At 37.4% G+C, this 72,089-nt stretch overlaps 3 protein-coding genes and 1 long non-coding RNA gene across 9 annotated transcripts; 3 read left to right on the top strand and 1 right to left on the bottom strand.

Annotated features, from left to right (window-relative positions):
* Positions 1-6,087: 6,087 nt before the first annotated feature.
* On the bottom strand, positions 6,088-6,453 carry LOC132628778 (rapid alkalinization factor-like). The gene has a single exon (XM_060344545.1). The coding sequence runs from the start codon at positions 6,451-6,453 to the stop codon at positions 6,088-6,090; it is 366 nt and encodes a 121-aa protein (XP_060200528.1).
* A 3,682-nt stretch (positions 6,454-10,135) lies between these two features.
* On the top strand, positions 10,136-13,798 carry LOC132626875 (uncharacterized). The gene is made up of 3 exons (XR_009577691.1): positions 10,136-10,787; positions 12,120-12,248; positions 13,521-13,798. It is a non-coding gene; the product is annotated as an uncharacterized LOC132626875 (long non-coding RNA).
* Positions 13,799-24,849: 11,051 nt separating this feature from the next.
* Positions 24,850-59,640, top strand: LOC132626874 (nucleolar GTP-binding protein 1-like). 3 transcript variants are annotated; one of them, XM_060341895.1, is made up of 17 exons: positions 24,859-25,255; positions 26,125-26,261; positions 26,528-26,648; positions 26,775-26,839; positions 26,954-27,067; positions 27,899-27,973; positions 30,552-30,590; positions 30,675-30,746; positions 31,303-31,374; positions 31,470-31,506; positions 32,101-32,213; positions 32,978-33,184; positions 33,830-34,741; positions 49,745-49,809; positions 51,226-51,741; positions 58,591-58,631; positions 59,106-59,640. In XM_060341895.1, exons 1-13 carry the CDS (start codon positions 25,174-25,176, stop codon positions 33,830-33,832), a joined length of 1,137 nt encoding a protein of 378 aa, XP_060197878.1. In that variant the 5' UTR covers positions 24,859-25,173; the 3' UTR covers positions 33,833-34,741; positions 49,745-49,809; positions 51,226-51,741; positions 58,591-58,631; positions 59,106-59,640. The 3 variants fall into 3 exon arrangements, with proteins under 3 accessions (XP_060197879.1, XP_060197880.1, XP_060197878.1); XM_060341896.1 differs by lacking the exon at positions 32,978-33,184 and having other exon boundaries at positions 24,850-25,255; positions 32,101-32,233; XM_060341897.1 differs by lacking the exons at positions 33,830-34,741; positions 49,745-49,809; positions 51,226-51,741; positions 58,591-58,631; positions 59,106-59,640 and having other exon boundaries at positions 24,852-25,255; positions 32,101-32,233; positions 32,978-33,187.
* A 4,307-nt stretch (positions 59,641-63,947) lies between these two features.
* On the top strand, positions 63,948-67,315 carry LOC132626872 (uncharacterized). Of its 4 annotated transcripts, none has more exons than XM_060341893.1 (2): positions 63,948-64,081; positions 66,951-67,315. In XM_060341893.1, the coding sequence occupies exon 2, from the start codon at positions 66,959-66,961 to the stop codon at positions 67,139-67,141; it is 183 nt and encodes a 60-aa protein (XP_060197876.1). In that variant the 5' UTR covers positions 63,948-64,081; positions 66,951-66,958; the 3' UTR covers positions 67,142-67,315. The 4 variants fall into 4 exon arrangements, with proteins under 4 accessions (XP_060197876.1, XP_060197877.1, XP_060197875.1 ...); XM_060341894.1 differs by having other exon boundaries at positions 63,989-64,081; positions 66,955-67,315; XM_060341892.1 differs by lacking the exon at positions 63,948-64,081 and adding an exon at positions 65,089-65,911.
* The last annotated feature ends 4,774 nt before the right edge of the window (positions 67,316-72,089 follow it).

The raw sequence follows: 72,089 nt of genomic DNA, 5'->3' as shown, positions 1-72,089 counted from the left end.
AAAACTGGTGAAGCCTTTCCATGAGTCGCAATGCTCAACTCCATGTCATGTGCTCACGTTGCCAATTCTTCAAAAGTTTGTGGCTTAAGTCCGTGGAGAATGTATGCAACGCCCCAATGCATTCCTTGGATGCACATCTCAACAGCAGATATTTCTGAGAGACAATCTTTGCATTCCAAACATAATGCTCGCCAACGGTTGATGTAGTCAATCACTGATTCATCATTTCGTTTCTTAGTAGCCGTCAAATCTATCATGCTTACCGTTCGACGCGTGTTGTAGAAGCGATTGAGGAACTCCTTTTCAAGTTGCTCCCAACTATCAATTGATTCTTGCTCGAGATCGGTGTACCAATCAAAGGCGTTTCCCTTCAGCGAGTGAACAAATTGTTTCACAAGCAGATCACCATGAGTACCAGCATTGCTACAAGTCTCCACAAAATGTGCAACATGCTGTCTTGGCTTTCCTTTACTGTCGGATTGTTGCAACTTTGACGGTTGATATCCAACTGGCATAGGCAGACAATCAATTCGCTTGGTATAAGGTTTAGAATAGTACAATGAGCTTTGTGATGGGCCACCATATTGAGGCCTAATGGTGTTTGTTATTATGTCTTGCAGTTGTTGGATAGACAACGTCGCAACTGAAGCAACTTGATTTTCATTTTGAGCATTGGGCAAATTGGCGGCAGATTCAACCTTTTTTTCTTGTGGTATTGGGATGTGACTTGACTCGCCAAGGCAACAGAGTTCTAACTTGTTCATCAATTGGGCTATTTGAAGATCTTTGTCCTCCACAGATTTCTTTAACGCCTCAATAGTTTGCATCATTGCAGTTGTTCTTCTATGTTGGTCGCATTGGTTATCATGTCATTCACCACATTAGAAGTTAAAGAATCCACCAAATCCTCGGACTCGTAAAAGTTAAAGCATGCTTGAGAAACTTCTCCAGACGGCGAAAATAAGGTTTTGCCCCCAGATCTTGCAGTCGCCAACGTCGGTTTGGCTTTGTCTAACGTCTCCAAGCATATGAAACACTTCGATTCCTCCAAACCACCCGTTTTGAACATGCTACGAGTCATTGGGCAAGCAACAACAATAACACTTGTAGATGGAACATTAAAGCTTTTCTCCGAGGCCATCATAATAGTAGATCTGAGAATTTGCAAATTTGATTTTGGAGATAAGGAGATGAAGGTCAGAGTTGATCCCACCGGGCGTGTCAAAAATCTGTTCGCAATAAATTTGCTAGCCGAAAATAAATAACTGCAATTATAAAGCAAATGTGAGAAAAAATCATTTTATTGATATTTTTGCGAGTATAACTCTGGATGTATCTCTTGATTCTAATCTCCATGGTGTTCACCTTGATTCGAGGGCCAATGTAGCGTCTTTCTCAAAATGAAGGATGAACTTCTGTTGATGTGTTGAATCTTGGAAGAACTTTGAGCAATACTTAGGATTCTTCTTGAGGGAAGACGTCTCTCGAACTCTCCTTCTTGTTGAAGACCTTTCAAGAAGACTAATGTGGATGTCGTTGCTTTCCTTTGCATCTAGTCAAGATGCTATGACACTTTCAAGATGTCTTCCAAATGGAATATGTGAATGACCCTTTTATATAGGTGTGAGCTAGAACTTGGGGGTATTTTGGTCTCCAAGTAATTCCAGCGGACCTTGGGTTAGAAAGACGTAGGTTGGGCTCGTCTTTGTAGAGACCAAATTTAATGGACTAATCCCAATGTAATTTGGATTTCATTCAAGTCATGTAATTCTGACTTAAATAATTAATCCGACTTTATTAACTAAAATTTGACTCGGTCAACATGTCAATAACTAAATTTAATCCAAATTTTGTATGGATTAATTCAATTTAAATTTAGATGTCTACAGATTTATAATCACACAATTATCTGAGGCTTGTTTTGAATCATAAATTTAAAGTCTTCCTTTCATTTTTAAACTCCGTGTCTAATCAAATAATGTCACATAAATTAGCCGGAGAGAGTACTTAACTAGAGTGAATAAAGGGGTGGATTGTGCTCTTCTCTCCTATCCTAGTTAGATGCCGGATTCTAATTCTATTTGAAAATATTCTTCTTACCATTTTCTATTTTATTTGGGTAGTTACAAATATCTGTCCTCATTCAAAAAAATAAAGTACAAGAACAACAAACATATTCAGTTTAATTTTACAAAAAAAATTTGGAGAGGATAGAATATACGCAGACTTTACATTTACCTTATGAAGTAGGGAAGTTGTTTCACCCTCGGCTCAAGGGCAACAAATCACAAACGAAAGAAAATATTTGCATTTGTATAAATATATTAGGGGTAAAAAAATAGTGTCAAAATGGAGGAGATGGCAAGTGTAGAGAAAAGGAAGTGGCAAACACGAAGATGCCAAATGGGTTGGATCCCAGTTGTCAATGTGAAGTAACTTATAAAAGATGACAATGACAGGGTACACTTGTGTATTGTCTTCTCTGTGAAGGAAAAAAGAGAGAGAGAAAGAGAGTTACCCGTGAGTCGTTCAAGTTTGAATTTTGATTATAACACTTGTCCCAACAATAAAAAAAAAGTCTGTTTTCTCTTTTTCCTTCTCTTTTTAATAAGGTGCACACAATTAGATATTCAATGTCTGTCTATTGTTTTTTTTTTTTTTCACACGGTATTCGATATTGCATTGGAGTTCAGACTATGAACCCGTTTGAATTGGCTATAAGCTGTTTTTAGTATTTGGTTGATCAGCTTAAAGTCATTTTATGTTTAAAATAAGCTCAAAAAAATAATTAAGCCCATTTGACTTAATTTATCTAAAGCAGCTTATAAGTTGTTCTGAAAGCAGCTTATAAGTTTATCAAAAAAATAATTATTTTTTTTAGCTTATAAATTGCTTGCAGCTTATAAGCATAAATCCATCCAAACAGGCTCTATATTCGGATTTGTACCAGTTAGGATCCATTTTTGAATAAATGCTCCCTATTAAGAATATTTTCATACCCTGAATTTGAATCAGATATCTGATTAATAATCTGTTTGACTAAACTTTTAAAATCAACTTATTTTAAAAAATACTTATAAAACAATATTTTTGATGAAAAACAATTCGTGTTTGACCAATTTTTAAAAAACTTATAGTAATTTGTATTTGACTAAACTTTTAAAAAATATTTCTAAATATATTTTTCTCAAAAGTACTTTTGGGCTAAAGCTACTATTTTTATCTTCTGGAAAATTATTTCTCTACTTTGCAGAAGCACTTACTAAAAAAAAAATACTTTCAGAAAAAAAAAATTAGCTTTATCGACTATAGTTGAGCAGTCCGTCCGGGGCCCACATCTTTGGTGTTTCATCATGTATGTTCCTTGAATTTTTATGAACCGTTTTTTTCTCTCTCTCTATCCGTTGATAACGGAAAATTGACATTTGCGCTGTCGGTGGCTAAAAAATGTTGGGAGTAATTTCTATAGTTTAGTTACGAAATACTTATACAATTTTGAATTCACTTATAAGATAATGACACATAACATCATTTATACAAATATAGATTAATAACGTAGAAGTATAATAAATTAAACGGAAAAGGTCCAAAAATATCCTTAAACTATTGAAAAAGGCTCATAAATACCCTCCTTCCATCCACCTTTTAGGTCTAAAAATACCCTTAAGGTTTGTTTTTGGCTCAAATATACCCTTTAAACTAACAGAATATGTTTTTTTGTTTTTTTTTTTCGGAAAAGGTCCAAAAATACCCTTAATCTATTGAAAAAGGCTCATAAATACCCTCCTTCCACCTTTTGATCTAAAAAAATATGAACGAAATATGTTTTTTTTTTTGGGTTTTTTTTGCATTTCATGAATAAAAAAATGAAATAGGAAATTATAATTTTTTTTTTACATTTCGTGTATTAAAAAACAAAATAGGAAATTATAATTTTTTTTTTCATTTCGTGTATTAAAAAACGAATAGGATAAAAAAAATTAATTTCGTTCATATAAAAACGAACTTGGAAAATATATATACCAACGAAATAAAAAATATATATATATATATATATATATATTTTCCAATTTCGTTTTTATATGAACGAATTTTTTTTTATCCTATTTTTTTTAATACACGAAATGCAAAAAAAAAAATATAATTTCTTATTTTGTTTTTTAATACACGAAATGCAAAAAAAAAATTATAATTTCCTATTTCGTTTTTTTATTCAAGAAATGCAAAAAAAACCCAAAAAAAAAAACTTATTTCGTTCATATTTTTTTAGACCAAAAGGTGAAAGGAGAGTATTTATGAGCCTTTTTCAATAGATTAAGGGTATTTTTGGACCTTTTCCGATAAAAAAAAACAAAAAAACATATTATGTTAGTTTAAAGGGTATATTTGAGCCAAAAACAAACCTTAAGAGTATATTTAGACCTAAAAGGTGAATGAAAGGGTATTTTTAGACCAAAAGATGGAAGGAGAGTATTTATGAACCTTTTTCAATAATTTAAGGGTATTTTTGGACATTTTCCGTAAATTAAATTATTTAAGATAAATGTAAAATTTTAAAATGAAACATAAAGAATAGCATCAAAACTCAAATTAAGGGCCAGATAGGCAACCTATTGTATTGGTTTGGCCACACATAAAGGTGACCAAGCTCAAAATTCCGCTTCAGCCTACATGTCAAGAGCCTGTTTGGATGGACTTATAAGCTGTTTTAGATAAACTAAGTTAAATGAGCCCAATTATTTTTTTGAACTTATTTTAAGCACAAAATAACTTTAAACTGACTAGCCAAACACTCAAAAAAGCTGAAAACATCTTATAAGTCAATCCAAACGGGCTCTAACTCGAACAACATTGTACTGAACTACGCAGTGTAGCCTTGCTGATTTTTAGAGAACTAAATTGAAACGTAATTTGTACTCTTTTCCGGCCCCTTTTACAATAGTATTTTAAAAATAAATAATTATTTCTCAAATGACCCTCATATTAAATAATTATTTCTCAAATTTATTAGAGCACTAATAAGCAAATTTAGATACGCAAAGTTTAATAATAAGCAATTTGGTAAAACAAACACCTAATTAATGATGCATAAACCAGTAAAAGGAATCGGAGGAGTATCTCACATTTCGGTTTTCCCGTAATCTCGAAGTCCATAACTCCAAATTCCATAGTAAGCAACATTTACATAGAAAATTTCAACATTCACGCATAAACATACATATTACAAATAAAGAAATATTATTTCCAAATCATAATATTAGTTTTAATATTTGATTTGTTAGTTCAACTCAACTCGAAACAAAGAATGTTCAGAAACTGATTTATTTGAAAAAATCACTTGCCAAGACAAATGAACCTCAACTTGACCCGTTTGGCCATGAGAACAATTTTTCCACTTTATTTGAAAATGACATGAAAATTTCAAATACAACATTAAGTTATATTTGGAAAACACCTAAAACCCCTTTTTTTTTCACTTTCACATTCAAACTACCAAATACTTTTTTGCAAAAATTATAGTAATCAAACAAAACTCTCAACTCCAACTTCAAAAATTCCAAATAAAGTGACACTATATTTGATTTCTATGGCTAAACGCCTACTTAATCATCCAACAAAAGAAATTCACATGATGGAACCAAAAAGAGCACCAAGAGCTAATAATACATTATTTTATTTCAAATGAATACTAAGTGGAATAATAAATCAATATTACAAGCTGATACAACAACTACAAGAATGTTCTCTACCACAACTCCCAAATAATAATAATAATACATTAATAACACCTTATTTTATACCATCAACCATCCTCGATAATAGATCACACAAATATAAAAGCATTACTCCAAACCTCAACAAAGAATTTTAACATTTTTACCAGTCCGCGTAAAAAAAATGTAAAAATAAATACAGTAAATATAGCAATTTACTGTTTTCAACTACAGCAGCGCGTGATGATGGCAGTGCATCATGTAAAATAAATACAGTAAAGATAAACAGATTTACTGTTTTACTCGAGCGTGATGGCAGTGCAACGTGTAAAAATAAATACAGTAAATATAGACAGATTTACTGTTTAACTTTTCAACGACGGCAGCGAGTGATGGCACTGCATCCACGTCGGTAAGGGTTAGCCTGAGCTCCAGGTCGGCAATTGTAGTAAGAAGCACCTCTCCTTGAACATGGAACTCTGTTCCTACTGAGCGCACCATAGCTAATGTATCTCCTACGGTATGCTAACATGCGCCTGTTGCTCTCGGAATCCATCGAAAACTCTTCCGAATCATCAGCCAAACACTCCCCTATCGAACCATCACAGATCGGTGTTGAAGACATTGTCATTGGGAAAAACCCCATCTCGTGGGCCACACTAGCTGCACTTACGACCGTCGTCACGACAAGGAAAATCAAAGAGATCAATAAAACGGAGAAAGATTTCACTTTCGCCATTTTTTGTGAATTTTCTTGAGAAAAATTAGGAATTTTCTGGGAAAGTTTGGGGGAAAATAAAGAAGCACAGACTTGAAAGAGAGGAGTAAAGGAGTGGGGGAGATTTATAAGAGGGGGTATAAGGATTTAAGAAAAGGACCTTTTAGATGTGGAATAATAACGGGAGTGCCATGTGATTTTTGTCATTTTGCTTGTTTAAAAATGCAAAAACAAATTTAGGTTAGGAGGAATATAATGATGATGATAATGGAAGTTATGATAGTATGAAGGACAGCTATAAACCTGAGGAGTTTATTTTTTTCCTTTGTTTTTTCGTTAATCTAGATTCTTCCTATGTAGTCAACATTTCAAATAACATAGTCACATAGATGCAACACAGATATTCTCGTAATTCTTCTAATAAAAAATTCCAATAAACCACTAACTGTATGAGTTGTGAAAAAACAATGATATAATTTAACTAGATACAAAATTTAAGAAATAAATAAAAAAATTTGAAATTTGTGATCTAAAATAAATCATAGATATATATATGATTGTAAATTATTTTATTAAGGATAAAATGAAAAGTTTTATGTTAAATTATTTCTAAATATAAAAATATATCATTTTTATAAAGATAGTCTAACAGAAAAATGTATTACGGAAACTGAACCGTGAAAAATGTACTTTTTATATTAGCCTGTTTTCTTTACGAAAGACCACCATTACGGTGGAGGGGTTTAGGACTTGACCCTTTACCTAGGTACAATTGAAATCCTCAATATATGGTCATGAAGCAAGGGACATAAAATCTGTTTGTATTAGCTGATTAAAAGCATGATAAGAATATAGTGTCGACAGACACTTTCAGCTCCTGAAACTGACTTTTTAAGTTAGCATTTAGCAATTGTGTGTTTGGATAAATATGTTAAAATTGATACTAATAAATAGATGTTTTTGGTAAAAGTGATGATTTTAACACTTTTCCTATTTAAATGGCTAAAATGTCTTTGAACTGATTTACACAAATTATAAATTTAAATGTATTTTTATGTGAAAAATGACAGATAGCAAAAGCGAAATGAAGATAGAGTTAGAAGTTTTGTTATAGAAAGAATTATTTGGGTGACAAAAGATATTAGGGTAAAATAGTAAAAGAATCGATCAAACCACATAGTAGAGCGCATAGCTAGGACTACTAGTTAAAATGGAGAATGTACAGCGATAATTTTATACTATTTGATGTCTACTCATCCGTACTTTCATTCTTTCTTGTAAAAGACAGACTGTTTATTGGTTGCGAGTTGTATATAAAAAGTATTTAATTATAAGCTGAAAATTCATAAATTGGAACAATTAACTTATAATTTTTGTTTGATTTTGACTTATAAACATCTTTTATGTTTGTCAAACGCGTAAATAAACAAAAAATATACTTATAAATTGATTTGACGAGCTTATAAACTGAATTTACCATCTCTCTAGTGCCTTATCTCTCCGGATACAACTTGTAAGTTAGGCATTTCCATCTCTCTACACCCAATTAACTGCCCAAACAAGTATTTGAATCAAATAACAGCTTTAAAAATTATGCCATACACACAGAAGGCACAAGTTAATAAAAGAAGATGGAAAATGTAGGCTGATTAGTCGAATCAATAAATTTTGAATAACAGACGCTTATATTAGAAACATAAGGAGGAAGATGGAAAATGAGCGTTTTAATATTTGCATTTTTCATTTATTTCTCAAAACATCTTATTAACTTGACTGTAAGAGTTTGAACCCACTGAAATCCGTAGCTAAGAGGCAACTTGAAACAAACTGATAATTAACAATGTTAATAATAAGATTTTCTCTATTATTTTCTCTTCAGATATTATTACCTTTTAAACACTAAAATTCTTGCCATTTTAAAAGACAGTTGTATTGCTAACTTGTGCTCCTATTTGCTAATCTCTAGAGTAGACGCGTTTGCTGTTAAAAAAGAATCTAGACGTGTTGATTTTGATTTTAAGAGTGGGGCATCAATTCATTTAGTTTTTGTTTTTCATTTAATTTAAATGGAAGAAGATGAGTACAAATGATGAGCTGTGCTTACTGATTGATGAAGCATTTGTTCGTACACGTGTCTTGTATTTAATCGACATATTTATTCTTTTCCATTTTTATTTTATTTTAAATATACAAACGTATACGCCGTTTTGGTCTTCTATCATGGAGTTAATTTCGGCTTTATTTGCGGCGCTTTTTTTTTTTTAAAAAAAAAGTAATAATATATCTATCTTTTGTACTTCCATTTAGCATCAGATATATGTAAGGGAAACGGTCAAAATTATGTGAAATTAAACAAATTTGCCTTGTGTTAATACTTGGAGTTAAGTATGCCCTCGTTTTACTAATTGGGGTCAAATTTACGCCTGAACAAGACAAAATGAAATAATTTGCCCTTATTTCTACATGATGGAAGCTTAGCACCTGGTGATACCACGTATAACATAGTTAAGGATTAATTTTTTTTAAAGAGAGGTAAATTTTAATTTTTCGCATAGTTCAGGGGCAAATCAACCCTTTCGTGTAGTTCAACGGCAAAATTGATCCTTCCCCTAATTTTGAGTTAATCTTTTTTTGTTGCTTCTTTCTCTATTCCCGCCACTACTTCTACCACCAGACACTCTTTCTCCCTCCTTCGTCCTTGTCTCTCCCCGCTACCATTGTCATCATCACTCCACCACCATCTTCTCTTCACTTTTCCTTTCTCTTTCTATCTTCTCGTCACCTCACCACCACTTACACCACTAAGAGGGACTGCACTAAACGACTTGAACATAAAATTTATAATACTATTTTGATGCAGGTGTATAGCTGCATATGGGTCAAAGGAGGAAGAAAGTCACTAATGGTAGGGTAATGAAGCAAAGAGACAAAAGAGGAATAAAAAAAATGTATAGCCGCATAACGGTCAAATTTTATTTATTTATTTCAATATGAGTTACAACACTCATCGTTTGATACATTGATTTTATGTATACCGATTTCCATTGAATTTCTAGATCAGGCATATGCATATAATTTTAACTTAAAGGTTTTCTAATCGTGCTTATCTATTCACTCACTAATTTCTTGACAAAATACTTATATTTTCTCGAGGTGATTTCAAGGCTATAACATTCAACTTTCTTCCTATGATTTTATTTGAAAACTCAATAGAAATCGTATGTACCTTCTTCATTCGTTTTCTTTTCTCAACTCTATTGCGGCTCATTTACACTTTTGTCCCTATTTAGTGATGGTCATGGATTTTTGTCCTTCAAGTGGGCTGGTCTTTCAATTTTGCCCTTCAAAATCAAATTTATACCTAAAGGGGCATAAGTTACGCATCATAATATTCATAAGACATATAAGTTTGATTTTAGAGGACAAAAATTAAAGACCAACCTATTTGAAGGGAAACCATTTTTGTCGAAAAAATTGGAAACCCATTATATATAATTGGGCCTTTTACATAGGTACCTTTATGGGCCTAATATTGGTCTCAGCAGCCCACTTTAATATCTTAAGAAGAAGCCCACGGGCAAGAAGGGTTTCCTTTTTCATTTTTTTGTGCGGATTGTCCTTCAAAAGCCCTGGTCTTTAAATTTTGTCCCTCAAAGTGGTGATCGTTAATTCTTGTCCTTCACCTAATACCCAAGTTCTGGTTCGAACCCATCTCAGTTAATAAAAAAAAATACAAGGTAGAGATTTGAATTCGCAGACAGAAATTTGCATGCAAAACTCTGTTCGCAAGCAGAATTTTGATGCAATTTGCCTTTCTCGTGCAGGCAGAGTTTCTTCTTTCTCCTGCATTACTAATGGTGAAAAGGACATTCCCGTTCCTAATTAACCAAAAACTAATATGGTTCAAATCTGACCCATCTTTTAGAAAAAAGTTTTTGCTTGTCTCCGTCAATCAATGTGTTCATGGGTTTGTGCATTTTCTTTGGATTTGATCCGCACACTGAGTTGCAGGCGCCCGTGTTCGTGGGATTTGAGTGTTGAGTAACTTTGTTCCTCACGTTTTCTCTTACTTGTCACCATGTTTCAGTTTCATATTCTATAGTCTCAAAGAACATACCGACCATGAAGCCAATTTTGTAAGGTTCAAATACTTGTGACTAAATCTGGAGTCTCTACTTCGAGTGACCAACTAAGTTATGCAGTGTAGGATTCATTTGATGTGTCAATTTCAGAATTTTGATGCAAAAGGCAGAGTTTTGAAGGTTCGAATCCGAAATCAGAGATTTTTAGCTAAAGGCAAAAGTTAAAGATTTCAAATTTAAAGGACAAAAATTAAAGACCACCCCAAAATAAAGGTATTCGTGCGAATTGCCCTCCCTTTTTCTGTATTCACTTTGGCACCTTCAAGCCCTCTCCCATCACTCTGGTATCACTTTTTCTCTATTTTTGTCTTCTTTTATTTCTCCTTTTAGAAAGAATGTGATTTTTGGGTTTGTTCTTAATTTAACTACTGAAATTTTTTACATAAGGAATGAAAAGTAGGTGTATCGTATTTTGTTTTTGGGTCTAGAATATCTTGCCTTTTTTTGGTTGCTGAATTCATTTGTTGTGAAAAGGTGTTGTTGAAATCTTATGCACATTGTGTATTTGTCCGACTAATGTGAGAGATTTTAATGTTCATAGATTGTAAACTTATCTGTCAAAAAAAACACTTAATATATGTATTTAGTTTAATAGAATTTCATGATTTCAATAGTAAATTTATAGTGCGAATCAATTGTAGCAATTGTTGATACTAAACACATAATTGTAACAATAGTTGATACTAACAACGACTTTAGATGCGATAAATGAGCACCATTAAGACACTAATGGTACTTCTAATCTTCATCATATTTGGTTTACAGTGTGATCATACACCAATATAGGTTGAGGTTATGTCTATATTATCAACAAAGCAACAAACGTATGACACCACTTTTCAAAAATGAAAAATGCATGTTACAAGTTATAAACTTCTTAAATCGAACTATTAGTTTAAATAGTTTTACAATGCATATATTCTCAAATACATAAAAAAAAATTAATAAACCATGAACACGATATGATATCCTTTAGAATTTTTTTCATTAAATACCAAGTTACATGTTGAAAAATTCATCAAGCTTCGGTCATTGCGCATCTTCAATTTTTATATTTTAATTTAACCATTCAATTCTGAAATTTATAATTTAATATCGTATTTGACTAATCACAAAATTTAACAACTTAAAGCAAAAAATTAAAATAATAATAATGAATGATCAATTTTAAAACAAGAAGTAACCTAACCTCTTCTTGTTTATTTTTTAAGCAGAAACAACTTATTAGGCTAACGAAACACAATAAATAAATAAATAAAAGATTTCTGAAATTATTAGAATCACAAATAAAATACTAATGGAGAACAAGTATATGAAAAGTAATGTCGTTATGAGCATCAAACAAACTCTGTCGAAAATAATATGTAAAGCAAAACTTCATCTAGGATTCGAACACGCAACCAACCTCACTCAAGAGGAGCTTGAACCCACTTGCACCTATTGCGCCGCAACTTCCGCTTACTTCAAGTGGGTTCATTTCTTTTAGATATCCTAAATTTTCGTTTTGTCAGCCAAATTAACATATAAAAATGATATTTTTTCCAGACGAAGTGGGTCCAACTGAAACCGCAACAAGGTGGGTCCGCCCCTGATTGTCAACCGGAGTAAACATGGATTCATGGTGGTTCTCCTTAAAGCATGAAAAAAAAAACAATTCTTTTGTTGGTAAAACCTGTGAGAAACTCATTTCTCTTCCTTTCACCCTTTTCTTTTAATTGTGCTTTTATATCTCACACTGCATAACGTGAGAGAAGTTAATGTTAGTTATGTAAGATCTCTAATTTTGATTAGAGTTCAATATTTCTTAAACTCAAAATAACTTAATAGACCAAAATAGCGAAAGTACATATATATGTTGATTAGGACCCCTATTGTGGTGGATTTTTCACCAGAGAAATCTCCATGAGCAAGACTAAAACTTGTAGTGGGTGATTGTGGAGGAAGCATTCTGTTGTGATTCTTGTTGTTGCTGTTGATATTGTTTCTGATACCAGTGAAAGGGTAGAAAAAGGTTTAAAACGTGTTTACTAACTTGATAAAAAAGAACACCTATTTAATAATTGCATGTAGCACTCATCTTGGTGTACTTATGAGGAAATGAGAAGGAGAAGAAACTTTCTCAGAGTGGGTGTTTGTTGAGGGCATTCATAAAATATTTGTAGATGTGAAAGTGAATAGACTTGTAAGTTATAACAAGAAAAAATCATACAATTTCACTGTTCCTTTTAGCTTATTGAAACTTTTGGCTTGTTTTTGATGATATATAAGTTGGTGGGGCAGTGAGGGAGGTGGGTAGGTTGAGGGCTTATGTATTACTAAATTGCATGTTGAAGGTGGTGTTGTTTGCATATGCTAAGTTGAGAGGGGCATTGTTGTCTTTCAAAACAAAACAAAAATAAAAAGGAGAGACATGCATCTGAGTTGTTGAATAAAAAAAAATCTGTGTCTTGAGTGAACTATAGAGATTCTCCTTATGAGGATTTAGGAGAACTGCTAATATTCTGTTTTGGTTAGTTAATACTCCATTATGGTATAGAGATATAAGTTCGGATACCAAAATAACCCAGTAAAAAAAAAAGTAATCAAATTACCCTTTGCGCACTAAATTAGTGCGCAATAGGGGTTTAATAAAAACCCTACTAGCTTCATTTTTTCAAGTTACTCTTTTTCACCTCCTTCGTTTTCACTCTTTCAACATACTATAGCCCCCCACAAATCATGTCTTAAAGCTATGAAACGTCAAACTTTGTTATGAACTGAATGTTTGTGAATGTGGTCATTATTGTAAGCTAAGAACATCAAGGACCCAAGATAATCCGGGGTGTCGTTTTTGGCGTTGTAAAGTGCCTGAAGTATGTGTTTTTACAATTTTTTAGGGTTTAAATTTTTTTCACATTATCTACATATGTTACTTTAAAAAACTGATTTTCTTGTAATGTTTATAAGATATGGGCGGTTGCAAACATTTTCGTTGGGAAGATAGCATTCCCGTGGATAAAATGGTGGCGACGAAGTTTCAAAAGCCTCCTGTTGATAGAGATACCGCGACCTCACGTATCACTAGAGATACCGTACGTGAAGTTTGACTTACAGTTTAAGCTTATGGAAGCTCAAGAAAAAATTCACCTTTTAGAGGTGTTGCTTAAAGAATCCAAAGAAAGGCAAAGTTTCTCAAGGCTAACCTTAGAGACACTCAACAAGAGAAAAATGCTCTGAAAGAAAAACTGAAATTTTGGAAGATTATTTGTGCTATCTTGTTGTTGTTTATTATTTCTATGTATTTTGTTTATTAAGTTTAATATTTCTATATATTTTGTTTTTTTATGTATTTTCTATTTAGTTTGTTATTTTTATGTACTTTGTTTTACTAGTTGCACGTTTTCATTTGTTATGTAATCCACACCCTTTATGTACTAACTCATTTGTGTTTTTTTTTTTTTTTAAATTGTGAATCGTGAACTTTTTATGTATTATTAACTCTAAGAAGCTTATATAAATTAATAATAGACTATAACAATCAAAGCAAATTAAAAACATACTAAAAATATTCAAATTGATGACTTCATCATAAACTAAAAATACAAATTAACCGCATGAGTCCGAAACTTAAATGACCCAAAATCTAAGAGAGTGAACCAAAATAACCCCTAATCATCATCAGAACAATATTTTGGGTTTCTTAAGACATATCTTCTTTCTGTAGATGTTAATTCTCTACCTATTGACGATGCTTGTTCTTCAGCCAACTTTAACATGTAAAATCTACAACGTCTTGCTAGCATTTTGTTGTTTTCTTTTCTAATTCTTTGTACGACAAGCTCACATGTTTCTGGACCTAACTCGAGGCATGGTCATTGAGTACCTTTTTGGGATTCGAGCGTTGAGATTTTCCAAGTCACGAACGAAACGTTCTGATTCGGCATGCCGATATGCCCATTCTCAGCGCAACCCGCAATAATATTCTTGTTGATCTGAATATTTCCCGTTGCAAAAATCATCATTACGCTCTATAAGAAGGTGGGATTTCAAATCGTCTAGTTTGAAATCATTGTTATCAAGAAAACTTGTTTCACCGGAATAGCTACTATGATTTGAACTATCATCACCACTGCTATTCGAATCATTTGGAAGGAATAAAGACCAATCTACATTTCTACTACTCGACATTGAATATGTTGTAGTCTAATAACAAATGGAAGACTACTTATAGGGTTACAAAACCCCAAGTACCCTTGGGAGTGGTCATTATGACCCTACCAACTTACTTTATTATAAAAAAAATATTAATCTTCATCAGATATCTCATAGTCCGAATCCCACTTGGATCTGAATCTTACATAAACATGTTGACCATATTCTACCCTTAGGCAACATATTTTCATCCGATTGTTCTCTTCGTGAAAATGGTTAAGAGCAAAATTCAACTCTTGTGGAGTGCCACGAGGCATTGATATAGCACATGTTTTTAGACGTTTAAGCCCAAATGACCTCAAGTTTGTTCCAGTGTTGCAGCCTCCCTAACACGCCAATCTCACTCCTCTCTCATTGTATTCTTGATCGAATCTGTTGTTCGGGTTATTTGAGTATTTAAAATCATCATCTAGTTCCCATGTCCTACCCATTGCTTTGAATATGTCTGATGGGGTAAAACATCTAATAAAACCAATATCAACAAATTGGGTATAGAATTACATGATAACTCATTTTCTGTGAATGCTAGTTGTTCGTCAATCACATTATATACTACTCCTTGATTTGACAACACTATGCTTGATTCGACAACACAATGCTACATTATTTGACCGCTTTATATGACACTTAATTATATTGCGCAACATTTAAATGTGCAAACTATGAATTTTCAGAATGACATGCTTGATTTGACAATACTATGCTACATATTGACCGCTTTTTATGACACACTTATATTGCGCAAAATATGAATTTTAAAACACTATGCTCGATTTGACAACACAATACTGTATTATGTGATCGCTTTTTATGACACACCATGTTTGATTTGACAACACAATGCTGCATTATTTAACTGCTTTCATGACACACCATGCTTGATTTGACAACACAATGCTGCATTATTTGACTGCTTTTTATGACACACTTATATTGCGCAACATTTAAATGCGCAAAATATGAATTTTAGAACACTATGCTTGATTTGACAACACAATGTTGCATTATATGACCGCTTTTTATGACACACTATGCTTGATTTGACAACATAATATTGCATTATTTGACCGCTTTTTATGACACACTATGCTTGATTTGACAACACAGTGCTGCATTATTTCACGAGTATTATCCTATTGCGCAATGTTTTCATGCGCAAAAGGAGTATTGCGCAGTGTTTTCCTGCGCAATAGGGCTTAATCCCACATTTTTTAAATGTTCACTTTTGCGCTCAAGTTTTTCTATTTAATATGAATGCTGGATGAAGTAAAAACTCATCTATTTCATAAGTTTAAGTCTTTTAAGTTCTTGAAAAAAATCAAACTTCAGAGAAAAGATCTCTTCTCCTCCTTCAACTGTTAAGGTTTCTTTATTTTGGGATGGAAATATACTTGATGACAATAATACCGTTCGTTATAGTATCAAATCACAAGCCCATGTAAAGTTTCCAACAACCTTGAATTACGAAACTTTAGTCAATTACATACGCAAAAAAATGAAAACTAATCCCACTCAGTATGGAGTATCTGTAATAGGCAGATATCCACACACCGTTTCATAAGGTTTAGTGCTTTATGGTGTGTGGAATATCAATGATGATGACTTTTTGAGGGATTATTTGAGGGTGCCGGAAGAATATAGAGATTTAGTCGCCATTAATGTTCTTGAAATGTATATTGAAAAGATTCCTCAAGAAGTCTCTCAAGTCCAACCTACTCATGGTAACACTTATGGGGACTTTAGTTCTTATGAAGACATTTTGAGTGGTCAAGTGCCGCTAAAAACTCTAAGCCAGCAATTTAATCAAACTTACAGTGAAAATTGGTAAATATCCATTTTTAAGTTTACGTATTTTGTGTGGTAGCACGTGTTTATTTTATTTATTGGTAAATATCCATTTTTTTTGTATCTCTATAGGGGTTATACACCTGATATGAGTAATATTGGGAAAACTCTCAATTCGGTGGAGTTGATCTTTTCTCCAAACCAGCAATTTAATCAAACTTTTTTTTTTTACAATGATAACATGCAATTTAATCAATTTTTGACAATGATAACATGCAATTTAATCAAACATACAGTGAAAATTATTCACAAAACTCGCCAGTGGTACCAAATGTTGATTTTGGGCAATCCTCTCAGTTCGGTGGAGTTGATCTTTCTCCAAACAATGACAATATTGATCAATATTGATAGGTTCATCACCTTGATATTAAATAATCCATATGTATTTGATGTTGGTATTTAAAATATGTTACTTTTCGTGTAGGAAGAGGCCCTTCTTAGATGGTGATCATTGTCCAAATTATTGTGAGATATCATCAAGTGATAGTGAAGAATTACCGAATAATGCAGAAGTAACCGATGATGATGATGATGACAAAGGTCGATGTTCAATCTGGTATACAGTTCGATGCCGGAAAACCCAACTCCCGAAAGCCCAATGCAGTGACATTCTGACCATATTCCATATCTTGACAACCTTCAAGGTCGTGTAGATGCCTTTGTCTTCACCAGAGAAGATGATCAAAGTCGTCAAAAATGTGGAAAGAACCGGCCGATCTTATAAACGATGATTGCTACCTTGAAAAAGGCATGATGTTCGAATAAAAAAAGGCATTGGAAAGGGTAGTCAAAATTTATAGTTATAAGGGAATGAGGGAGTATAGGGTTGATGATTCAACCAGAAAGATATGGAGACTAGTTTGTAGACGACAGTATCAAGGCTATCAATGGATGCTTCGGGGAATTGTTAAGCATGATGGTATGTGGGTTATCACAAAATTTCACTAACGTCACACTTGTGATATGGGAGAGAATCGAGCAGATCATTTTAATTTATATACAAATATGATTGCTCAAGTATTACTTAAAGACGTTGCCGAAACCGCAAGGTAACCTATTTGACTTAGTTCATTATAATTCTTACATCAATTAAATTATCATTGCTAAATGTTGTTTGTTTAAACTTGTGCAGGATCCCTATCAAAGATTGCATTAGAAACGTTAAGACAATATATCATAAAACGATAAGCAAGAGAAAGGGATATATCAGGTGTAGGCGTGCTTTTGAGATGATTTATGGAAATTGGAAGGGCTCTTTCCAGACGTTACTGAGGTATATGGCAGCTCTACAAAAATTCAATGTTGGTACTGTTGTAGACTGGAGACTTCTGCCCGGTAGTATTTTTAACTTTGAGTTTTGGACATTCAAACCATGAATTGATGATTTTGCTCACTGTCGGCCAGTCATATCCATAGATGGCACACATGTATATGGTATATATGACATCAAGCTAATGATTGCAGTAGGAATGGATGCCAATGGGTCGATATTCGCTCTTGCTTTCTGTTGCTCCCAAACGCACATGCAAGTATATGCGGTCGTACAAGTAATATAGGATTTTTAAGTCCAGATATCGATCCCACAGAGACTTAGATTCTACTTTTAAACTAATTCAAATTCGAATAAAATTATTCAAGAAAGTGAAAATCAAAGTGTTTGTTGTAACTAAACTAAAACTGAAAAGTAAACAATTTATGATAGGTGTTTTTGTGACTGAGAATATTTTGACAAAGACTGTAAGATTTATCAGATGAGAGAAAGTTCCAGAGTCATGGCTTTCGGTAATCCAATTGATCTTCTGACAATTCTACCTATCTTATTTCCTGGGTTACTAGTTGACGGGTTAATTGTAACTTTATGATATTCTTTTAAACTACTCACAAGCCTGTTGATGTTACTATAACGCCTATATCTCTATGGTCATCAGAGGTAACAAGAACGCACTTAATTCTCCGTATTCAACTAAGTAAGGCTAAAGGGTATATCTCTATCCTCAAATGATAATATCGAACAATCTCTATTTATTCTTATTCCATACGTGAATTCCCTTTCTCAAATCCAATTCATGCACCACAGATAGTGTCTAACTATTGACAAGATAATTAAATAATTAAGCACAAGAATAAATAAGCAACCCAAACATATGAAAATTTAATAGATAAAAATTATTATCAAACCAACTTTAAAGTCTTACGCCACAACCCTAGAAACTAAGAGATTAGCCTATGGTTTATGAAGATAAAAGTAAAAATGGGGAAGAAAAGGGTTAATGACGGCTTACAAGTGTCTCAAAGTATCTCAGCATACCGTTCTCAACCCTTCAAATAAGTATTTATAGTCTAGGAATTTAATGACTCAAGAATAGACAAAATCCTAATTAAATTTGGACAGGTTGAGCCCATCCCGTGCTGGCTGCGCGTCGCGGGCTCAGCACAGACCCTTCAGTGAATTTTAGATGATGAATGTGCCAGTTCCGCCACGCCCTTGCAGCGCGGGACTTCAATTTCCTGCAACTCAATCTTCACGTGTTGGCCCCGTGCTACGGGACTGGCACATATGCTTCCTTCAGTTCAATTTTTTTTCCTTTTAGTTCATCACTTGTGATCTTTGACTTGTCACCTCGTGTAGTCATCATATGCTTCAAAACCAGCCACTTTTAGCCCGGTTTTTCATCGTTTGTCTTCATCGTACCTATACACATGAAATATAACAACATAAGCTTAAATACGACGATTTCATCATACATTAAACGATAAAAGTCATAAGAATAAGATGTAAAATGACACGAAACATGATATTTGTGTCAAATATCACTTTCGCAATTGTCGCTAACGAGAGCAACGAGAAATGAGCGTCCATGAAAGGAATGTTCATCGTCAATTGCTTAACTTGATCATAAAATCGCAAACACTTGTCATCTTCTGTTTTTCTCACTAGCCTTTGAGGAAAAGGCGGTGAAGATTTGAACAATTAAGTCAAAGGGCGTAGAGAGCCAGAAAGTTTTGCCTTCCCCTTTTCATGTTTTTCTCCTTGTGCCTTAAGATTTTTAAGATTTTGCTCCTCTTCAGCTATAATGGGGACTTCCTCCTCTGTTTCTTCCTCCACAATAACATCAGACACATTAGGTTGTGCCTCTTCTTCAACAATTGGCTCAAGATCAATCACCTTCTTATCAGCACCTAGAAGTATTTTTCCACTTCGGGTGCTAATAGCAGCTACATGCTCTACAGAGTTTACCCCACTACCTTTCGGATTTGGAACTGTATCACTTGGTAGTTGTCCACGTTGAGGAGTATGCACTTCTCTGGAAAGGTCTCTGAATTGCGATTCAAGCTTCTGAATGGCAGCTGAATGAGATAGTTGAACCTGAGACATTCCCTTTATTGTACTTTCAGTTCTGTCCTGGTTCATTAGCATTTTCTGCATCATACTTTTCAGCTCTGCAGAATCATTAGCAGCATTGCTCGCAGAGTTGCTAGCTGAATTGTCTCTCCACTGTTGGGAATTTGATGCTTTCCCCTTGGTAGAATGTAAGGGTTAGAGCTCTTGTTTCCATAATTGTTGTTATTGTAATTCCCTTGATTTGGATTTCCCTGATCATTTCTGCTATAATTGTTCCCTTGCAATTGGTGTTGAGGCTTCTGCCATGGGTGATGGACCGGACCTTGATAATTTTGCCTCTGATAACCCCTTTGGGAGTTGTTGACATAATTAACATCTTCATAATGTTGTTGCCCATCTTGGTACATCCCCTCAGGGACTTGATACATCCCCTGTGGAGGAGGTGGTAACTCCTCAACAACATTTACCCCCAGTGCATCCTTTTCTGCTAACTTCTTTGATAATAGATCCACCGTGGTTTGTAATTGATTAAAGGCATGATCCCTCTCGTGGTTTTCTTTTGCAACAGCGGTTAGTGATAGACTACCATAAGAGAGACTCTCACTATCAGTTGAATGCCAAGCTTGATTGTGGGTGGTGAGTTTATCAAGCAACCGGGTGATGTTGACAAATGACTTGTCTATAAAGCATCCTCCCGCGGCAGTATTGATAGCAATCTGATTCATTGTATCTAAGCCCTTGTAGAATTTCTCGGTGAGAATAGCATCCGGAAACCCGTGAGTTGGAGATTGAGCTAGATAGTACTTGAACCGCTCCCATGCCGAATATAATTGTTCCCCTGGGAGCTATTTGAACTCAAAGATATTATCTAGAAGTTCAGCCTTTTTGCTCGGTGGAAACCATTTCTTCAAAAATGTATTGGCTAGCTCGTTCCAGGTGTGAATAAAATTGTTGGGAAGCTTTTCATACCATTCCCTTGCTTGGCCAGCTAAGGAATATTTGAAGACCCGTAACCAAAGTGTATCAGCAGAAACAACACCTTGGGATTGTTGAGCATACACGTGCAGGAAGTTCTTCAAATGTCGGAGTGGATAGTCCTCCAAAGAATTTCGGAAATAACCTTCAAGTTTCAGCAGCTGATAGATAGAACTATCAATTTTGAAAGTAGCATTTCCAGTCCTAGGAGGGACCACAGTAGAAGCATAATCAGCTTCATTTATGAATTCCGCAAATATATTCTCATCTTCCTCCTCTTCTGGTGTAGGTGGGTTCACTTGGAGCCCACCTTGGTTTCCTTGATTTTGATTATATCTTCCTGGCATGTTCACCTGGTTCACCAAAACAGCAAACAAGGTGTGATGGAATAGAAAAAGTTTTAAAGAAAACTACACAACAATCAGTAATTTCAAAACTGTATTCCTCGGCAACGGCGCCAAAATTTGATACACTCAAATTACACCTATAAGTGGCGTAAAGCGGTCGTTGTCAAATATAATAATCCAAACAAGGTTGGGGTCGAATCCCACAGGGAATATGGAGAGAAAAGGGTACTAATTGTATGCGATACTAGTCTTTAAAAGCTTTAATCCTATTCCGAATAGTTTAAAATATTTGTTGTGTAAAGTAAACGAATACTTTGACTTGAATTGTAATTAATAAGAGAGAGAGACTAAGGTTGTGTTCCCAGCTTTGATTAGATATTACGCTTCAGGTTTCAATGTGATATACTTCTAATGGTTGTTCTAAGGGTATGCACTCGATCTCTTAAGGACTTCCTAATGTTTCCCAACAGTTAGGTCGTATTTCCTCTTTATGACTTTTCCAAATGCGAAAGAGTTGAAATCGAAGAGCGACCAATAATGCCAATTAGACTTGTTCTTATTCCTATGTTAGTCTATTAAACGAGGGTTAACGCCTCGAGTCATTGTTATTCAATCTTACCAAAGCTAACTCTCTTTCCCAAGAAAAAATAGTATAATGGCTTAGGCTAATGCTTGCAATCATTACCCAACGCTAAAACACAAAGATTGAATAAATACCAACAACCATTATGCATATATCAATAGTAGAAACCCATTCACATAATACCCATCATGGGGTCCACAACTTTAGAACTAAAATTAGCTACTAATCATTTTGTTTAACAAAGAAAGCTTAAAAGATAACATAATGTACTTACAATAGTAATACAATGTGGAATGAGGGTGAAGTTGATGTCTTAAATGCTCCAACAACTTCACAAATATCAAAGGCTTAAAGTTAATGCTCCTAAAAGAACTGAATAATTGCTAAAAACCTAACTTTAAGTATTTATAGGGCCAAAAATTACGCCAAAGTTCTGGACAAAAACACCCTTCGCGGCATCGTTCGGTTCCGTCCTTTGTCAGCTTGATATTAGGTCAACCGTTACGACTTCTTTCTACGGACCGTAACACAGGTTATGGTCCGTATCTTCCAGCGGATCATGGCTTCAGTCTTCAGTGGCCAATGCGTTACGCCATGACATTACGCCCCGTAACTTGCGTTACGGACCCTCCTTCTGGGCGTAACATGTGACAATACTTAGGATTCTTACTGGAAATTCCCTTCAGATTACGGTACACGTTACGGCCCGTAACATGAGGTACGGACCGTCCATTTGAGCGGCATGTATCTGGATCTTCCTCTCAGGTTACGGATCACGTTACGGTCCGTAACTTGAGTTACGGACCGTCCTTTTGCTCCAAGTTGTCCGTTTTTCAGTAATTCTCATCATTTTCGTTTCTTAGTCAACCAACCCTACAAAACATCAAAATAACATAAGAAACGATGTAAAAACACTTAAAAACAAGCAACACTTTTAGTGAAAAGACATAAAATGTGCCAAAATTCACGGCACATCATGAGTCCAAGCATATAATTGGTTGAAGACAGTCGAAGTTGAAAAATGGACATTACATGCTGATGAAGGCAAGAGATGGGGGATGCTTATAACAAACAGCTCGGAGTTATTTAATCGTTTGCTAAAATCTGCTCGGGGACTGCCTGTTACTCCAATGGTGAGAATGACTTTCATGCAAGTTGTGGAGCGGTTTGTGACAAGAACAAAGCATGCCAAAGCCATAGTAGCAGAGGGTGGGAGATGAATGCCAAAACCTAAAAAAATGATGGAGCATAACAAGAAAAATGTGAGCTGCACAAGATGACCGAGTAACTACGCTGAACGTGTGTATGAAGTCCGGATAAGTTATTACCAAGGTCAGGGAGGAAACTTACATACCGTTTATGAGGGCATGAGAACGTGTAGTTGTAGTAAGTGGCAAACAAACCATATGATGTGTTTTCATGTCGTCAAGTGTTTCAAGGCAATGGAAAAAAACAATATCAAGTAATGTGGCATCGGAATACAGCGTCAAAAGTTACCTTAAAGCCTCTGCTGGCCACTTCTACCCACTTGATGATCAAGCTTATTGGCCAAACGAGCCATTTTCAATGGTTGCTAACAAGGAGTACATCTGTAAATTGGGGGTTAACGCACGAAGTCGGATTCACAATCAAATGGATGTCAATGATAGAACATACTCTCGCCGGTGCTTTACCTGTAAGGAGCTTGGCCATGATAAGCGTTTGTGTAGCCTATGAGGCCATGGTGGTGCAAGTACATCTCGTAGTGGGAGAACCTCTCGTAGTGGAAGAGCGTCTCGTACTTGAAGTATTATTTTAAATATTTTGTTGTTGTAAAGAATGATGTATTATTTTGTACCTCTCGTATTGGATGAATTATTTTTTAATATAATATTTATTTTTGTATATTCGAAATAAAGTAATGCCTTTTTTTTAAAAATAAAATAAAATTTAAACCTTGCCTCCATTGATCATTGATGTGCAAAAAGTTACAATTTGAGCTTGGCATCCCAAGCTTTCTACATGATCATTGAGTTGAGACTAAATATCTATAAAGTAATGCCTTGATTAAATAATAAAACACTTAAATCAACAATTTATAAAATAAAACACTTAAATCTAAAGATAACAAGATTCAAACAAACAAAACAAGATTCAAACAAACAAAACTTGCTTCGGGGTACTTTACAACTACTAAAACGACGATCCAAATGTTTAGGTATACTTGATGTGATGAGCCGACATTATTGTCCGCAAAAACAGATGTCAAGTTCTATATAAAATATTGATATTTTTGAAGTTTTGAAGCATGACTAATCTTTGGTCAAAGTATGGAAAAAACGTGAATTTGAGAACTTTAAAATTGTACAAAAAAAAAAAAAAGATAACCTCTATTATGCACTAATTTAGTGCGCAATAGGATTAACTGTAAAAGTGCAGTTTAGTCCTATTGCGCGCACTAAATTAGTGCGCAAAGGATAGTTTGGTTACTTTTTTTTTTTTTTTTTGGGTTATTTTAGTATCCGAACCCACTTTTTGGATCACTTAAGTTGCGGACTCCAAGTATTCTGCCATCTCTTTCTCCTACTAGATCACCCTTAAAAAGTAAGCTTGGGTAGATGCTGGAACACGTTATGCAAGTTTAAATTAGAATCTTTGCATTACATGTGCTTTGCTTCCAACTTGAACAACTAGGTTTGTGCGCCTAGCTGCCTATATATATATGCAGAATGAAATTCAAGATACTAGTATTTAGTGTCGGATGAAATGCTTGGGAACTAGGATGAAATATAAAGATTTTCTTTATCAGGAGAAATGTTCATCTTTCTCTTTTCGTTAATCAATTTGATGGTACGAGGATATAAGTTTCCACACAAGAACTTTGTCATGTCTTTCTCCTGCGGTCACAATGGCGGAGCTAGTAAATTGTGTAAGGGGCTTAAAAAAATTATAAAAAGTTTAACACCTAAGATATGGACCTATGTCAAGGAGATTCAATATAGTGTATTCACATAAAAAATCTTGTTACCGAGGGCTTCCTTAAATGGGTAAATCAGTCTTAGCCTAAATACGCTTACCTATTGAAAAACCAAAAATAGTAAGTTTATTAATTTACATCGCGTTAGATGTCCCATTAGGTTTTTCCTATCGGTGCTTTTCCGTCCAGCTTTGGACCAAAAGTACGAACTTTGACATAAATAAATGAGTACTTATGTTCAATGTTATATAAGGATGACCAAAATAACTCTAACCCTATACATAAGGGACTGTTTGGTAATTGGGTTTTTTCCTGGATATTCAGAGCTCAGTAAAACTCGGCGCCAATAAAAGAGAAAGATGAGCGGAACTTCAGGTCTCTTTCAGCTATGGCAACTTCCTTCTTCATCACTCTTTTTCCAACGTTCCAAGTTCTCTAAAGGTACTGCTTTGTTTCTCAATGCAACGAATTAAACCTATACATACTTTTTTTTTGTCCACTTTGGAGACAATTTGCTTTCCCTATTTAGTCTCCCCATGTGCTTATATTGGAAATGAAATGAATTTAGGTACAGGATTGGTAATTGAAATGTATCACTTTCTTACCAGTATTATTAACACTATTCTCGCAATTCTTGTTCTTTGAAATGTAACGACTTTCTTACCAGTAGTATTAACACTATTCTCGTAGTTCTTGTTCTTTCTATTTCTGTTACCTCCTGTGTTTTTTGTGCTTCGGTTATCGCATTATTTTGTTGTTGCTACCGTTCTTTTTGCCCGAAATGCTATGTACTGCTTTCCCCTTTCTGGAGGTGAATCTAGGAATATGGGTGCATCACTTAAAAAGAAGAAAAAAAAAGTAGCAAGTGGGAATTGATCACTAATCCTCTAGATAAATAACTCAGCATTCAATCAAATGCACCATTCAGCCTTTTTGGAGCATGAGTGCCAGCAGTTAATATTATATCAATTCTAGAAAACATGCACATAAAATATCTGGTTTTACGAGGAGACCATAGGTTCACGTGCCCCATAATTTGCATGTAAATTCAACCTGGCCCCTATCGCATTACTTCATTGTTGTTACCGCTTTCATTCCTGTATCCCTTTTGCAATGTGTTGTGAAATGTTTTACGTGAGCCGATATCGGAAAAAGCCTCTATATCTCTACGAGGTAGGGGTAAGGTCTGCGTACACTCTATCCTCCCCAGACCCCACTTATGGGATTATACTGGGTATGTTGTTATTGTTTTTGGATTGGTAATTGACATCGTTTCTGTCTATTTCTCTAATAACAAATGTGTTGTTCAGTGGATGCAGGTCTGTACTTGGTTCCTACGCGTGTTATGTATCCAATGCCATGCCTCTGTAAGCAAATGCAGATTACTACTTATGAAATTGTTAAAGGAAGCTATGTATCAAATCCAGTGAACCAACAAGAAAAAAAAGTATATCTTCTCCTTTAATCTTACTTTTGTGAAGTTAAGTTTTTAAGGATACTACACTATAAACAACAAGTATGAAAAAAATAGAACATACATCTCTTATTAAATATTGGCTTTAGATCACTAATTTTATTGAGACACCCTTGATTACTAGTGGAATTGTTTTTTAGTTGGCTATTTGCTGCGAATTATCTCTGTCTCGTTTTATGAATGCGCGGTTTCTTTATCATTCACATGAAGATTGAAAGCGATTGCTCATTTCTTTATAGGAAAAACTGACACCTAAGGTAGAAAATATAGGTGCATTTCAAAAATTACCCATGGTAATGCCATCTATAGATATTCTACAATCAGCACTAAGGAAAGCAAAGAGGATCGCGCCTACAAAGGGTAATTTTTCGCTCCGTGTCTATAAACTTTTTGCTTCCACCTCATCATTGCAGTATCAATTCTTGTAATGGACTCAAGCACGAATGGATGAAAGGAATTATAGCATTTGGTTAAAATGTTTAACAGGCATAGCTAATGCTGCAAAACGCGAGAGAAATAAAGGTGCAAAACAACTTGATGCATTAATGAAGGTGAGATTCTCTAACAGACTAATGCTTGTTGTTGGAGGATACATTTATAATTTTGATATTCTTATAAGTCATATGAAACCGAATTTACATTCGTCATTCATTTTTTGTATGTAGGAGTTGGCTGTGCCCTTGAGGACATACAAGGAGAACTTCCCAAACAAAAAATATTTGCACCCTTATGAACAATCTTTGATTGAGTTAATGCTTGGAGATGGAAACTATGAAGAGGTAATTTTCAATCACTCTAGTAGCTTGTTCCAAATAATGGTTGTTCAGGGAAATTGAGGTCATCAGTAACTTTTTCCTACAGGGAAATAGCTTTGAACTGTGGCAAATGATTTTTTGACTCTTCAGAAGGAGAAAAATACATGTAGTTAAACTGGAAGGTTTAAATGTCTCTTTGTCCTGATAAATTAAAAGATAGTAAGGAAGAGAAAAGGATCAAAGCTAGGAGCATAATCTTGGGGTTTGTAGTGTTTTGTGTAGTTTTTATCTAACCTAAGTAAAGCTCTGAGTTTGTGTAAATATTTCACACTTCTTTTTCACAGAATTGAAATGATTCTGTTGCGCCCTTTATTTGGATGGACTGATTTTCGGGGTGTGGATTTGTTTTTCAATATTCATGGAAACTAGCATTTTGGATATCCTCAACCCCTCTCAGGGGGTTTATGGTTTTCATTTCATGCACGTGTTAATGAAAGATTCAATTGCTGTAAGTCTAATTTATGTGAAAGTTTATATCCGTGTTAAATTCTGTTCAGTATTTGTGACATAATGCTGGCACCATGCTAATTTTGGGTTAAATGATTGAAGCAGATAAACTAATGTTTGTAACTTAGTGATTTTTCTGTTGAATTAAGTTGTCAACATTTAGCGATACATCAATTTTTGAGTGAGATTCAACTTTTTCTCCGTTCTTGTATGATTTTTTTCCCTATCAATTGGATCTATGTTCTTTTTTCCTTATCAAAAAACACAGAATCTTTGTCCTCCTCCCCCCCCCCCCCCCCCCCCCCCCTTTCTGTCATGTCTTACATCTAAGTAACTACAATTCTGCAGGCATTGGGAAAGCTAGAAGCTTTAAGGAAAAAGGTGAATTCAGTTGGAAAGGAACATGCATCATTATGTGCTAAGGTTGGAAAGTTGTTTGCATTAAATAATGACCTACTTTTTATCTGTATGCTGTTAGTCTGCTCCCTCTCCCAGCCTCTTCGGTCAATCTTAGGTAAAATAGCCTTCTGGATACAACAACAACAACAAGCCCAGTAGAATCCCACCATGTGGGGTCTGGGGAGGGTAGAGTGTACGCAGACCTAACCCCCACCTTGAAAGGTAAGGCGGTTGTTTCCGAAAGACCTTCGGCTCAAGAGAGGAAAACAAGAGGAAAACAAGACAAAAGGTCAGATAGGGACAAGCATATCAAAAACAATATGAAAACGAGGAATAACAAAAGCGAGAAAGTCATGGTAGAACAGTCCGGAAAGAAAGGAGCATTAACTACCATAGATAAATAAGATAATCAAAGTACAAAGGCCCAACAAATATAAGCAGAAATCAAATGGCAATAAAAGAATGAGCAAAACTACAACTACTATGGTGAAAGCATGAGCAACCTAGCCTTCTGTCCTAATCTGAGTCCTCCACAACCTCCTATCTAAGGTCATGTCCTCGGTAAGCTGAAATTGTGCCATGTCCTGTCTAATCACCTCTCCCCAATACTTCTTCGGCCTCCCTTTACCTCTCTTGAAACCGTCCATAGCCAACCTCTCACACTTCCGCACTGGAGCATCTGTGTCTCTCCTCTTCACATGTCCAAACCATCTCAGCCTCGCTTCCCGCATCTTGTCCTCCACCGATGCCACTCCCACCTTGTCCCGGATATCTTCATTCCTAATTCTATCCCTCCTAGTGTGCCCATACATCCATCGCAGCATTCGCATTTCCGCGACATTCTTATTTTTTCCCTGATCAGTGTTGTCAAAGGCGTGCTCGCTTAAGCCCTGAAGCGAGGCACAAAACATGTTGAGCGCTTTGCCTCACTTAATGTGTGCTTCAATGTCGTCATGAAGGCTCTAAGACATACTTTTCCTTGTCAATGAGCGCCTCCTGAATAGGCAACACTAAACAATTGATATTTCACTTTATCTTTATTTTTTTTTTTCAATTTCTTTGTCCATATATTTGTTATTCTTACTTATTATTGTTAGTCTTGGACTAAACGTATATATTTGTATTTTTTCTCCATTGCGCCTTTTTTCATCAAAACCCATGCTTTATTTGCGCTTAAAGGCCCAACGGACCTTACAGCGTTTGCACTTTTGATGACACTGTCCCTGATAAGTATTGTATGTTTTTAGAAAAGCATCCATGGGAATCTATCGGTATATTTTTACCTGCATATAAGATTAGACTCCTATGTGTGTCACCCTTTCTACATAAACAAAACTATCTATCTCCTAGCATAGGTCAGATTGCTGTCTAATCTCCTTAATTCACTCGTGTCTGGCTTCTTTCTTCTTTTGTTTGAATCTGATCCATCCTTGTAGTGGCCTTATTGAACCTCTTTGGGCAACATTTTTAAATCAGACAGATGCTGCAAACAAAATAGACCCTACTGTCTGTGTTGTGGAATATTGAGGAGAGAAATTAGGAAAACTAGTCAAGGATGTTGGAAGTATCTTAAATTTGTTATCTCAGTCATCGTAACATCGTTTGCATATGAGTGATAGCAGCACAATTTCTTAATTTCAACTTGACTAGGTCCTATATTGGTTGGGACTACAACAACAACAACAACATACCCAGTGAGATCCCACAATGTGGGGTCTGGGGAGGGTAAAGTGTACGCAGACCTTACCCCTATCTTGGAAGATAGGGAGGCTGTTTCGAAAGACCCTCGGCTCAAGAGAAAACACAACGAGAAAGGTTAGATAAGCACAAGTAGTTCAAAGCAAAATGCAAATGAAACTAAAGGGAATTGGTTGGGACTAGTGATTAAAAAAAAAATCTAAATCTATGTCAAGCATGCAAGCATAATGAAAGGGAATTGCAGAGAAAATTCTAAAGCTCCATATTCTCCTGATTGCTTATTTTCATGGAAGGTAATAAGAGGGAAGTAACTATATAAAGTTTTAGCGAAGTGAAAATGGAGGATAACAACACTATTTCTTTCCCACCTTTGCTGAATTGACGCTCATCATTGATTGGTTAGGGTTCACACTCTCTCATGCTTTCTGTCAGTAGTAGTTCAGTTAGATGCAGGTATTGGGACCTCCCAAAAGAAAAAGAAAAAAAAAACGATTAGCAGAAACCGTAACTATATATGGAACATACAATTGAATGAGTCTTCTTATGGGGAAACGGTGCCCCTGTAAAGTTAGCCTTTCCTTTCTGCAAGCGCATTCTCCATTCCAAATTCTTGATTCAACTTCACTACCTTCCTAACAATTAACACCAAATCTCCATCACCACTTTTATGTAGCTGCTAATGGACATGGTCACAATCATTTTTAAAAAGATACATTAAAAATACAAATAAGGGCTACAGGGGTCTTAGCATCACATCAGGATCCCTTGGCCTGTGTTCACTACCAAATGTTATTATGTTCTGTTTTCTCATTATTGATTTGATGAAATATTTTTATTTACATACCTTTATAATTTATATTTCTATTTAAGATGCAAATCAAGTAATTGGTGCAATTTGTGGCAGTCATTATCTAAACGAGAAGCAGAGGAGCGACTGAACGAGGTAGTCCGATAGTTTCATTTTTACAGAATTCTATATTTATCTGATATAATCTATAAGTAGATTTGTGACAGAATATCTTTGTAGGGATTGAAAAGAATTGAGGAAATTTTTGATCGGGATGGAAAAGCTGTTGATCAACTATTGAGCATTGCCAAGGTAAGGCCAGTTAGAGATACGAAGCTAGGCAGTATGAGTCTTGTCATGAAGGCCTTGATATTAGTATACTGAAAACTAAAATCTGACCCGTATTTTGTTTTGCTAACTCCGGTCTCAAATGTTAACATCTTTAAAATTAATAGTAAGGAAAAAGTCAAAGAGGGGGAAGATAAGCAATGAGATGGAAGCTTATGGAACGATCATAGATGATCATAAACTAACGATTATTACCAATCAATTGTGTGTTCTCTTTACCCAATCACTACTTCACCAGTTGTTCTATCATGTTTCTTATACTAGTTTTGCAATATCATAGGCGTGGATGCATTGTCAGACAGATGACTAGAGAGATACTTGTCTGCAGATTTACGAACGAGTCAAAGGAATTTGGTTTAATACTTTGACTAGAACGAAATCCACAACTAGACATACTTTCCTTGCATGCCCCTACCAACTCTATAGAAAGTCTTTGATGTACTTTCTCCAGTCGATTGCATCTTTTCATCACACACTTTTCCTTGATTGAGTTCCCAGTAACGTCACTGAATATTATCAGATCTGCAACTATCCCTTCACAACCAGAGGAATCCTGATGGGTCATATTAATTTGAGCTACCAGAATTTTCAGGTTAGTCTTTATCTCAAAGCGAAAATGTTTTCTCAAATGTTTCTTACCTTTTTGTTGCTTCTGCTATTTTACTGATTAAGCATTATAATCCTCAGGTTACTGATACCCCTGGAATCTTAAGGAGATGTGATGGTAAAAATCTCTTCTTGGTTTACCATTTGAATAATGTGGATAATTTTTCTCTGAATTCATTTACATTCTCCGACATAATACAAAGAAGCTTAAAAAGAGAAAATAATACAAAGAAGCTGATGATACATCGTCACCTTTGTTAGTGAAAAATATTGTTTGTGTTTGTGGGGAAGTGAGTTAGTTGGATTAGAAGTGTACTACTTAGACCTCCTAAAAATTATTATACTAATATCCACAATTTTGCTTCTGAGCTTGTCCAACTGTCCAAGTAACAGGTTAGTTCTCCCAAAAAAAAAATGGCTAGTTTGAGATGAGAACGTGTTGCTCGATTTCTTCATTACAATAGCTCTAGTGATGGAAAATGGTCTGGAATGGGCGTAAAGTAAATTCCCCACGTTTTGACTTAAAAGATAAATAATGCAACTATAGTTTCCTTTTTGCTATGCTGCTCAGCAAACAGTGAGAACATTACTCATAATTCTCTAAATTTCTTTCTTGTAACCTGGACTTTTGTGTTCTGTTGTGGTGGATTACTTCCCTTATCATTTTATGTTTATTTTTAACATTTTTTCTTTATTTTGATTGAATCTGCAGAGAACAGGAATAACTGGGAAAAGTTAACGCTTGCTGTTCTCACTCATTTGCCAACTGCAGTACTTTATGTTCATGATTTATCTGGAGGATGTGGGATGTCACCTTCTGATCAGGCAACTCAATGATTTCTATGGTTATTAGAACTCTGATCTTCAAGTATTCTAGTAGAGAGACAGATTCTTTTTTGTTTTATACCGGAATGGTTTAACCTTGATGTGGAGATCTATTATGTATCTGAAGTAATTGCGCACGTCTTGGAACTTGCATATGATTTTGATAAGCTATTTTATTTGATTCTCCAAATAATGAGAAGATGGATAAAATGAGAACGGTCATGAACTAGTAGTATATGGACTAAAACTTGCATATTGGTGATTTAGAAAAACTATTTTCTCGGAATAATGAGAAGATGGATAGAATGGTCACGAGCTATTTCAGTATAGATATTTTTTTCTATCAGGAACTAGTAAAGTATATTAGTGTAGCTGTGCTAATATAAGAGCTCTGGTGAATACTTACCAAGTGTCGCTTTCAAAACTATTTTATTGGCTAATGCTTATAGTTTTTTTCTTTTTTTCTCTTGTTTCTTCTGTTTGATTGGGGGTTTAGGCTGTCGCTCCCCAAACATGAATGAATTATAAATACAACAACAACAACATACCCAGTGTAGTTCCACAAGCGGGGTCTGGGATGGTAGAGTGTACATAGACCTTACCCCTACCTCATGGAGGTAGAGAGTTGTTCGTCAATAATCTGGAAGGCTTAGGAGAATGTCAATACGCTTTGTGATACTGGTTTTTGCTACAACCAATTTTCAGTCTTCTCTATCTTTTCTCACAGTGTAAAAATGGTTGATTACCAAGTATGGTTTTTGCAGTTTGTAATCTATAAGGAAATGAGAGAGAGATACAGCAGCCATATTTGGCTTGATGTCGTGTCCAAATGTGACTTACTGCAAGCATCTCCTGTCATCTTTGCAACAGATGATTGTAACGTTGATAACTTTGAGCTGGTGAGATATAGGAAAATGGGACCTGACGGAGCCTTAAATGTGTCCGTAAAGAATGAGATTAGTCTTCATGAGGTGCCATTCTGTTCCCCTTATACATTATTATAGAAGAATGAGAAGGTTGTTTAACTTAAACCTGTAGGAGTTTCCGAAGTGTCACAAAATGCAAATTTTAGAACTTAATACAGAATTTGGGAATTTGTTTCGCAGTTGAGATAATTATTACACCTTACTGGTGATAAGTTGACCGTCTATGATCCTCGGGAAGATTAAAATTTCCCCTCTAGATGATTCTCTACGTCTTTTGATATTGAATGCCACATCCAAGAGATTTGATTGACATGTTCACAGTTGTTCTATGTACCTGTTTACTTCTGTTGTCTAAAACCTAAAACATGTATTTAAGAACAGCTAATTATTTTTATGGATTTTCTCTTTAGTCATTTAACTGTTCTTAGGTTAACAAGTATCTTATGCTCGAGGTTTCCGCGAATCATTAGTTTGTTTTTACATAGATTTAACAAACATGCCTGTGTGAGCTTTTCAGAAGTTTCTTCAGACTATCGTAATAATCTTGTCTGAGTTGCTTTCACTATCCTTAGTTTCTCGGAGTTCATTCTATAAGCTATAGAATTCAATAGTCAGCATGAAGTGCTAAATTATTTCCTGAAGCTACTTTCTTCGTTAGTATGTTCTGACATCTTTGTTGGGTTTCTGTAGTAGAAGAAAAAAGTTTACGAGGTGCTTGCTTCTCAATCAGAAAGGATCAAAAACCAAAAGAACAAGGAGGCAGAGCTGGAAGTTTCAAGCTAGTTGGTTTTGGCCTGCCGGAATTTTGCTGCAAGTTTTTGGGCTCGGTAATTAGCTCAATGTGATCGGGATCTATCATGTATGTACAATTGTACATTGGTGATCGATCTGTGGTGACAGTAACACACATTTCCAGGTCCATGAATACGACATGTTTCTTGGCATATTTATCAGGCGCATTTGCTTTGCTTCAAATCTCATCTCTAAGATACCCAAATCATTTGTCAAATGGTGCAGATGGGGTTGCCATATCCGTCATTCCATTCTTTGTAGCAATCTTTGATAAGTTTTTCTTCAGTGGTTTATGGATATGCTACTGAGAAGCAATTGGAGGTTTGAAAGCTCGAAATTTCCGAGGCTCTAATACTGAACCATCTTATATTTATTTATTACCAAGTAGAAATTGAGCCTGCACTTAGTCATCAATGAATAAGTGTTCTGTAAAGTTGATGTTCATTACTCTTGGTCGAAAAGGGAAACCTTATTCTTGTGAGGAACCTTATTTATTTTCCCTCTTGGTTGTAAGTCTTTGAGATGTGTTGTGTCGGTGATTTACATCTCTACTATTATAGAAATGGCAGTAGGGTGGACGAACAAGGTACGAACAAGGGCAAGAATGTAATTTTAATGTTTATTTTGGACAAATTGAAAATTAAACTCAATCTGTACATACATTCTTCTTCCTTATTCTAGAAAGAATCTACCCGATAAAAGATACTATCTATTCTGCATCCATGTAGGAACCCTATTTCTCTCACTTCTACTTTTCCTCACATTTCTTCTCCTCCTTTCTGTGGTTATTACTCTTTCAGGGAAGCTTTGGTGAGTTTTCTTCTGCAATTTCTCTTTGTTTTTTTTATCAGCAGTTAGAATTTTTACTCTTTCAAAGGTTTTCCATCTTTGTTATATTTAATATCTGGTATGTCCTTTCTGTTTAGGTGATTTTGTTATGTTCTTGCAGTTTCGGTTCTTTTGAATGAAATTTCTAGCAAGAAATTCTTCATGTATGTCAGTAGTTATACCTACTTTCTTATACCTTATATTTCATTAATGAATTTGGTAATTTGACCTACGGCTTGAAATTGGGGTTTTGAGCGTTCAATCAAATTTTCACCTCAGAATTGGGCCAAAAAATTAAAACGCTGTGATTGAGATTGAACATGTTGGTGGAGGTCTAATTAGTGATCAAACACGAGTGTGCAGGATTATATACAACACATTGATACAATACATGTACTCAAAACACGAGTGTACACCTCTATGTGGGATAGCAGTTCCAAGTTATCTTAAAGCAGACCTCTAAACTTGAAGGGGAATAGCAGTCTACTATAAGAAGCAGAAAACACAAAGCATCCATTAATCTTTCAATTTTTAGAAAAGTAAAACAGTTTGAATTTACAATTTCATTATTTACAAACAGATTTGCTACCTAACAAAAAAAACACGTTCAACCTTAAATCTGGGAAATCCCAACAGCAGTAGGGAGCATTCAGCAAAAAAAAAAAAGAATTGCATCATGCATTTAGTACTTGGGAGTAGTTTTGTGGTTTTGTAATTTTGACCTGGGGTTTATTGGAAAATTGAAATTTGAGAATTTTCAGACCAAATTAGAGAAGGTATTAAACTGTAGATCGGATTTCTCTTTTTGAGTTCGTTGGGAAGAAACATGTGATGAATCCAACAACGACAACTACTTGATAGTGATCTTTGGGTGGCTCATATTTGAGAGGTAGGGATTGAACTTCTCAATTCCTCAATAGATTAGTAACAATTTTTAACGGTTACTTTGGTGGTGACTGGTAAGACAGCTGATTATATTTTATTTTCTCCTTTTTCGTTTCAGCTATAGATTGTTTCCTACCTTCATCATTTCTTGCATATTGTTTACCCCGGATTCGGTAATCAATTGAATTTGTGTGTGAGTATAGGATATGTGCTTGAGTCCCAATGTTTATTACAAACCGTGGATGAGAATGCTTATTGATAAACGTGCAAGGAGCGCAAGTGACAGATGACTCCGCGTATGGCCAATTTGATTGAAAAAATATGATATAGATGACAAACTTACAATGGAAAATATCAATATTGAGATTGCTAGAACTGTATATATATATGTATTGTGTTACAAGTGTTCTTTTGAATAAAAGATCAACCAACCCCCCAAAGGGAGGAGGGAATGCCCTATTTATAGTGATGAACCCATGGGCCTTCCTCAATATGAAGTAATAAAATAATAATAAAAGGACAGCCCCTGTATGGATGTAGTGGGATCTGACTGACGGCGCCGTCTGACACACGCATAGTTGGTAGCCGACCATGATGTAACACCACTGCTGCGCCCCAGTAACGGTCATAACGGACCAACAGACTCACGGGTACCGGACTTCCGGTGGTAACCCCCCGGAAAGAGATCCGAACCTTCGGTGGCTTAAAAACCGGGACCGATGATGCTTCCGCTCGGCTTTGATCCGAATGCTTATCCGGAAACCCGATGCTTATACACGAACTTTCCCTCCTTTTCCTCCTCCGAGCCACGGTTACCCCGGATTGGCCCTCATCCGGTTTTCACCGTATACAGATAGCCCCGCGCTTCCCGGACCAACGATCTATCGGAGTGATGGGAAGCGAATGAATCGTACATCCGGCCACCCGGTCGGCCAATTCTTATCACTTTATTTTGGCGGGAACGGCTCCGTTTCGTCTTCCTTTTTGCCGCCCACGTGTCCAATTCTGGTTTGTTCGTTCCTGTCAACCGCCTTTTACACGTCGTTTCGCATTAATGTCGCAACACGTGGCGATCCTCGATTGGCCGCCCTCGATAATCGTTCCTCCCTTACGCTTATAAAAAGCCCCTCCTTTCCTTATTTTTCACTTTTCTGGTTTGCTCTCCCTTTTCTTCTTCCTTCTGTGCGTCAACAACCATCCTTTCCGTTCACAACTTCGTTGCCAAACCTTCTCTTACCAATACAAAAAAAAAGAAAGGAAAGGGAATTAGCTTTGTCACTACTCTCGTCAATTGCTTCTTTGCTTCTTCAAATCGTCACTTCCTTCGTTTCCTTCACGCCATTCCCTACTTTTCTCCTTTTCTTTCAATCATGTCTGAAACCACTTCTACAGACGTTCCTTCAATCTCGTCCCCGAGGGCCGAGGCCGTATCCCCGGTCAAACAAAAGGGTAACCCCGAAACTGCGGCCTCGGATATTATACCGGCAAAATTTAACTTCAACAAAGACCTGGAGGTAGAAAAACCCTCCGTCGTTTCAGACCGGGGATACGACGTGAGGCGATATCCTTCCTCTATAACCGAGGACAAGCTCGACACAGTCCGGACAGACTGCGGGTGGGACACACGCCCGATAAGGGTTTTCGTACCCGGGCCGGATGAATCCATAACCGACCACCGGGAGGGGTTTTTGTACGTGTACACTTACCCCTTCACCCTTAAGCTCGATCCCCCGGTTGATCCGGTCATACTGGATATGTGCCAGACTTATGGCGTAACTTTGGCTCAGATCGGCCCAACTGTTTGGAGGGTCGTTGCCTGCCTCCGGTTGCTGGCCATCAGGGCTGAGAAGGAATTCTCATTGGGCCACCTAATACGCTTGTATTCCCCGAGGATATTCCGGGGTGGTGTCATAAGATTAACCAAGCGCAGCCGGAACCCGCTCTTCTCGAAGATGGACGAAGACCGGGACAGGGGGTGGTTGGAACGCTACGTCCGAGTAAAATCCGAGGACATAATCCCGGACTCCCATCAACCTTTTCCGGAGAAATGGAACGAGAAACGTAAGTTCGATCCTTTGAGTAATCGTCATCATATGTTTAGTTGCTTACGGTATTGTTTTCTCACCACCCTTTCGCTACTTTACAGCAAACGGATTTGTTCCCCCGGTTATTCGAGATCTAACTGAGTGGGTCACGGCGCTCCTCAACCAGCTTCCCTATGAGGACCGGACTTGGGCCCACTTATCACGCGGTCGATGGATCGCTCAAAATCATGGTAATATTTGGCTTCCCTTTGATCTCGTTGCCTCTTTAGCCATTCGAGGCCGTCAATTTCCTTAACCTGCCTATGCTTTTGTCATTCAGGCTTGCCGAAGGGTTCGGTGGCATCTAGATCGGAGTCGGGGGCTGCTTCCCCTGCACCAGCGTCCGCGTTCGACATGGCGGGTTCCGCTCGCGTTCTCGCCGAAGCCGCCAAAAGGAAACGACCCCCCGAAAAGGGCCAACCGTCCAAACGAAAGAAAGCAAGGAGTGTAGCCCGGCCACCGAGGGAGGAGGCGGAGTCCGACATCATTGTTCGGAGGGTAGACCCGGCACCGTTAGCGGCCCCAGTACCCGAGGAGGCTGCCTCCGAACCACCCTTGCCTTCTATGAATGAAGGTATCTTAATTCCCGCTCTTCTTTCAAGCGCGGAAGAAATCCTTTCCCCGGCCCCTCTTCGGTCGGTTGACTTCGTCGACATTTCAGGTGAAACTTCTTCGGAAGATACTCCCCTGCAAAGGAGAAAAGGAGCCGGGGAAACGGCGGTTGCTGCAACCGATCAAGGGACCGTTCCAGTTCCGGAGACCGAAGCCCCCACTCAGGCTCGTCCATCGCCCGGCCACGAACCGGTTTCTACTTCCGAGTCCCCGGCCCTCGCCAGGAATATTGAGTCTATACCGAGTTCGTCTACCCCTGCCCCGAGGGTTGCAGACTTCGACGATATGTTTTCAGCCACTCCTCCGGCTACCGGTGAAGCTGCGGGTTTTGGTCATCTTCCAATTCCTCGGGTCACGAGGTCGGCCAACCGACAGTCAGAATCTGGCTCTAGGGATAACCTGGTGACCATCTTCCCAGCCCCGAGCGTTGAGCCGAGAAGGACCAGATCGGTCGTAGTCACCGTCCCCGAGGATTGTGGCTTTTTATCCCGTCCAGTAGGAGTGGCAAGTTATTTGCGTCCTCTTGTTTCCGACTCGGATAAGCGCAAAATGACCGGGGTCACTTGGCAATGCCTCATGAACGAAGGCATGCACGCGGGCAACCGGGTAGAACTTACAGCCATCTTTGTATATCAATCAGATTTTGCGCTCATTTTGGTTTTGATTCCTTATGTTTGCTTTCCTTGCAGAGTGTAGTACTGGTGAACGAAGCCTTCATCCGTGCCCAACACGAGATGGATGATCTCCGAGGCCAACTAGACGCCCAGGGCCGAGAAACGGAGAAATACAAGCACCTCCTCCGAGAGAAAGAGGAAGAGTTGAGCCAGGCCGCCGTTCTCGCCAACCTTCGTCCCGAACTCGATGCGGCTAAGGACGAAAGTCGTCGTTTAAAAAATGAGTTGGCCGCCATGACTGATTATAACCGAAGCCTCGAGGCTGATAAGATTTGCCTCAGCCGAGACAAAGCTCAGTTTTCGTCAAGGCTGGACGAGTTGGAGACCACTGTCTCTCAACTCCGAGGGGAACTTGACTTGGTGAAAGCCGATGCGACTATCTTGGCCGAGAGGAATCGGCAACTGGAATCTGATACCGCCCTGTACGAAAAACACATGAAAGTTTTCGAAGAGAAGGCCGAGGAGCGGTCTCGGATGAGTGAGGGCTTAAAAGCCGAGCTGGAGGAGGCGGTGAGTGCCAACGACGTTCTTAAGGCCGAGCTAGAAGCTGCTGTCCACATGAGGACTATCGCTGTGGCAGGCCGAGCTGAGCTAGAGGCTAAGTTGGCTAAGGTTGAGGCCGACTTGGAAGAAGCCTGGAAAGGCGTGGAGACGGCCGAGGCCCATACTGCCATTGTTGCCGAGTATGAGAAGTGGAAGTCTCGGCGGCTCACCCTTGAAGAGGCCGATCGCGGATTATCCGATCTTCCAGCCCTGATTACCCAGGCCAAGGAGATGGAGGAGGAGGCCAACCGTGCCCTTGGGTCCGACTCGGATGACTCCGAACGAACCGAGTCCGATTATTCTGACTCTAGCCGTGCTGAGTAGCATAAGATCTTTTTTTATTTTTGATGTAAATGTACTCTTTATAAAAGTATCCTTTGCGTATACGAAAGTTACACTTCTCTTGTGTCTTCGTTTGATTGCTTGTTTTTATTCTGCCTTGAACTATTGGTCCGAATTTCGGACAAGATGATCCGTGGTCGTTGATTAATTCTGCCCGTGGGACTTATCTTTAAGGCCGATTTGAGATGACCTCACTTCGCCCAGTTTTTTGGGCGTACAACTTGAGCACTGCCAAAATATTGGTTATTGTAATGACTTTTGTATTACAAGTGTTCGTACATATAGGAGAATTTTCATTCCTTGTACCTTTGCCATAGCAAACACTAAATGGGACACGATTCATTATGATCGTTTGGTCCTTACATCAAAGTCGGGGGCCGGCGGCCGGCCTACGCTTTTGCCGTGGCAAAGGTTGAATGGGACACGATTCATTATGATCGTTTGGTCCTTACATCGAAGTCGGAGGCCGGTGGCCGGCCTATGCTTTTGCCGTGGCAAAGGTTGAATGGGACACGATTCATTATGATCGTTTGGTCCTTACATCGAAGTCGGAGGCCGGTGGCCGGCCTATGCTTTTGCCGTGGCAAAGGTTGAATGGCACACGATTCATTATGATCGTTTGGTCCTTACATCGAAGTCGGAGGCCGGTGGCCGGCCTATGCTTTTGCCGTGGCAAATGCTGAATTTCTTCCCTTGCTTCGCTTTATCGTGCCATGCCTCGATGTGGGTACTGTGGCCCCTTAACACTGATCCGAGCTTCGAGGTCGGGTGAGTGTTACCAAGCCCTCACTCGGAAGATGCAACCTCGGGTGTCCGAGTTCTGGCCCTTGGCCTTTATTGCGTAGCACGTTGTACTCGTTGCCTCATTAAAAACCTCGGCGGAAAACCCATTTTGGGACAAAACCGCGCTTAAGGAAAAGAGTGCAACACGTGCTTTCAGTCCTAAGTTTCTATTTTTGTGTTGTGTTCGATTTCCTGCAAAAAGACAATACGGTTAACAGAAGGTACATGAGAGGATCATACCTTAGCAGTAATATCTTTTCAGATGGGCTATGTTCCAGTTGTTGCGTAGGCATTGTCCATCCATGGATTCCAACTGGTACGATCCTTTGCCTGTTACACCGGTCACCTTGTACGGCCCTTCCCAGTTTGGTCCTAGCTTTCCCTCGTTTGGGTTTTTTGTATGCAAAGTGACTTTTCGAAGTACCAGGTCCCCAACCCAGAAATGCCGAAAGTTGGCTCTCCGATTGTAGTACCTTTCCATCCTCTGCTTTTGAGCCGCAATTCGGACCAATGTTCTTTCGCGCATCTCATCTGCCAGGTCGAGCCTTACAACCATGGCCTCCCCGTTTAACTCCTCGGTTGCATACTTGAAACGGAGAGTCGGCTCGCCAACCTCGACGGGGATAAGGGCTTCGGTCCCGTATACCAACGAGAAAGGGGTCTCGCCCGTGCTGGACTTCGCCGTGGTTCGGTAAGCCCATAGTACCTCGGGCAACACTTCTCTCCAACGGTGCTTCGATGCTTCCAGCCGCTTCCTTAGACTTTGGATTATTGTCTTGTTAGTGGATTCCGCCTGTCCGTTTGCACACGGGTGATATGGGGTCGACACAATCTTCTTGATCTTCAACCCCTCGAGGAAACTGTTGACCTTACTACCCATGAACTGAGGACCGTTATCACAAGTTATTTCGGCTGGAATGCCGAAACGGCAGACGATGTGGTCCCAAACGAAGTCGATAACCTCCTTTTCCCTGATTTTTTCAAAGGCCTGCGCTTCGACCCATTTAGAAAAGTAATCAGTCATAAATAAAATAAAGCGTACCTTACCTGGTGCCCGGGGTAACGGACCCACGATGTCCATTCCCCATTTCATGAACGGCCATGGTGAGACCACTGAATGCAACGACTCCCCGGGCCGGTGAACCATCGGGGCATGCCTCTGACACCTGTCACATTTTCGGACGAAGTTTCTCGTGTCTTCATCCATCTGATTCCAGTAATACCCGGCCCTGATCAGCTTCCGGACCAGAGCTTCCGCACCAGAGTGATTGCCACAGGTCCCTTCATGTACTTCCCTCATCACATACTCCGTTTCCCCGGGGCCCAAACATTTAGCCAAGGGTCCGTGGAAAGAGCGTCGGTATAATTGACCGTCCACTAAGCAAAATCGGGCTGCCTTCGTTCGTAACGAACGCGACTCCTTCGGGTCGCTTGGAAGCTTATCATCACGCAAGTAGTCAATGTATTTGTTGCGCCAATCCCAAGTCAGACCTGTCGAGTATATTTCAGCGTGTCCGCTTTCTATGGCCGTTCTTGTCAGTTGCACCGTTTCTCCGGAGTTGATTTCGACCCCTTCGACCGCAGATCCCAAATTTGCCAATGCATCGGCCTCACAGTTCTGTTCTCTCGGTATATGCTGCAGGGTCCATTTTTTAAATCGGTGAAGTATCACTCTGGTTTTCTCGAGATACCTCTGCATCCGTTCATCCTTGACTTCAAACGTGCCATTCACCTGGTTTGCGACCAAAAGCGAGTCGCACTTTGCCTCGATAGTTTCTGCCCCCATACTCCGGGCCAATTCTAATCCTGCAATCATAGCCTCATACTCGGCTTCATTGTTAGTTAGCTTGATAGTTTTGATGGAATGTCGAATGACATCACCGGCCGGGGCCCTAAGGACAATACCAAGCCCGGAACCTTTAAGGTTCGAAGCCCCGTCCGTATACAGAGACCAAATGCCCGTGGCCTTTCCCGAGGTCAGCAGGAACTCTTTTTCGACCTCGGGGACCATGGCTGGGGCGAAGTCTGCTATGAAATCGGCTAAGATTTGGGATTTGATGGCCGTTCGGGGTCTGTATTCGAGGTCATAGCCGCTGACCTCTACAGCCCACTTCGTTAGCCTACCCGACAACTCGGGTTTATGCATGATGTTTTTCAAAGGATAAGTAGTTACTACACATATGTGATGGCTTTGAAAGTAAGGCTTAAGCTTTCTGGAGGCGCTTACTAGTGCCAACGCCAACTTTTCCAGATGGGGGTAACGGGTCTCCGCATCCCCCAACGTTCTACTCACGTAATATATAGGGAATTGCGTACCTGATTCTTCTCGGACCAAAACGCCGCTTACCGCAACTTTGGAGACCGCTAGGTACAGAAATAGTGTCTCACCTGTCTTCGGCGTGTGCAGTAGAGGGGGGTTAGACAAGTACTTCTTCAGATCCTGCAGAGCTTCTTGGCACTCCGGTGTCCAGATAAAATCATTCTTCTTTCTGAGCAAGGAGAAGAACCGGTGACTCCTGTCCGAGGATCTCGATATGAAGCGACTTAGTGCTGCGATTCTCCCGGTGAGTTTCTGAACCCCCTTTATGCTGTTCACTACCTCGATATCTTCGATGGCTTTGATCTTGTCCGGGTTGATTTCGATCCCTCGGTTTGACACCATGAAACCTAGGAATCTGCCAGATCTCACACCGAATGCACACTTCTCTGGGTTAAGCTTCATGTTGTATTTGCGAAGCACATTGAAGGTTTCCTGCAAATGCTTTAAATGGTCCTCTGTTTCCAGGGACTTAACAACCATATCGTCAACGTAAACCTCCATTGTTTTCCCTATCTGTTCTTCGAACATTTCATTAACTAGGTGTTGGTAAGTTGCACCGGCATTTTTTAGTCCGAAAGGCATGACGTTATAACAGTAGGTCCCGTACCGGGTGATGAAGGATGTTTTCTCTTGATCCCCCGGGTACATCCGGATCTGGTTATACCCGGAGTAAGCGTCGAGAAAACTCAACATCTCATGCCCGGCCGTCGCATCGATCATTCTGTCGATATGAGGCAACGGAAACGAGTCCTTCAGGCATGCCTTGTTTAAATCTTTGAAGTCGACACACATTCGAAGTTTGTTACCTTTTTTGGGTACTACCACAACGTTGGCCAGCCAGTCCGGGTACTTTACCTCTCGGATGGATCCTATCTTCAAAAGTTTTGCTACCTCGTCCTTCACAAATGCGTGTTTAGCCTCCGCCATGGGTCTCCTTTTCTGTTTCACCGGAGTAAACTTCCCATCCAGGCTGAGCTTGTGAGTTGCTATTTCTGGTGATATACCTGTCATATCTATATGCGACCATGCAAAGCAACCGGCGTTAGCACGAAGAAATTCAATTAATCGACGCCTGAGCTCCGGGGTGAGCCCCGTGCCCAGGTATACCTTTCTGTCCGGGAGATATTCGAACAGGATGATCTGCTCCAATTCCTCCACAGTTGACTGAGTTGCATCCGAGTCATCTGGCATGACGAACGATCTGGGTACCTCGTAATCTTCCTCCTTATGTACCGGGTTCAACCCGGCGCACTTTGATTGCTATTTGGGAATCTCGCCTCCGGTTGCACTTTTCCATTCCGGCCCCTCGGGCCGAGGTGCCGCTTCTTCTACTGCAAACATTTCCCTTGCAGCGGGCTGCTCGCCCCGGACGGTTTTCACTCCTTCCGGCGTGGGGAATTTCAATAGCTGATGTAGTGTTGAGGGTACCGCCCTCATGCTATGTATCCAAGGTCTGCCCAATAATGCATTGTATTTCATGTCCCCCTCGATCACATAGAACATCGTTTGCTGAATGGTGCCACCCACATTTACAGGCAATGAGATTTCCCCCTTTGTGGTTTCGCTCGCCATATTGAACCCGCTTAGCACCCGAGCCACTGGTGCGATCTGGCCGAGCAGTCCTAGCTGTTCAACCACCCTCCATCGGATGATGTTGGCCGAGCTACCTGGGTCAATCAGAATACGTTTAACCTTAGTCTTAAAGACTAGTATAGAGATTACCAATGCGTCATTGTGGGGTTGAACGATGTCCTCTGCGTCTTCGTCATTAAAGAAGATGGATCCCTCGGCCGAATGGCCTCAGGTGCGCTTTTCACGAACAATAGAGATCTTCGTCCGCTTCATTACCGGCCCTCGAGGGGCGTCGGTCCCGCCCACTATCATGTTGATCGTATGCTGGGGTTCGACAGGCTCGGACCTTTTAAAAGATTCCCTTTCCTTATAGTGATTTTTGGCCCGGTCGCTCAGCAGATCTCGGAGGTGACCATTTTTCAATAACCGGGCTACCTCGTCTCTCAATTGACGGCAATCTTCGGTTCGATGCCCGTGGGTCCCGTGATACTCGCATACTACACCCGGATCTCGCTGACCCGGATCCGACCTCAATGGTTTAGGCCACCTTACATCGGGGACACGTCCAATAGCCGAGACAAGTCCTGAAGTACTAACGTTGAAGTTGTATTCCGAAATTTTTGGAGGAACTTTATTGCCGGCGGAACTTCCGGCATCGCTCCTAAATGAGAGTCCCCGACTGTTCGATGGCCGCTCTACTCGTTTGCTGCCGCGTCCTGAGAAATGGCTCGGGCTCTCTATTGCCTTTTCCGACCTGAAACTTTGCTTATCCGGATAGGGATATGGCCGAAACCTTCCTTTCGATGATTCAGACATGGCCTCGTATCCCTTCCTTGGCGGCTCGAAACCTGTACTTATTTTGGTCCTTACCGGAGAGAACTCGAATTGATCATCCTCCACCCGAATCTTTGACTCATACCGATTGTGGACGTCGGCCCATGTTACGGCCTCGTATTCAAGCAAGCTCTCTTTCAATTTTGCCGAGGCCACCGAACTTAGCATGTTGAGGCCCTTTGTGAAGGCCTGTGCGGCCCACTCTTCCGGTACCGGGGGTAGCTCCATTCGTTCCCTCTGGAACCGGGTGACGAATTCCCGCAATAACTCGCCGTCCCTTTGGGTTATCCGGAAAATGTCAGCCTTACGGGCCTGCACCTTTATTGCACCGGCGTGGGCTTTCACAAAGGCATCGGCGAGCATCTCAAAAGAAGTGATCGAATGCTCGGGCAGATGGTCGTACCACGTCAACGCCCCCTTTGACAGAGTCTCCCCGAATTTTTTCAACAGTACTGACTCTATCTCATCTTCTTCCATATCATTACCCTTGATAGCACGGGTGTACGAGGTCACGTGCTCATGCGGGTCCGTGGTGCCGTCGTATTTCTGAATGTCCGGCATCTTGAATCTCTTCGGGATCAACTTGGGCGCTGCACTCGGGGGAAAAGGCCTTTGAATATATTTTTTCGAGTTAGCCCCCTTCAGCAAAGGGGGAGCCCCCGGTATCTGATCTACCCGAGAATTGTAAGTCTCTACCCTTTTTTCGGTAGAGTCCACTCGTTTCGCTAAGGTTTCAAGCATCTTTAGTACCTCGGTGGAAGAACCGGCTCCGGAATCATTGCTCTCGACTGTCCGCGGCCTGCTTCTCTCGATTTCCGCTGTTCCCTTGGCCTTTTCCGGCCCAGGCTCCCCCTGCCCGCTCTGTAACCGGGCAATCGCCATCCCTTGCTCGGCGATTGCCGCTCTTTGTTCCTGCAACATCTCGAAAATCAAACGCAAATTAATGCCGTCATTTGGTGCCTCCGACTCCTTCTGGCTTTGGGTCCGAGACAATGTGACGGAGTTGCGAGTTCTTAGGGGATCAGTTGCCGGTAGGGCGGCGTTAATTTGATCCACCGTGTTTTGTCGGTTGAGGCCCTCCCTCGAGTCGATGCGGTTCGGGTCAGCGGGGTTTGGTAGTCCCCGTAATTCGCTTTCCTCGTTTTCTGCCACAATCTCGGTATTATTGACATGGCCGGACTGCTCAACATCAGCCATGAGTCAGTTTTTGTCGAGACAAACGAGGCGGAAGTGTTACGGTTTGGAGGTGAGAACGACAAGAATCAGGACCAAGAACTATTATCCTTGCCCCACGGTGGGCGCCAAACTGTTTACCCCGGATTCGATAATCAATTGAATTTGTGTGTGAGTATAGGATATGTGCTTGAGTCCCAATGTTTATTACAAACCGTGGATGAGAATGCTTATTGATAAACGTGCAAGGAGCGCAAGTGACAGATGACTCCGCGTATGGCCAATTTGATTGAAAAAATATGATATAGATGACAAACTTACAATGGAAAATATCAATATTGAGATTGCTAGAACTGTATATATATATGTATTGTGTTACAAGTGTTCTTTTGAATAAAAGATCAACCAACCCCCCAAAGGGAGGAGGGAATGCCCTATTTATAGTGATGAACCCATGGGCCTTCCTCAATATGAAGTAATAAAATAATAATAAAAGGACAGCCCCTGTATGGATGTGATGGGATCTGACTGACGGCGCCGTCTGACACACGCATAGTTGGTAGCCGACCATGATGTGACACCACTGCTGCGCCCCAGTAACGGTCATAACGGACCAACAGACTCACGGGTACCGGACTTCCGGTGGTAACCCCCCGGAAAGAGATCCGAACCTTCGGTGGCTTAAAAACCGGGACCGATGATGCTTCCGCTCGGCTTTGATCCGAATGCTTATCTGGAAACCCGATGCTTATACACGCACTTTCCCTCCTTTTCCTCCTCCGAGCCACGGTTACCCCGGATTGGCCCTCATCCGGTTTTCACCGTATACACATATATCAACTGGACCTTAGGAAAGGTGTTTGATGATATTTTTGACTCATTTTATTTGGAGTAATGAAGTTCACAAATTTTGTTTTAGCCTTTCTGTTAAGAAATTTGTGCTTTTCTTTTTTACGCTTGCCCATGCTCTGGTTAACACTTTGATATTGGCTGCAAAATTTAGAACCTGTTTGGATGGACTTATTTTAAGTGGCTTTTAAACATAAGTCATAAGTTAGGAATTGCAGCTTTTGGCTTTTGGCTTATTTTGACTTAAAAACAAGTGCTTAAAAGCATTTTTTTAGTTTATCCAAACATTACAAAATGGTTTAAAAGTTGCCAATATGAAATTTTTGGTGCACAAAGTGCTACATCACTGAGCATACCGGATTTTCACCTGAAGCATAACTAATACTTTCTAAAAAAGGGAAGAACTGTAATGCAACCAAGATATTATGAAAACCTTGTGAGCATTGTGAGTTCTCCTTACGGTCCATTAAACCAGCGCAAGGCGGTTGATCATTGCACATTAAAATTTTCATATCGAGGATGCTGCATGAGTCAGCTTGGGCTAAATTGAGCAGGGAAGAAACAATGACTTCTATTGTTTCTTTATTTTCATTCTTTCTTTGACTCTTTTGTTGTGTGGAGATTCTAATGCTAATTTTGATGATGTTCAAGTTGAAATTCTAAGTAGAAGGTGGTTTATTGTGCAAAGAGATTTAAATGTTCAGGTCGTGAATTTACGCATATGCAATTTTCAAGAGTTGTTTAATCTTTGACCTATGAAACTGCGATCCAAGAAATTATGGTGATTCCACATCAAATACTTTTTCTTGTGACTGAAGGTGCTGATTTCACCCTAATGTTTTTATATTTGGAGTTCCAAATCTAAGTTACTATGGCATGGAGATAAATTGTGATATTCTCACCATAAGTTAGCTAGCATTGATTTTTAAAATACTTGTTGGTTATATGTCTGATCTGCTATTTAGTACAAATGAGTTGTGTTGAATCTGTTCATTCTAAAAAGTTTGTATCCTGATGTCAATTTTTCTATGAGACTCGAAGGTATCTATAGCTATTCTCCATATTGTTTCAAAGCAAGTATTTAAAGGTCTCTCAGTTATTCCTTTAATTATTGTATTAACGGATAAAGCTAGGCTCACATTCAGGTGTAAATTTATGAATACTGCTAAATCTGAAAGAAATATGAATACTGCTAACAAAGTCTTTTGCCTGCACAGTCTATGAGAGCTGTACATTCTCTTCGCTGGGAGTTTCACTCTTTTGCTCAAAGATACTGATCTGTTGACAATATTAGCACCATTTATGATTATTAGAGTTATGAAACCTTCGAGCAACTATTTACTATGGATTGTATCCTGGAATTTGCTATTTTAGCAAAATATAGCGTCATTATTTTGTATTTGCACTCTAGGAAGCATGGAATCAAAACAAGATGCCCGAAAGCCTATCATTTCGCAATTAAGGGAAACTGATTATATTCCTAATAATGATGACATTGTAGCTTATCAGAAAGAAATAAAGATATGGGGATCCAAAAGTGAAAGAATTCTATGCATTTTATAGTAGTTATAGTTGTTACCATTACTATTTAGCGCTTAATTTAACTTCCTTCTTGCAGATGAAATAAGTCAATAACCAAAGGGACTTTGTTTTTCTGTTTGCAGTTAAAACATTAAGTAGTTCCAGCAAAATGTGAGTGGTGCTTATGAATGAGGTAAAATTAAGAGGTAGAGCCTCATAGATCCCTGTTTATCATGGTATTTCTGGAACAAATGAAAATGAACCATTTTACATATTACTTTTTGCAACAATTCTGAATCAACTTTCCAGAGTTAGAGTTAATATTCAAGTCAACATGGTCCATATATGAGAATAAATTGAGTACTTGAAAGATACTATAATGCTTTGGCAGCATTACACCAAATGGAGGAAAAATACATGCTAAGAATTTATTAGGAGGCGAGTGTTTCCAGGTACACCTGGTTTATCTCCAATTATTTCCCCTCATTGCCTGCTGTTGGCCACAATAATACTGAAAGATTGGAAGACTGTTAAAATGCTGATATATGACCACGTTGTAGAGTCTACTTCTTAGATCTTTGGAAAAATACCTAACATTGCTATAGCGAATTGTGCTATATATACTCTTTCAAAGTGTTGAATTTTCTATTGATGCGAGTTATGGTGTGACTCTTTGTGTATTGATGTTCTTCTTATGCTCTTTTAGTTTATATTTTCGTTTTGGATTTTGAGATATTTCTTTGAGGCTTGAAATTTAGGGGTTAAAGAGTGGAATTGTTCTCTCATTTTACAGATGGATCAAGCAATCAGAAAGTCACAAAGATTATTCTTACAGTTCAAACAACTCATGAACTAGAGGTGAGTTTTGTTCTTTCCCTCTTTCAGCTTTTAGGTATAGATTCAAGGTGACTGATCAATACATTTTCATGAAAAACTTGGGTACTACCATGTGAGAGCTAATATCACCACATCAACCAATAGGAAAGACCACAATATTTTTTCACTTCAGTTTTAAAATCGTATTCATACAATGTTAATTAAGAAAGAGCAATAGGTTCCTACAATGTTAATTAAAAAAGAGCATGTCCTTTAGTGAAGGCTATATTGTTGCTAATAGCCTAATAATGCTTAAAAAGGAAGTTCAAGCCCTACTTTCAATTTTCTTTCTAGCCAAGTAGACGTGAGTATTGGGATATAAATGTCTAATCTGTGAAGATCATGAGAGTGGAGAAAAATATAAATTTATTGTTTCTTTGTGTTCAATTAGGAGTTAGAAGGGAGAAATTCAATTCTTAAAGAAATAGATGTGCTCTCTTAGTCCGGGGCTCCGAGCTATACCGCTAAGTTACTGACAGTTGTTTCGCCTTTTACAAAGAAACTGTGTTCTATTTTTTAGTTTTAAAAAAGCACTATATCTTCACATTTATCTTTTTTGTTCTTTTCTAATATGATTTTCGGTAAAGACACTAAACTTTTCACAGTGATGTTCAATAAAAAATGCTTGCCATCTGCAATTGTCATTAGATTGCTCCATCAACAATCTTACCTTTCTTTTATGGGTTTCTGGTGAATATCAAATGAGTCAACCATTTCAATCAAATTAAGCACAAAGAGGCTAGAGTGAATTCTGCTAAGATGGTGGCATATTACGAATATTGACATCGCAAGGCAGGATCTTTGAAATCTTTATTGACTCGGTTATCATGTTTTATATACTCTAAGTTGACAAAATTGAATATCATGTATAGTTCTATTATTCATATTTTTTACAATTCCGACATTGATTAATGTGATTTTTTATGGAATGAAAGTCTTTTATCTGTGAAAGATAAATCGTTTACATGAGCTGTATTGCTGAAAAATGACAAGGATAATTTCGCAAGGATATAAATTTAAAAGTCTCCATTCGTCCTTAAAGAGAGTAGAATATGATGTGAAGTGACTTTTTCCTCTTTAGTGTAGAGTTGAGGTTAGTTAAAAGGATTTTGTGGAATTAATTTTCAGCACTGCATTATGTGTTTAACTGATAGTTCTGAGTGTTGGATTTTCTATTGGAACTTTTACTTTTTCAACCTTAGCAAATATGTAGCCTCAGGTAATGAGGTTGTGTATTCTGGTGATGGAAAAACTTCTCAAATGCTTTGCTGCAGAACTGACACCACATTACAACAGACCATCTCTAATTGGATTTAATCGCATCTTTAGGCTTTGGAACGTTTGCCCTTAGTTGTTTTTTAATTGTCCTTCTGCCTATGTGTCCTTTACTGGTTGCAGCGCAGTAAAAAATCGTCTACTGTAATTCAAGAAAAGGAACAGCAAAGAAAAGCCTTCACTACAACACCTCTCAAAGTTAATAGATCAAAAACTTTTGCTGGCCCAGTCGACGTTGCGAGTTTCTCAAATTGACTTCTCACTTAGAGTTGCTCAGCCCAGTTGACGTTGTGAGTTTCTCAAAAAAATATAATACATATGTATGTAACTCTCATAAAAGGAAGGATGATATTGAAACACTTTGTTGAACAGTAAACAAGCTGTTATTGTAATCTGTGAGTAGCTCATGCTGAGAGGTAAGGGATCAAAATTTTCACTTCCAAAGAAATTATATGAATTTATTTTAGGTTTCATAATTTACGTGTCAATTTTCATGATATTTCTTTAATTTTTATTTTAATTATTCTGTTTTTCTCTCTGTTGTCTGCTTTCAATTACAGCTTCCTTGACCGGAAGGTCTTGGTCCGATTTGATATATCTGGACAGTTTTCTTTGATTTCTTCAGGTTAATCACTTTAGGTGAGTCACTGTCATATTGATATGTACATAGTTATACACTTTTGTACATAGTTATACACTTTCTTCTCCTCCTCCTCCCCTCTAAGATTATTTCCATTCCATTGGCTCATTGTGAAATACTTTGTACTTTTATTTTATTCCCCTGTATTTTGGTGGTTAATTCCTTTTTTTTTGTGTGTGTATATGTCAGTTCTCCTTTTCATAAACTGAGTGAGGAGTACTTTTGAGTTGAGGAAGTGTTCAATAGATCGCCATTAGTGTTACCGTGGTAGACCGGTACTCAATGTTGATGTACTTTAATTGTAATACCAATCTCCTGGCACTTCACTGGAGTTATCGAGATGAGTTTAATTGGCGTAATATGATCATGTAGCGGACCCTAATTTATTGGGATTGAAGTATAGTGGAGCTATCGAGACAATAGAAAACATAGATTTGAATTGAGGCTTATTTGACATAATTATCTCATAAGACTTGGTCTTACACCTTGAAGTTAACAACTCATTGTCATTGCCATTATTTTTACTTTTTGAACCCAATATTTTATCAATTTACTTAGGTTTTCGGTTTATGGAAAAGCTGAAGCCTAGAGTGAGGAGGGTTTTCTAATTATAGGCATTCACTTTGACAATTGACAAGGATCCCTACCATTTAAAAGAAAAGTATTTGCCTTCTAAGTTAGTACATGGAAGCTAATGTTAATATATGTGACTCTCTCTCTCAACTGTTTTATGGACCAACTGCTGCTACATTGTTTTTTGGTTCACTTTCATTGTGGTGATGGACTAACTGCTGTTAAATTTTATTTTTTTTGACGTATCTGCCTTTTCGGTAAATTGCTTTTGTACATGCATGTGAGCATTTGTTACTGTATGGCATCAATTTTGTCTAAGAGATGGACCCTGATAGCAGTGCACAAAAACAGCTAAGAAAAAGAAGAAGAAGAAATAAGGTTAAAAATGAAATAAGAAGAAGAAGCTAGCTAGGGTAAATTAAGATAGGGAATATTTCTTATCTTCTTCTGAGCAAATCAGTACAATATAAGGGCAATGCCAGTACAATAATCCCACTACACGTCTGACATATTCTAACAAACTATCAAGGACCAAAAGTGTCCTGAAATAGTAAACTAAGGGTGCAATATGTAATTATCGAAACTAGTCATTTAATTACTAAGGGACTGAACTGTCTAGCTTTTATTCTGAGACCCATCTGATTCTTTTAACTACCTCAACGGTCAAGTCCCACTCTCTTAGCTCAACGTACCACTCTAATAAGCTTCAAATCCCTAATTCGTATCAGACCTTCCCTGTTAGAAATGTTCCTTGACCTCAAGGAAGAAATGAAGGAAATCGAGTCTTCAATGCCCTGTAATCCTCCCAAGTGGCTCTATCTTCTCCCAACTGATCCCATTGGATTAAAACTTAAGCTATTGCCTTGTTCCCCTTTTGTATCATTCGCCTATCAAGGATCTTCTGTGGTTGTGGACAGTATGGACTAGAAAGGTCAAGTATTGGGGGGTGATTGATGTTTTCAGGTATTTTGTGACATGGTTTCAATTGGGACACATGGAAGGTGGGGTGTAAAAGCAATTGTGGAGCTAAGGCTAATTTATAGGCTACAGTTCCAATCTTCTGTAAAATCAGATAAGGGCCATAGTATTTAGCGGAAAGTTTAGAGAAATGTGTTCCTGACATATTAATTTGTCTATATGGTTGGATCTTAAGATAAACCCAATCCCCTTCCTTGTATTGTTTATCTGATCTGTGCTTATTTGTTTGTGTCACCATTCTTTGCTGGGCTCTTTGTAGATGATATTGTAATAACTGAAACTTGAATTCTCTAGTGACTAGGCTCCTATCTACCTCTTCCATGCTAGATTCACCTGCAACATAGGGTAGATGCAAGGGAGGGGGTTGACCATAGAGTGCTTCATAGGGTGTAGTCTGGATTGAGGTGTGAAATGTAGTATTGTGCCACCATTCTGCAGCAGCTAGGTAGGAAAACCAATCTGTCTGTGACTCAGAGCAAAAGCACCTAAGGTGTGTTTCTAAGCACCTGTTTACCACCTCAGTTTGCCCATCACTTTGAGGGTGATATGCAGTGGATGTGCTTAATGTGACACCCATCATTGAAAAGAGTTCCTGCCATACTCTACTTGTAAACACTGGATCTCTATCACTAACTATGTCCTCAGGTACACCATGTAACTTATACACATGCTCCATAAACAACTTTGCAATGTCATTAGCTGAATAAGGGTGAGACAAACCAATGAAGTGAGCATACTTGGTTAACCTATCTACTACCACCCAAATAACAGTCTTACCCTTAGACTTAGGCAACCCCTCTATAAAATTCATGCTGATGCTACTCCAAGCAGTTGTGGGGATCTTGAGTGGTTGTATCAACCCTGGATAGGCAGTGGTGTCATACTTGTGTCTCTGGCATATGTCACAAGTCTTAATGTAATTCTGTATATCTTCCCTCATGTTCCTCCAAAAAGATAATGCAGCTAGTCTTTTGTAGGTGGGTTCTACACCAGAATGACCCCCCATGGGTGAGTCATGCCACAACTGTATCATCTCTTGTCTCAGCTTATCATTTGGTCCTACTACCAATTTTCCATTCTTCCTTAGTTGCTCATGAATGAATGAGTAACCAGGAATTTCAACACTCTTGTTCTTCAAATTCTGAATGATTTCAGCTAATTCAACATCCAAGTACCAGCTGTCCATGATCATCTGCAGCAAATCTGTCTTAACTGTGGATAATGTAAGAGCAGCCAACTCCACTAAAGGTAGTCTAGAGAGGGCATCAGCCACCTTATTTTGCTTGCCCTTTTTGTACTCAATAACAAAGTCACATTGCATCAACTTGGTGATCCATTTAAGTTGAGATCCTGTGTGTAATTTCTGTTCCAATAAGAACTTAAGTGCCTTTTGGTCAGTCTTGACAATAAAAGGCCTGATATTCAAGTACTGATTCCATTTGTTTACAGCCATCACTAAAGCCAATAGCTCTTTATCATAGACTGAAAGTGTTTGGTGCTTATGTGAGAGTCCCTTACTTAGATAAGCAATTGGTTGCTTCTTTTGCATTAGCACTGCCCCAATGCCTACATTGCAAGCATCAGTCTCCACCACAAATGGAATTGTGAAATCAGGTAATAGCAAAACTGGTGCTGCAGTCAATACTCTTTTTAATTCTTCAAATGCTGTAGTGGTTTTGTCAGTCCAGTGGAAATTATCTTTCTTGAGCAAATCTGTCAGTGGTTTGCTAATAATTCCATACCCCCTTATAAATCTTCTATAATACCCTGCCAATCCTAAAAATCCTCTCAATTGTTTAAGGTTTGTAGGTTCAGGCCAACATTGCACTGCTTCCACTTTTTTAGGATCAGTTGCTACTCCAGCAGCAGAAATGTAATGACCAAGATATTCCACTCTTTTTGCTGCAAATACACATTTACTCATCTTAGCCAATAGTTGATGTTGCACCAACAAGTCAAATGTAATCTTAAGGTGTTGTACATGTTCCTCTAAGTTCTTGCTGAACACTAGAGTGTCATCAAAAAATACCATAATGAACTTTCTCAAATGCTTCTGGAAGATGTGATTCATTAATCCCTGAAAACTAGATGGTGCATTAGTCAGCCCAAATGACATGACTAGGTACTCATAGTGACCTGAATGAGTTTTGAAAGCAGTTTTGTGAACATCAGATGGTGTCATTCTGATCTGATGATATCCTGCCCTTAGATCAATTTTAGAGTACACTTGATAACCCCCCAGTTCCTCTAACAACTCTTCAATAATAGGTATGGGAAACTTGTCTTTGATGGTTACTTTGTTAAGGGCCCTATAGTCCACACAAAGCCTCCAAGTGCCATCCTTCTTTCTCACTAGAACCACAGGTGAAGCATAGGAACTGGAACTGTATTGAATAATTCCTTGGTCCAACATCTCTTGAACTATTTTTTCAATTACATCTTTTTGCACAGGTGAGTACCTATAGGGTCTTGAGTTCACAGGTTGACTTCCTTCTATTAATGGAACACCATGGTCAAATACCCCCCTAGAAGGAGGTAAACTGGTTGGTTCTTTGAACAAACTCTTATAATCCTCTAAAAGAGTCATTATCTCCACTGGTTTATCTTCCCCACTTATGTCATTCTCTTCTTCATCACCCTTCTTTGGACACACTTTGATCATGAATATCTGGGCTGATTCAACTGAGATTTTGTTAAGAGCCTTTGCATCTACAGTTTTGAAAGAAGGGTATATGCCTTGTAAGGTCACCTTTTTCCCTTCATACATAAATTGCATGAATAACTTCCCAAAATTCATCTGTATATCTCCTAACCTGCATAGCCATTGTATTCCTAGTACCACATCACAACTTCCTATTGGTAAAACTAGGAAATCATCTTGAAACATAGTACCTTGCATCAACCATTTGAACCCTTTACTACCCTGCATAGATTGAATGACTCTACCATCTGCAACAAATACATCTTGTGGATCAATAGCATGCAATATAAAACCCATTTTTTGAGCAGCCTTCTCATTGATGAATTTATGAGTAGAGCCACAATCAATGAGAATGGTGATTTCTTTCTGCTCAGTAAAACCTCTGATTCTCAATGTCCTGTACCCTTTAGTTCCATTAAGAGCTTGAATGGATATCTCACAATTCACTACAGGATCCTCCCCTTCCACCCTTGGTTCTTCCATTATCTCTTCATCTGCTCCTTCATCCTCCAAACAACTCAGCTTCTCTGTCTCTATTTCCATAGAATACAATTGTCTTTTGGCCTTGCACTTGTGACCAGGGGTGAACTTCTCATCACAGAGAAAACATAGACCCTGAGCCCTCTTTTCATCCATTTCTGTTGGTGTTAACCATTTTTTTTTGGGATTATTGAAATTAGTAGGAGGAGGTCTTCTAGAACTTACTGCATTCCTTTTGTTACTGGTGTTGTGATTCTGGAAATTCCTTTGGCCTGTGAAATTGTGAGTAGAGGTGGTCAGTTTTATGGCCTTGCTTTGGGCCGCAAAGTTAGACTCCTGAAGTCTAGCCAAATAGTAGGCCTGAGGTAAAGAAGTAGGATTCCCAATTTTAACAGCATTACTCAACTCAGGCTTCAAATTGTTCAAGAATATACTGATAGCATGCTCTGTTGACAGGTTAATCCTAGTCATGACACTATCAAAAGATTTCTGATAATCCTTGACAGATCCAGTGTGTTTAATGTTCATAATCTTAGTCATGGGATCTGAGTATTCAATTTCAAACCTATCAGCTAAAGCATTGATATATTCCTCCCAATTAGGTAATGGTGCTTGGCCTCTATTCCTCATATACCCTTGATGCCACTGTAAAGCATCACCATCAAAATGAATTGCCACAAGTTTCATCCTCTGGTGAATGGGGATTTCTTCTACAGAAAAAAATTGTTCCACCTTATATAGCCAAGTTCTTAAGTCATCTCCATTAAACTTAGGAAACTCTATTTTAGTATATTTGGTAAAATTGGGTATTGGTAAGTGGGAGTGGAAATTGCTTGGGTTGGGGTGTGAACTGAGTGGTTTGATTTGGTAAGTATTGCTGAGGTAAGGGGTGAGTGTTAGCTACAAAAGGGGTATGGTGGTATATTGGTTGAGGAATTTGTGTATTCTGATGGTAATATGATGGATAAGTTTGGTGTTGGGTGTATGAAGGATTTCCAGACTGAGAATATGGGATCTGAAAGTGAGATTGCATTCCTAGAACAGGTGAGAGTTGAGAGGAAAATATGGGAATGGCTGCTTGTTGACTTGGAAAGGGTAGGCATGGTTTTGCAAGTTAGATGAGATTTGTGGGTAGATTCCTTGACTAGTGAAACTAGATGATATGGGTGCTGGAGGAGTAGGGATTGACAAAGGAGTGGATGAAACAGGAATCTGCTGACTATGGGATGTTAACCCTTGTGAAATTTGATAATTGTTAAGAACAAGTTGTCCTACCAAATGAGAATCTGAAGAATTTCCCAGTTGCAAAGGTGTATCTGAAGGTGAATATAACTCTTCTCCCAAAGGAATAGTACTTTTACCCCTATCTGGTCTCCTTTCACCCTGTACAGCATCTCCAATTTCCTTAAGAGCTCTTTCATGATTCCTTGCTGCTTTTTCCTGGTTTGCCTCCAGTTGTTCTTGTCTGTTAGCAAAGCTGTTCATGTCTTGAGACAGATCCTGAAGAACTTTCATCATCTCTTGGATTTCGTTTACCATTGATTCACCACAGAGCCAGAGATCTGCTCTGATACCACTGATAGCAGTGCACAAAAACAGCTAAGAAAAAGAAAAAGAAGAAATAAGGTTAAAAATGAAATAATAAGAAGAAGCTAGCTAGGGTAAATTAAGATAGGGAATATTTCTTATCTTCTTCTGAGCAAATCAGTACAATATAAGGGCAATGCCAGTACAATATCTGGCATGGATCCCACTACACGTCTGACATATTCTAACAAACTATCAAGAACCAAAAGTGTCCTAAAATAGTAAACTAAGGGTGCAATCTGTAATTATCGAAGCTTGTCATTTAATTACTAAGGGACTGAACTGTCTAGCTTTTATTCTGCGACCCATCTGATTCTTTTAACTACCTCAACGGTCAAGTCCCACTCTCTTAGCTCAACGTACTACTCTAATAAGCTTCAAATCCCTAATTCGTATCAGACCCACTCTTTATTTAGTTTCTGCAAAATTTTTTATGTTTCATGGATACACATCTTCTCTTTTATCCTCCCCTATCCCTTTTTTTTCCCCTTCATATTTTACAAATTAATTGAATTGTTCAACAATGCAGGCAAGGAGACAGCCTTGCAAATGACAAGAAGCAAAAAAGAGGTAGCTAATATATCTAGACATACGTTGGCATAACTTTATCTGTAAATATGTATATTTGTGTTGTTGTATCTTCAACATGTATGTCAATTTTGAAGGGTCTCTACTTAATTAAGGAGTTACATTCAACCCCTAAATACACATTTGTAAGTACGATACCTGATGCAACTTCTATTGAGTAATTGTTACTCTATATGTTGTATTATGGCATATGCTACATATCAACCATTTTACATGACAACCTCGAATTTTGAAGATGGTTTCTAGGAAAGACAACTGAAGACGAGTATATTCTCATTCTATAACTTAGTAATTTGATTTCTCAATCTGATGTTCATCTGCTAACAATGAGGTGATCAGGATCCGTTTATGTTTTACATAAATGGAGAGGCGAGGGAAATCTTGCTTAGGAGTTGATGAAGGTTGCTTGAAATTGTTGAAACTTTAATATGAACTCATCTACCTTATTGTAAGCAGGACTTCGCAACATATGCAAAGGCATGACATGGTGAAGCATTGGATCACACTCAACAAACCTTATACATATTTATGGTACAAGATTATGATCTCGGCAGCCAGTCATCACAGGGGCGATGATATATCCTTCTTCATGCCTTTTATTGAGAAGAAAACAATGGTAGGTTCGAGCCTTACATTGCTGCACACAATGGCCTCTTGGTTCATACAACTGCAGTGAGCATTTTAGAAAGAAGTATTAGGCAGTTAATAGATATACTTTCACTAACATCGCATAAATTGGGACAGAGGGAATATGATATTTTGGAGCACTGAACACATTTCCTAAAATTATTGAATTCTTTGAGACTTGAATCGGGATAAATAAGTTGTCACTTTTGAGATTGAAAGTGTCTCACGATGTAAATCTATATTTACTGTAAGATTATTTCATTTTGATATCCATCAGGTGTATATGTGTGTACGACTTTATGTGCCTCAAACTCAAATCTATGCAGGACTATTGCAGGATAGTAATACTCTTTTGATTTCATCAGCAGATTTCTACTATTATGTCAATATAGAAATGCTTCACAAGGTGTGTATGTATAACTTGATTTTGCTGAACTCTCACAGTCAAGGTACATATGTATTCGTGCATCATCATTCATGCTCATTCAAATTTTTCGTATCTGATGTTCAATATTGTCACATAAAAGTACATTTAAGCCGGAATGTTGGGCCCGCGTTTCTACTTTACAATATATATAAGTGCCATGGGGGTACGAACACAGCTTTCAATAGCTGTACCATGAGCTTCACAATTTGTACACGAAATGAATGCTTGTATTCTAAGCCATATAACTTGTACACTTTATCTAATTATTTTTATATCCCGCGTAGACATATGTCATAGTACTTAATATTTATTCCCTTCTCATGTATAGATTTATCATATATAGACATATTCACTTAAATTTTAATTCTCCAACACATTTATTTTCTTCGTGCACTTTTACTTAGACATATGCAGTTCAATTTTAATTCTCGTACACAAATTTATTTTCTCCGTGCACTTTTACTTGTTCACTTTTGACTTTTCGCGTTCTTGATGAATATTTATTCTCTTCTCATGTATACATGTATGCACTCCAATTTTAATTTTCCGACACATGTTTATTTCCCCCGTGTACTTTTACTTGTGCACTTTTAACTTTTCATGTTATTTAAAAATTAATAAATGAAGTACCCCCTTCATCTCATATTAGTTGGCCACATTACTTGACTTTTCACGTTCTTTAAGAATTAATAAATGAAGTACTCCCTTCGTCCCCACATTACTTGGTCACATTACTATACTTGACTTTTCACATTATTTAAGAATTAATAAAAATGAAGTACTCCCTTCGTCCCATATTACCTGGCCACATTACTAAAAATATATATTTTTCTATTATATATAAGCGTGGAGGAGGGACGAACACCGCTCCTCTAGCTTGTACCATGAGCTTCACAAATTGTACACGTAATGAATGCTTGTACCATAAGCTATATAACTTATACACTTTATCCAACTATTTTTATATCCCACGTAGACATATGTCATAGTACTGAATATTTATTTCCTTCTCATGTATAGACGTATGCACTTCACATTTAAAACTCCAACACATTTATTTTCTCCGTGCACTTTTACTTGTTCACTTTTGACTTTTCGTGTTCTAGCTAGGTATTTATTCTCTTTTCATGTATAGACATATGCAGTTCAATTTTAATTCTCCTACACAAATTTATTTCCTCCGTGCACTTTAATTTGTTCACTTTTGACTTTTCACATTCTTTAAGAATTAATAAATCCCACGTGGATAGATGTCATAGTACTGAATATTTATTCTCTTTTCTATTGACGAACGCCGCTCCTCCAGCTTGTACCATGAGCTTCACAAATTGTACATGCAATGAACGCTTGTACCATAAGCTATATAACTTGTACAATTTATCCAATTATTTTTATATCCCACATAGACATATGTCATATTACTTAATATTTATTCTCTTTTTACGTATAGAGGTATGCACTTCAATTTTAATTCTCCGACACATTTATTTTTTCCGTGCACTTTTACTTGTTCACTTTTGACTTTTCGTGTTCTTGCTGAATATTTATGCTCTTCTCATGTATAGACATATGCAGTTCAATTTTAATTCTCCTACACAAATTTATTTCCTCCATGTACTTTAATTTGTTCACTTTTGATAATACTGAATATTTATTCTCTTCTCATGTATACATGTATGCACTTTAGTTTTAATTCTCTGACACATATTTATTTCCTCCATGCACTTTTACTTGTTCACTTTTGACTTTTCACGTTTTTGCTGAATATTTATTATCTTCTCATGCATATATTCATAACTTTTGGTACAAATTTGCATTGCTATTGTTTGTTCTCTTTTAACGTTTAAAGTATTGAGAAAGAAGAAAAATGGGGATAAAAGTCACTCCCTCTTATCACGTTCTTTAAGAATTAATAAATGAAGTATATATTTTATCATAATATCCATATTTATTGGTGTATAGTCTCAATAGCCTTAGAAAATGATTTGAAAATAAGTACTTAATGTAAAGAGTAAAATAAGACAAAAATTCCTTTCTCTTAATATGTTAACTTAGACAATTACTTTTATCCCCGTTTTCCTTCTTTGTCAATACTTTACTTATCTTACTCTCCTTTGCAGATTATTGTTCATTTACATTTATAAAGTGTATTACTTTATATTTTCATTTCAGAATTAAAATTTGGTGATTTACCATATAACATATATCTTTCTAATTTTGCTTTCTTTGTAACAATTCTTTTTATCTATAATTGTTAATATAAAAAATTATAATATAACTAATTTACCCCTTATTAACATATTTTTTTAATTAATTTAATAAAAATATTTTATGAGTTTGGCTTTTAAAAAATTCAATATATACAACAATGTTTGGATCTGAACAGTTAATTGATTGAGATGGATATCAACTTGTCAGTATACATATAAGATATTAAACAATTTAAAAGAAAAAATTTAGCATCAAAATATTAATTTTCCCTTACCTTCTTACTAATTTTCTTTTTCACATTGATGAACAACTTTCATTGTCATGACTATGACAAATTTTTAAAAGTTATTTACAAAATACAAATCTTAATGACCAATTAATTAAAATGAATAAACATGCATGGGCATATATGGCTAGTTTCTACACTAATGATGGCGTTGTTGTCTTACATAACGGAAAAGGGCCAAAAATGCCCTGAATTATCTCAAAAGGTTTAATATATCCTTCATCTACCTATTTTGCTAAAAATACTCCTCCAGTCACCTTTTTGACTCTACTTTGTCCTTAAAACCAGCAGACCTCTAATTTATTTTTAAATTTTTTGTAATTTCTTTTAATTTTTTTTTCTCTATTACTTTTTAAAGTGACAATTGAGGCTCAGTCTCTTTTATACTTAGGTATAATTCTTTTTAAATTATTATTTATTACGTGTCATTCCTATTGGACGAAATTATAACCCAACATACCAAATTTTATGATAAAATATAAAAATTATTTTATTTGTTCACCAATCACCACCATCATCAACAACAACGTACCCAGTGAAATCCCACAATGTGGGGCCAGGGGAGGGTAAAGTGTACACAGACTTTACCACTATAATACAGGGAGACTGTTTCCGAAAGACGCCCGGCTCAAGACTACCAATCACCACCAAAACAACAAAAATCATTATTTTATTTATTCGTTTTTTGTTGTTTTTATTCATAATAAATTTATATGATGACCCAATCAGCAACCTGAATCCTCTAGGTAAATAACTCAACATTATCAAATGCACCATTTAGTTTTTTTGGAGCATGTGGGTCAACAGTTAATATTATATCAAATCTAGAAAAACATGTCCATAAAATATTATTTATGGAGCGATCATAGGTTCACGTGCCCCATAATTTAAGTGTCAATTTGCCTCTGCCCCTATCGAATATTTTGTTGTTGTTAATGTTATAATTCCTTTCATCCATGCGTGCTTGAGTCCAGTCCAAGAATTGATACTACAATGATGAGGTGGAAGCAAAAAGTTTATAGATGCAGTTATGCTTGCACCCTTAAAACTATTATAGACTCACTAAGCATATGTTCGATTTTGAAGGGAAAAAAATTAAAGAACCAGTCCATTTGAAATTTTATTTTTTTGCGCGGATTGTCCTTTTCCCAGGGTGGTCTTTAATTTTTACCCCTTAAATTGGTGGTCTTTAATATTTGTCCTTCGCTTAACACCCAGAGGTCCTGGGTTCGAACCCAGACTCAGTAAAAATATAAAAATTGCAAGCCATAAGTTGAGACTCGCAGGGCAGAAGTTGGGATTCACAAGGAATAAGTTGGACTCAACTTACGCCCAATTTATGCCTTAAGGCAAACTTTTATCCAAAATTAGGCCTTAAGGGAAACCTATGCCTTAAGGCCTAACTCTTGCCCAAAGTTAGGCTTTAAGGCAGAGGTTTGCAAATTCCAGCAATTTTTTTTTTTTGGGCTTTAAGGCAGAGTTTGAAATAAGGCATAAGTTGGAGTCCAACTTATGCCCTGTGAATCCCAACTTATGCCTTGCGATTTTTTTTTTTTTAATTTTGGCTAAGCGAGGCTTCGAACCTAGAACCAAGAGGCTCGTAGCGAAGGACAAAGTTAAAGACCACTGATGTGAGGGCTAAAAATTGAAGACCACCCCCAGCGAAGAACAATCCAGCAAATTGCCCAATTGGAAACCCATTATATATAATTGGGCCTTTTACATGGGTACCTTTATGGGCCCATATTGGTCTTAGCAGCCCACTTTAATTTCTTCAGAAGAAGCCCACAGGCAAGAAGAAGGGTTCCCCTTTTTCATCAGCTTCACTGAAAGCTTTCTTTCTTCACTTTTGGCACCTTCTAGCCCTCTCCCACCACTCTGGTATCACTTTTTCTCTATTTTTGTCTCTCTCTCTCTCTCTCTCTCTCTCTCTTTTTATTCTGCTTTTAGAAAGAATGTGATTTATGGGTTTGTTCTTGCATTTTTCTGTTGCTGAATTCATTTGTTGTGAAAAAATGTTGTTGAAATATTAAACCAAGAACACTAGCCAATATCCACATAGTGGATTTGTCTGACTAATGAGAGATTTTAATGTTCATAGATTCTAAACTTATCTGTCAAAAAAAACTTTTACATGTATTTAGTGTAATAAAATTTCATGTTTTCAATAGTAAATTCGTTGTACGAATCAAACAATTCTTCTTTTTTTTTTTAATTGTTGGTAAAACCTGTGAGAAACGCATTTCTCTTCCTTTCACCCTTTCCTTTTAATTGTGCTTTTATATCACACATTCCAAAACGTGAGAGAAGTTAACGTTAGTTATATAGAAGAAAAAGAAGAAACCTTCTCACAGGGGGTTTTTGTTGAGGCATAAATTGTTTGTAGATGGAATGTTACCAATTGTCTGTTAAGCATGAGGCTTCCATTACGGAGGTCTCATGTTCGAAACCCCCTGCCCACAACAGCAGGGTTTTTGCCTTCTGGGTCGAGCTCGTCGCACGGGGCTTGCCTAGTGCGGTATCTCTTCTGTGTGGTTTGCGGGCTATTACACAGGAGCGGGGTTCGTCCTGTGCGTACCCAAAGGGTAGCGCTTGCGGGTTCCCTTGTCATCAAAAAAAGGGTATGTTACCAATTTCAAACAGGAAAAATTGTCTGTAGATGGAAAAATGAATGGAGTTGTAAGTTGGAACAAGAAAAAATCATACAATTTCACAGGAGCTGGGTTTACCCTAGGCGCACCCGAAGGGTAGCGGCTGCGGGTTCCCATGTCATCAAGGAAAAAAAAATCATACAATTTCACTGCTCCTTTTAGCTTATTCTTGATGATATATATAAGTTGGTGGGGCAATGAGGGAGGTGGGTAGGTTGAGGGCTTAGGTATTACTGAATTTCATGTTGATGGTGTTGTTTACGCACACTAAGTTGAGAGGCATTGTTGTCTTTCAAACAAAAAATGAAATAAAAAGGAGAGACATATGCGTTGTTGAATACGATAAAAGTTGTGTCTTGACTCTGAACTATAGGAGAAATGTTAATATTCTGTTTTGGTTAGTCAATACTCCATTATGGTACAAGGACATAAGTTTCCATTTTCCTTCATCTTCATAAGCAAGTATTCTGCCATGTCTTTCTCCTACTAGATCACCCTTGAAAAGTAAGCCTGGGTATATGCCGGAACACGTTATGCAAGTTTAATTAGAATCTTTGCATTACATGTGCTTTGCTTTTTAACTTGAACAGCTAACCCCTAGTTGCCTATATATTCAGTGAGAAATTCAAGCTACTACGGAGTGTGGGATGATATGTTTGGGAACTAGAAAAATTGTCTTGGATGAAATATAAAGATTTTCTTTATCAGAAGAAATGTAAAATCTTTTTCTTTTCGTTAGTCAATTTGATGGTACGAGGATATAAGTTTCCATTTTCCTTCATCTGCGTAAGCAAGTACTTTGTCATGTCTTTCTCCTCCTGTCGCAATGGCAGAGCTAGGAAGTTGAGTAAGGAGATTAAAAGAAATATAAAAATTTCACACCTAAGAGATGAACCTATGCTAAGGAGATTCAATAGTTGATATATTTACATAAAAAAAATCAGTTGCCCTTTTTACATCGTATAATTTTGCAGCGAAGGTGATTCAATTGAAACCCCTTTACCAAAGTTAGCTATGTCCTTGCCTCCTGACCAACCTTCAAAAGTAAGCTTTGGTCAAGGTCAGCACAAGCTATTCAAGTTAAAAGTAGAATCCTTGCATTACATTCAGCGTATTTTGGTCTGCAAACAAGTCGTACCGGAATTATAATGCGGAGATTACAATACCGGGATTATTTAGTGTATATAGTTTTAGTGGTAGATGTTTGGTTCGTTGGGGACTAAAAATGAGATATACGGGTATAATTTTAATTATGTGTTTGGGTTAAATTAGATAAACTTGGATTAACTTTTATTTCATTTTTAGCCTTGGATTTCTTAAAAGACTTTGGGGGAAAAGTTTTGGAGAAGGGCAAATGTATCATTTTGTTAATTTATCCCGGGATTAGTAATCCCAGTATTGTTATCCCACATGGAGTGGTATAGAAACAATACCACAATTGTTGTATAAACAACCTGGGATTGCTAATCCCAGAATTAACTTCCACCAAACGTGAGTTGAAATAAATCCACATTTTATCCCAGGACTAAATCTGTTATCCTTGTAACCAGATGACCCTCAATTCTTATTAAACTTGATTCTAGCTTGAACATTTTCCCTTCCAACTTGAACATCTAATTTTGTTTGCGTAGTGCTCATATGCCTGAATATGCATTAAGGAATTCTAGCTGTCGAGATGGTATTGGACGAGATGTTTAGGAACGGTGGCATAAAAGTCAGAATGATTAGCTGAACAAATCAAAGCAAAGGAGACAAACTCATTCTGGACTATAGAACAGTTAGAATGCTGGTTTCATTTTGTTCTTTTGAGTTTTTCCGGGATGGAGAGAGTTTTCAAGCATGTTGGTCGGATATCGGGTTCACAGGTGTTGGGATGAATAACAATAATTTACTAAAAATACAATTTCTCTGGCCATCAACACTCTGGTAGCTCCTCAATCCATTGCCAGCCTACTACCTAACCATTGTGAATCGTTTATCTTTAAGATGAAATTTTCTTTTTAAGTTTAAACTTGTCTTTGATTATTGTTAGCTTGGCGAACTATTTAGCTCTACATATTTTAGAGGTCTAAATTTCATTTTTTTGGGTTCTCCTCTAGATAGGCTGATGGGTGACAAGAAGAAGGCTGGAGCTCTTTTTGTGAGGCTTGTTTCAGCTGCTGGAACTGGATTCTTCTATGTAAAGAAGAAAACCAAAAAACTTCAGACGAGTCAGACGAAGCTTGAATTTAGAAAGTTTGATCATCGTGTCAATCGTCATGTTTTGTTCAAGGAAGAAAAGATGAAGTGATACAAAAGCCAAACTTGTACCGAACCCTCTTTAACATTTGCCTTTCCTTTGCAACAACCAGACTTGAAATTAGATAAAAGAAACTTGTACCACAACAACACGGTTGTTGTTGAGTGAAACATTGTTGCTGAAGAATGACTGAATGAACGAATCATATTTTGTTTACTGCAATAACCTTTGCTCTCCTATTACAGGAAATTAGCTAAAAGAAACTTCTCATGATGTTGAGTCTTTGAGTTCCAACTATGATTAGATAAAACTGGAAATTGAAAAAGTGAGACATGTAATTAGCTATGAAACTAATCAAATGACATAAAGAACTTTTTCTAGGCATTGCTTCATGATGTTCTTGAACCATCAGTTTAATTACATTGAACTAAAGCTGCAAAAATGGAAAAAATGTGAGAAATATAAGTTGCTGAAATAGCTTATAAGTTGTTTTCAGTTTTTCTGAGTATTTGACCGACCAACTTAAAGTCATTTTGTACTTAAAATAAATCCAAAAAAATAATTGGGCCCGTTTAACTTAGCTTATCTAAGGCAACTTATAAGCTGCTTTTTTTTAAGCCTATCCAAACAGTCTCTAAATTTGGTTGACTTATTCATTAGAAACTTGAACTAGAGGAACTTGCTTCGAATTATTCATTTATAAACTTGAACTAAGGGGCTTGCTTGAATTTTTCATTTATAAACCTGAACAAAATGTTGTACTTTATTGATCCTGTAACTTGAACCAAACTGTGCCAATTACATACGTCGGGCACAATAATATAAACATCTTATGCGTGTATTGCCAATTACCTCCTACATAGCAAAATAATTGAATTACATGCGCAACGTGAAAAATTAAAAGAACAAATCTCTTTCTGTTATAAACTGCTTGTACATATTGTCCGCTTTGGCGCACCTCACGGCTTTAAAACGCGTATACAAGTAAAGGCTTCAGGCCCAGCTTATAAGCACGCACACAATCTCGTGTGCGAGCGATGTGGGAACTTCAAGTTCACAACACACCCCCTCATCGCGAGCATCGTGCTGATAACGTGTTATAAACTGCTTGTACATATTGTCCGCTTTGGCGCACCTCACGGCTTTAAAACGCGTATACAAGTAAAGGCTTCAGGCCCAGCTTATAAGCACGCACACAATCCCGTGTGCGAGCGATGTAGGAACTTCAAGTTCACAACACACCCCCTCATCGCGAGCATCGTGCTGATAACGTGTTATAAACTGCTTGTACATATTGTCCGCTTTGGCGCACCTCACGGCTTTAAAACGCGTATACAAGTAAAGGCTTCAGGCCCAGCTTATAAGCACGCACACAATCCCGTGTGCGAGCGATGTGGGAACTTCAAGTTAGGTACATGTACATTTGGTGGCATGTATGAAATGAAGAAAATGAAGCAACACAAGTTTGATTTTAACTCTTGGTGTTGTCATTGATGACTTCATCAAGAGATTTACCATCTCTATAAATAGATGGTTAAGTTCTCAATTTGTTAAGAGATATCAACAAGAAGTGAAATATAATCTCTCCCTTCTTTCTACAAAGTTATTAGTTTGCTTCTCTTGTTTATTTCCAATTATATAGTTTTATAACACGTTATCAGCACGATGCTCGCGATGAGGGGGTGTGTTGTGAACTTGAAGTTCCCACATCGCTCGCACACGGGATTGTGTGCGTGCTTATAAGCTGGGCCTGAAGCCTTTACTTGTATACGCGTTTTAAAGCCGTGAGGTGCGCCAAAGCGGACAATATGTACAAGCAGTTTATAACACTTTCAATATCTTTTTCCATAATCCACCCCCTACCCCTTATTTTGTCTTCTTGCTGCCAGTTTTTTTCTTCTTGCTATTGGATGATGTTTTTTGTATTTCGATTATCGTAGTAATCTATGACCGTTTTTTTTTTCTAGATTGCTCTATCATGTTTTGTCCTGATTTATTTGCTTTCGTTTTTTTATTTTTTGTTTTTTGCGCATGGCTTTGAATTGCTTGTCCTTGTACCGAGAGTCTACAGGAAACAATCTCTCTACCCTCTCCATACCCCACTTTGTGACATTTATTATATAGGAGGCAGGGTAACGAGAAATGGGGGACGAGATTACAAGATGGGAATTGAACCTTCACCAACAAGATGAAAGATCAGGTAGCCAACCAACTTATCTACTAAGATTCTCTTGTCACTCCCAATAGTTAAGAGTGTTAACAACTTTTTCAAATAGGCGTTTGGACATGCGATATGAAATCATGATTTCATATCGTGATTTCAAATCAGCGTTTGTTTATGCAATTTGTACAAAATTTCAACTTCATATCATGATTTCAAATCCCAAATCACCCAAAAGGCATGATTTGGGATTGCAAATCATGATTTAAAATTTTTTTAAATGTAAAACTTGACCCGTAAGTTTATATTTTGTAAAGAATATCCATAAGTTGGTAGATATATTCACCAACCATGTTTACCAACTATTTATATCAAATATTAAAAGATCTGCAAGTTGATAGTATATTTATAATAAATTTACTGTTACCAACCATGTGTGAGGATTATATCAAAAAGTAGTTACACTAAAACTCATGATCAATTGATGTTGTATTTCTTAGAAAGACTTTCTAGTAGCGTATTAATTTTGTTATGAAATTTTGATGGTTTTCGCAATTTATGTCGTTTTTATCTTTATGAGAAAAAATTACAACTAACAAAATTCAAATTGCATGTCCAAATAAGACATAACCTCAAATCATCATGATTTCAAATTACTGATTTCAAATCATGTCTAAACGACTCCTTACTTCCTGTAGCCTAGCAAATGTGGCTTAATATAGGCCTTGGATTTTGCAAAGCACAGTGTTCAGTAACGGAGTGGCAAGTATAATAATAATAATATAATAATTGAAAGAAAAAGAAGAGAAAATGAAAAATGAGTTGTAGAGCTGTCATCTGTCTATGGTTCTCAAGAAAATTGTTTATTACATAATTTACCTCTACAAATTTGCACAAAAGTCTCTTTCACACTCTAACTTTATAAAATTAAAAGTACGACTGTTTAAAAGTAATTTAATTATTAATTTATTTTGTTTTATTTTTAACGAGATGATTTACCAACATATATTGATGTTTTATTTTTCATTATAAACTTTAAAAGTAATTCTTTTTCTTAAATTTTATATTGAGACAAATAATATCACATAAATTGAACGGACATGATAACAAGCGACCCTTTCCATTCCTTGCCAATTTTTACTAACCATGTGAAACTTGTTCCAAATGAAACGTCACTATTGAACATCCCTTGATGCTTCAACAACCAAATTATTCAAGCTCTTTTAAATCTATGTTAGTCGTCCTTGTTACCGAAAAGGAAAGTAACAATTGACATACGAAGTGGCTTTTCAATATATTGTTCTCACACGTTTATACGCAAAGGTAAAGTCAGAATTTATATTAGAAATTGAACTCATGGGCGCTCAATGAAACTTTAAACCAACTTTTTTAGTTATATATAAATTATTGAATCACTTCGACATAACATAAAGTTTTTCTAATTTAGCGGTAAAAGGTGTTCACAAGTGGCTTTAGATCACAAATTCAAATTCTCATTGTGATATTTTACTACTAGTATTTTTAAAAAATTTGTTAGTATAAAATTTCTGGCTCTGTATATACGAAAAAACAAAAGGACAAAAATGCAACGGACAATAATTATAACTCATCGTCAAATATTGCGCATAGGGTAGTACTGCTCCTTCACATATTTTGGATTGAACGATTGTTTCAAAGCACGACTTTCACAAGCATGCTACACAAACTAAAAAATATTTGACAATTTTTGTTCATCCAAAATAAATTGAAGAAAGCAGTAAAATTATCTTGTGATAATTTACTTTTAACATGGATGAGGACTCGAACGGTAGAAGGAAATCAAAAACCATAAGTAGTATATTGTGTGCAATTTATGAATAACTAAATTTTAATTTGAAAAATCAAATTTATTGTCCTGTTTAATAAAGAACTTTGATCAAATCATCAGCTATCGACTAATGACAAATTAATCTTAATGTTTTCTACTAGGTAATAACATCAGTGATCGATCAAGAAATGAATTAGTACTAAAGAATGTTTTAAAAGGGGTGGGCGCATATGTGTAATCCCCGAGGCAAGCCCGTGGATATTTAATTTTTATTATTTTATAAATTAATAAATTAAACATATAAATTAAAATACATTAAAATTAGAAAAAATCAAAAACATAAAAATAAAATTAGTAGGAAAATTTAAACTAACATGTGCACGAATCATTAAAAAAATCTTGAAAAAGTGACTATCGTAAAGATGCATTACACTAATAACACGACTATTATAGTACATAATTAGAGTTGTAAAAATGTATTCTATCCTAATAATTCAAAGATAAAAATGACAACATTATAAAGTCATTGTTCTAAAACCTAAAACTAGATAACAAATTAATACTTGTTATAATACAAATAGTCAGATAGAGATCTCCAAAACATTATCTAAACTAGAGGGATATCAAGAGAAATTCTAAAATAAAAAACTACCTTGAAAAAGATAAATTGAAGAATGCTAAAAAAAAAAAAACTTGAAGAAAATAAAGCATAAAGAAGGAAAATTCAAACATGAAAGCATAATAAGAATTGGAAGACAAAACTCTTTGCTTTGTAGTTTGCACTTTGCATACAAAGGTGTAAAGAGTGTTTGTTATTCCGTAAACAACCAAGAGAACATATTATGAAATTAGGATAAGTAATTAGAAAAACTTTTTGATTATTTGAGATTTTTAGTTTGAGAATTTACTATGAATTAACTTTTTGATATTTAATTTTTTAAAAAAGATTTATTAGGCAATTTTTGATCAAGTTTGGAAAAGTTCTCAGGGCATATACCCCAAATAAATGCCCAGAATGTTGGGGCTTACGC

This window comes from Lycium barbarum, chromosome 2 (assembly GCF_019175385.1).
Source record: "Lycium barbarum isolate Lr01 chromosome 2, ASM1917538v2, whole genome shotgun sequence".
NCBI lineage: Eukaryota > Viridiplantae > Streptophyta > Magnoliopsida > Solanales > Solanaceae > Lycium > Lycium barbarum.
Note: the sequence above shows the minus strand (reverse complement) of the source record. Positions and strands in the feature narration are given on the sequence as shown.

Excerpts from the sequence above, each read along its gene's own strand:
- LOC132626874 (XM_060341895.1), top strand. The coding sequence starts at position 25,174 with ATGAGCGGAACTTCAGGTCTCTTTCAGCTATGGCAACTTCCTTCTTCA. Across the intron at positions 27,068-27,898 it reads GAGATGGAAACTATGAAGAG|GCATTGGGAAAGCTAGAAGC; the intron begins GTAATTTTCAAT and ends ACAATTCTGCAG. Across the intron at positions 27,974-30,551 it reads ATGCATCATTATGTGCTAAG|TCATTATCTAAACGAGAAGC; the intron begins GTTGGAAAGTTG and ends AATTTGTGGCAG.
- LOC132628778 (XM_060344545.1), bottom strand. The coding sequence starts at position 6,453 with ATGGCGAAAGTGAAATCTTTCTCCGTTTTATTGATCTCTTTGATTTTC.
- LOC132626872 (XM_060341891.1), top strand. The coding sequence starts at position 66,635 with ATGCTGGTTTCATTTTGTTCTTTTGAGTTTTTCCGGGATGGAGAGAGT. Across the intron at positions 66,778-66,954 it reads CTCTGGCCATCAACACTCTG|GCTGATGGGTGACAAGAAGA; the intron begins GTAGCTCCTCAA and ends TCCTCTAGATAG.